Consider the following 72,089-nt stretch of genomic DNA (forward strand, 5'->3'; position numbering starts at 1 on the left):
AACTGGAAAAAACTCGAATAAACTGGAAACAAACTGCGAATAAACTGGAAACAAACTGGAAACAAACTGGAAAAAAACTGGGAATAAAAACTCGAATAAACTGGAAATAAACTGGATACAAACTGGAAAAAAAGTTGAATAAACTGGAAACAAACTGGAAAAGAGCTGGGAAAAAACTGGAAACAAACTGGAAAAAAAATGGAAAAAAATGGAAAAAAAACTCGAATAAACTAGAAACAAACTGCGAATAAATGGGAAACAAAATGGAAACAAATTGAGGACAAACTGGAAACAAACTGGGAATAAACTGGAATCAAACTGGAAAAAACTCGAATAAACTGGAAAAAAACTGGGAAAAAACTGGAAACAAACTGGGAATAAACTGGAAACAAACTGGGAATAAACTGGAAACAAACTGGAAACAAACTGGGAATGAACTGGAAAAAACTCGAATAAACTGGAAACAAACTGGAAACAAACTGGAAATGAACTGGAAAAAACTCGAATAAACTGGAAACAAACTGCGAATAAACTGGAAACAAACTGGAAACAAACTGGGAATAAACTGGAAACAAACTGGAAAAAAACTGGAAACAAATTACGGACAAACTGGAAACAAACTGGAAAAGAGCTGGGAAAAAACTGGAAACAAACTGGAAAAAAAAATGGAAAAAAATGGAAAAAAAACTCGAATAAACTAGAAACAAACTGCGAATAAATGGGAAACAAAATGGAAACAAATTGAGGACAAACTGGAAACAAACTGGGAATAAACTGGAATCAAACTGGAAAAAACTCGAATAAACTGGAAAAAAACTGGGAAAAAACTGGAAACAAACTGGGAATAAACTGGAAACAAACTGGGAATAAACTGGAAACAAACTGGAAACAAACTGGGAATGAACTGGAAAAAACTCGAATAAACTGGAAACAAACTGGAAACAAACTGGGAATGAACTGGAAAAAACTCGAATAAACTGGAAACAAACTGCGAATAAACTGGAAACAAACTGGAAAAAAACTGGGAATAAAAACTCGAATAAACTGGAAATAAACTGGATACAAACTGGAAAAAAAGTTGAATAAACTGGAAACAAACTGGAAAAGAGCTGGGAAAAAACTGGAAACAAACTGGAAAAAAAAATGGAAAAAAATGGAAAAAAAACTCGAATAAACTAGAAACAAACTGCGAATAAATGGGAAACAAAATGGAAACAAATTGAGGACAAACTGGAAACAAACTGGGAATAAACTGGAATCAAGCTGGAAAAAACTCGAATAAACTGGAAAAAAACTGGGAAAAAACTGGAAACAAACTGGGAATAAACTGGAAACAAACTGGAAACAAACTGGGAATGAACTGGAAAAAACTCGAATAAACTGGAAACAAACTGGAAACAAACTGGGAATGAACTGGAAAAAACTCGAATAAACTGGACACAAACTGCGAATAAACTGGAAACAAACTGGAAACAAACTGGGAATAAACTGGAAACAAACTGGAAAAAAACTGGAAACAAATTACGGACAAACTGGAAACAAACTGGGAATAAACTGGAAAGAAACTGGGAATGAACTGGAAAAAACTCGAATAAACTTGAAACAAACTGGAAACAAATTGAGGACAAACTGGAAACTAACTGGGAATAAACTGGAAACAAACTGGGAATAAACTGGAAACAAACTGGAAAAAAAACTGGAAAAAAATGGAAAAAACTCGAAAAAACTGGAAACAAACTGGAAACAAATTGAGGACAAACTGGAAACAAACTGGAAACAAACTGGGAATAAACTGGAAACAAACTGGGAATAAACTGGAATCAAACTGGAAAAAACTCGAATAAACTGGAAAAAAAACTGGGGAAAAACTGGAAACAAACTGGGAATAAACTGGAAACAAACTGGGAATGAACTGGAAAAAAACTCGAATAAACTGGAAACAAACTGCGAATAAACTGGAAACAAACTGGAAACAAACTGGGAATAAACTGGAAACAAACTGTGAATGAACTGGAAAAAACTCGAATAAACTGGAAACAAACTGGAAACAAATTGAGGACAAACTGGAAACAAACTGGAAACAAACTGGGAATAAACTGGAAAAAAACTGGGAATAAACTGGAAACAAACTGGAAGAAAAACTGTTAAAAAAAATGGAAAAAACTCGAATAAACTAGAAACAAACTGCGAATAAATGGGAAACAAAATGGAAACAAATTGAGGACAAACTGGAAACAAACTGGGAATAAACTGGAATCAAACTGGAAAAAACTCGAATAAACTGGAAAAAAACTGGGAAAAAACTGGAAACAAACTGGGAATAAACTGGAAACAAACTGGGAATAAACTGGAAACAAACTGGAAACAAACTGGGAATGAACTGGAAAAAACTCGAATAAACTGGAAACAAACTGGAAACAAACTGGGAATGAACTGGAAAAAACTCGAATAAACTGGAAACAAACTGCGAATAAACTGGAAACAAACTGGAAAAAAACTGGGAATAAAAACTCGAATAAACTGGAAATAAACTGGATACAAACTGGAAAAAAAGTTGAATAAACTGGAAACAAACTGGAAAAGAGCTGGGAAAAAACTGGAAACAAACTGGAAAAAAAAATGGAAAAAAATGGAAAAAAAACTCGAATAAACTAGAAACAAACTGCGAATAAATGGGAAACAAAATGGAAACAAATTGAGGACAAACTGGAAACAAACTGGGAATAAACTGGAATCAAGCTGGAAAAAACTCGAATAAACTGGAAAAAAACTGGGAAAAAACTGGAAACAAACTGGGAATAAACTGGAAACAAACTGGAAACAAACTGGGAATGAACTGGAAAAAACTCGAATAAACTGGAAACAAACTGGAAACAAACTGGGAATGAACTGGAAAAAACTCGAATAAACTGGACACAAACTGCGAATAAACTGGAAACAAACTGGAAACAAACTGGGAATAAACTGGAAACAAACTGGAAAAAAACTGGAAACAAATTACGGACAAACTGGAAACAAACTGGGAATAAACTGGAAAGAAACTGGGAATGAACTGGAAAAAACTCGAATAAACTTGAAACAAACTGGAAACAAATTGAGGACAAACTGGAAACTAACTGGGAATAAACTGGAAACAAACTGGGAATAAACTGGAAACAAACTGGAAAAAAAACTGGAAAAAAATGGAAAAAACTCGAAAAAACTGGAAACAAACTGGAAACAAATTGAGGACAAACTGGAAACAAACTGGAAACAAACTGGGAATAAACTGGAAACAAACTGGGAATAAACTGGAATCAAACTGGAAAAAACTCGAATAAACTGGAAAAAAAACTGGGGAAAAACTGGAAACAAACTGGGAATAAACTGGAAACAAACTGGGAATGAACTGGAAAAAAACTCGAATAAACTGGAAACAAACTGCGAATAAACTGGAAACAAACTGGAAACAAACTGGGAATAAACTGGAAACAAACTGTGAATGAACTGGAAAAAACTCGAATAAACTGGAAACAAACTGGAAACAAATTGAGGACAAACTGGAAACAAACTGGAAACAAACTGGGAATAAACTGGAAAAAAACTGGGAATAAACTGGAAACAAACTGGAAGAAAAACTGTTAAAAAAAATGGAAAAAACTCGAATAAACTAGAAACAAACTGCGAATAAATGGGAAACAAAATGGAAACAAATTGAGGACAAACTGGAAACAAACTGGGAATGAACTGGAAACAAACTGGGAATAAACTGGAATCAAACTGGAAAAAACTCGAATAAACTGGAAAAAAACTGGGAAAAAACTGGAAACAAACTGGGAATAAACTGGAAACAAACTGGGAATAAACTGGAAACAAACTGGAAACAAACTGGGAATGAACTGGAAAAAACTCGAATAAACTGGAAACAAACTGGAAACAAACTGGGAATAAACTGGAATCAAACTGGAAAAAACTCGAATAAACTGGAAAAAAAACTGGGAAAAAACTGGAAACAAACTGGGAATAAACTGGAAACAAACTGGGAATAAACTGGAAACAAACTGGAAACAAACTGGGAATGAACTGGAAAAAACTCGAATAAACTGGAAACAAACTGGAAACAAACTGGGAATGAACTGGAAAAAACTCGAATAAACTGGAAACAAACTGCGAATAAACTGGAAACAAACTGGAAACAAACTGTGAATAAACTGGAAACAAACTGGGAATGAACTGGAAAAAACTCGAATAAACTGGAAACAAGCTGGAAACAAATTGAGGACAAACTGGAAACAAACTGGAAACAAACTGGGAATAAACTGGAAACAAACTGGGAATAAACTGGAAAAAAACTGGAAACAAACTGGGAATGAACTGGAAAAATATCGAATAAACTGGAAACTGGAAAAAAAACTCGAATAAACTAGAGAAAAAATGGGAAGAAACTGGAAAGAAACTGGAAACAAACGAGATAAACTGGGAAAAGAATGGAAACAAACTGGAAACAAACTGGGAATGAACTGGAAAAAACTCGAATAAACTGGAAACAAACTGGAAACAAATTGAGGACAAACTGGAAACAAACTGGAAACAAACTGGGAATAAACTGGAAACAAACTGGGAATAAACTGGAAACAAACTGGAAAAAAAACTAAAAAAAATGGAAAAAAAACTCGAATAAACTAGAAACAAACTGCGAATAAATGGGAAACAAAATGGAAACAAATTGAGGACAAACTGGAAACAAACTGGGAATAAACTGGAATCAAACTGGAAAAAACTCGAATAAACTGGAAAAAAAACTGGGAAAAAACTGGAAACAAACTGGGAATAAACGTGAAACAAACTGGGAATAAACTGGAAACAAACTGGAAACAAACTGGGAATGAACTGGAAAAAACTCGAATAAACTGGAAACAAACTGGAAACAAACTGGGAATGAACTGGAAAAAACTCGAATAAACTGGAAACAAACTGCGAATAAACTGGAAACAAACTGGGAATAAACTGGAAACAAACTGGAAAAAAACTGGAAACAAATTACGGACAAACTGGAAACAAACTGGGAATAAACTGGAAAGAAACTGGGAATAAACTGGAAACAAACTGGGAATAAACTGGAAACAAACTGGAAAAAAAACTGGAAAAAAATGGAAAAAACTCGAAAAAACTGGAAACAAACTGGAAACAAATTGAGGACAAACTGGAAACAAACTGGAAACAAACTGGGAATAAACTGGAAACAAACTGGGAATAAACTGGAATCAAACTGGAAAAAACTCGAATAAACTGGAAAAAAAACTGGGGAAAAACTGGAAACAAACTGGGAATAAACTGGAAACAAACTGGGAATGAACTGGAAAAAAACTCGAATAAACTGGAAACAAACTGCGAATAAACTGGAAACAAACTGGAAACAAACTGGGAATAAACTGGAAACAAACTGGGAATGAACTGGAAAAAACTCGAATAAACTGGAAATAAACTGGAAACAAATTGAGGACAAACTGGAAACAAACTGGAAACAAACTGGGAATAAACTGGAAACAAACTGGGAATAAACTGGAAACAAACTGGAAAAAAAACTGGAAAAAAAATGGAAAAAACTCGAATAAACTAGAAACAAACTGCGAATAAATGGGAAACAAAATGGAAACAAATTGAGGACAAACTGGAAACAAACTGGGAATGAACTGGAAACAAACTGGGAATAAACTGGAATCAAACTGGAAAAAACTCGAATAAACTGGAAAAAAACTGGGAAAAAACTGGAAACAAACTGGGAATAAACTGGAAACAAACTGGAAACAAACTGGGAATGAACTGGAAAAAACTCGAATAAACTGGAAACAAACTGGAAACAAACTGGGAATAAACTGGAATCAAACTGGAAAAAACTCGAATAAACTGGAAAAAAAACTGGGAATAAACTGGAAACAAACTGGGAATAAACTGGAAAAAAACTGGAAACAAACTGGGAATGAACTGGAAAAATATCGAATAAACTGGAAACTGGAAAAAAAACTCGAATAAACTAGAAAAAAAATGGGAAGAAACTGGAAAGAAACTGGGAATAAACTGGAAACAAACTGGAAAAAAAACTGGAAAAAAATGGAAAAAACTCGAAAAAACTGGAAACAAACTGGAAACAAATTGAGGACAAACTGGAAACAAACTGGAAACAAACTGGGAATAAACTGGAAACAAACTGGGAATAAACTGGAATCAAACTGGAAAAAACTCGAATAAACTGGGAAAAAAACTGGGGAAAAACTGGAAACAAACTGGGAATAAACTGGAAACAAACTGGGAATGAACTGGAAAAAAACTCGAATAAACTGGAAACAAACTGCGAATAAACTGGAAACAAACTGGAAACAAACTGGGAATAAACTGGAAACAAACTGGGAATGAACTGGAAAAAACTCGAATAAACTGGAAACAAACTGGAAACAAATTGAGGACAAACTGGAAACAAACTGGAAACAAACTGGGAATAAACTGGAAACAAACTGGGAATAAACTGGAAACAAACTGGAAAAAAAACTGTTAAAAAAAATGGAAAAAACTCGAATAAACTAGAAACAAACTGCGAATAAATGGGAAACAAAATGGAAACAAATTGAGGACAAACTGGAAACAAACTGGGAATGAACTGGAAACAAACTGGGAATAAACTGGAATCAAACTGGAAAAAACTCGAATAAACTGGAAAAAAACTGGGAAAAAACTGGAAACAAACTGGGAATAAACTGGAAACAAACTGGGAATGAACTGGAAACAAACTGGAAACAAACTGGGAATGAACTGGAAAAAACTCGAATAAACTGGAAACAAACTGGAAACAAACTGGGAATAAACTGGAATCAAACTGGAAAAAACTCGAATAAACTGGAAAAAAAAACTGGGAAAAAACTGGAAACAAACTGGGAATAAACTGGAAACAAACTGGAAACAAACTGGGAATAAACTGGAAACAAACTGGAAAAAAACTGGAAACAAATTACGGACAAACTGGAAACAAACTGGGAATAAACTGGAAAGAAACTGGGAATGAACTGGAAAAAACTCGAATAAACTTGAAACAAACTGGAAACAAATTGAGGACAAACTGGAAACTAACTGGGAATAAACTGGAAACAAACTGGGAATAAACTGGAAACAAACTGGAAAAAAAACTGGAAAAAAATGGAAAAAACTCGAAAAAACTGGAAACAAACTGGAAACAAATTGAGGACAAACTGGAAACAAACTGGAAACAAACTGGGAATAAACTGGAAACAAACTGGGAATAAACTGGAATCAAACTGGAAAAAACTCGAATAAACTGGAAAAAAAACTGGGGAAAAACTGGAAACAAACTGGGAATAAACTGGAAACAAACTGGGAATGAACTGGAAAAAAACTCGAATAAACTGGAAACAAACTGCGAATAAACTGGAAACAAACTGGAAACAAACTGGGAATAAACTGGAAACAAACTGGGAATGAACTGGAAAAAACTCGAATAAACTGGAAACAAACTGGAAACAAATTGAGGACAAACTGGAAACAAACTGGAAACAAACTGGGAATAAACTGGAAACAAACTGGGAATAAACTGGAAACAAACTGGAAAAAAAACTGTTAAAAAAAATGGAAAAAACTCGAATAAACTAGAAACAAACTGCGAATAAATGGGAAACAAAATGGAAACAAATTGAGGACAAACTGGAAACAAACTGGGAATGAACTGGAAACAAACTGGGAATAAACTGGAATCAAACTGGAAAAAACTCGAATAAACTGGAAAAAAACTGGGAAAAAACTGGAAACAAACTGGGAATGAACTGGAAACAAACTGGGAATAAACTGGAAACAAACTGGAAACAAACTGGGAATAAACTGGAATCAAACTGGAAAAAACTCGAATAAACTGGAAAAAAAACTGGGAATAAACTGGAAACAAACTGGGAATAAACTGGAAAAAAAACTGGAAACAAACTGGGAATGAACTGGAAAAATATCGAATAAACTGGAAACTGGAAAAAAAACTCGAATAAACTAGAAAAAAAATGGGAAGAAACTGGAAAGAAACTGGAAACAAACGAGATAAACTGGGAAAAGAATGGAAACAAACTGGAAAAAAACTGGGAATAAAAACTCGAATAAACTGGAAATAAACTGGATACAAACTGGAAAAAAAGTTGAATAAACTGGAAACAAACTGGAAAAGAGCTGGGAAAAAACTGGAAACAAACTGGAAAAAAAAATGGAAAAAAATGGAAAAAAAAACTCGAATAAACTAGAAACAAACTGCGAATAAATGGGAAACAAAATGGAAACAAATTGAGGACAAACTGGAAACAAACTGGGAATAAACTGGAATCAAACTGGAAAAAACTCGAATAAACTGGAAAAAAACTGGGAAAAAACTGGAAACAAACTGGGAATAAACTGGAAACAAACTGGGAATAAACTGGAAACAAACTGGAAACAAACTGGGAATGAACTGGAAAAAACTCGAATAAACTGGAAACAAACTGGAAACAAACTGGGAATGAACTGGAAAAAACTCGAATAAACTGGAAACAAACTGCGAATAAACTGGAAACAAACTGGAAACAAACTGGGAATAAACTGGAAACAAACTGGAAAAAAACTGGAAAGAAACTGGGAATGAACTGGAAAAAACTCGAATAAACTTGAAACAAACTGGAAACAAATTGAGGACAAACTGGAAACTAACTGGGAATAAACTGGAAACAAACTGGGAATAAACTGGAAACAAACTGGAAAAAAAACTGGAAAAAAATGGAAAAAACTCGAAAAAACTGGAAACAAACTGGAAACAAATTGAGGACAAACTGGAAACAAACTGGAAACAAACTGGGAATAAACTGGAAACAAACTGGGAATAAACTGGAATCAAACTGGAAAAAACTCGAATAAACTGGAAGAAAAACTGGGGAAAAACTGGAAACAAACTGGGAATAAACTGGAAACAAACTGGGAATGAACTGGAAAAAAACTCGAATAAACTGGAAACAAACTGCGAATAAACTGGAAACAAACTGGAAACAAACTGGGAATAAACTGGAAACAAACTGGGAATGAACTGGAAAAAACTCGAATAAACTGGAAACAAACTGGAAACAAATTGAGGACAAACTGGAAACAAACTGGAAACAAACTGGGAATAAACTGGAAACAAACTGGGAATAAACTGGAAACAAACTGGAAAAAAAACTGTTAAAAAAAATGGAAAAAACTCGAATAAACTAGAAACAAACTGCGAATAAATGGGAAACAAAATGGAAACAAATTGAGGACAAACTGGAAACAAACTGGGAATGAACTGGAAACAAACTGGGAATAAACTGGAATCAAACTGGAAAAAACTCGAATAAACTGGAAAAAAACTGGGAAAAAACTGGAAACAAACTGGGAATAAACTGGAAACAAACTGGGAATAAACTGGAAACAAACTGGAAACAAACTGGGAATGAACTGGAAAAAACTCGAATAAACTGGAAACAAACTGGAAACAAACTGGGAATAAACTGGAATCAAACTGGAAAAAACTCGAATAAACTGGAAAAAAAACTGGGAAAAAACTGGAAACAAACTGGGAATAAACTGAAACAAACTGGGAATAAACTGGAAACAAACTGGAAACAAACTGGGAATGAACTGGAAAAAACTCGAATAAACTGGAAACAAACTGGAAACAAACTGGGAATGAACTGGAAAAAACTCGAATAAACTGGAAACAAACTGCGAATAAACTGGAAACAAACTGGAAACAAACTGTGAATAAACTGGAAACAAACTGGGAATGAACTGGAAAAAACTCGAATAAACTGGAAACAAACTGGAAACAAATTGAGGACAAACTGGAAACAAACTGGAAACAAACTGGGAATAAACTGGAAACAAACTGGGAATAAACTGGAAAAAAACTGGAAACAAACTGGGAATGAACTGGAAAAATATCGAATAAACTGGAAACTGGAAAAAAAACTCGAATAAACTAGAGAAAAAATGGGAAGAAACTGGAAAGAAACTGGAAACAAACGAGATAAACTGGGAAAAGAATGGAAACAAACTGGAAACAAACTGGGAATGAACTGGAAAAAACTCGAATAAACTGGAAACAAACTGGAAACAAATTGAGGACAAACTGGAAACAAACTGGAAACAAACTGGGAATAAACTGGAAACAAACTGGGAATAAACTGGAAACAAACTGGAAAAAAAACTAAAAAAAATGGAAAAAAAACTCGAATAAACTAGAAACAAACTGCGAATAAATGGGAAACAAAATGGAAACAAATTGAGGACAAACTGGAAACAAACTGGGAATAAACTGGAATCAAACTGGAAAAAACTCGAATAAACTGGAAAAAAAACTGGGAAAAAACTGGAAACAAACTGGGAATAAACGTGAAACAAACTGGGAATAAACTGGAAACAAACTGGAAACAAACTGGGAATGAACTGGAAAAAACTCGAATAAACTGGAAACAAACTGGAAACAAACTGGGAATGAACTGGAAAAAACTCGAATAAACTGGAAACAAACTGCGAATAAACTGGAAACAAACTGGGAATAAACTGGAAACAAACTGGAAAAAAACTGGAAACAAATTACGGACAAACTGGAAACAAACTGGGAATAAACTGGAAAGAAACTGGGAATGAACTGGAAAAAACTCGAATAAACTGGAAACAAACTGGAAACAAATTGAGGACAAACTGGAAACAAACTGGGAATAAACTGGAAACAAACTGGGAATAAACTGGAAACAAACTGGAAAAAAAACTGGAAAAAAATGGAAAAAACTCGAAAAAACTGGAAACAAACTGGAAACAAATTGAGGACAAACTGGAAACAAACTGGAAACAAACTGGGAATAAACTGGAAACAAACTGGGAATAAACTGGAATCAAACTGGAAAAAACTCGAATAAACTGGAAAAAAAACTGGGGAAAAACTGGAAACAAACTGGGAATAAACTGGAAACAAACTGGGAATGAACTGGAAAAAAACTCGAATAAACTGGAAACAAACTGCGAATAGACTGGAAACAAACTGGAAACAAACTGGGAATAAACTGGAAACAAACTGGGAATGAACTGGAAAAAACTCGAATAAACTGGAAACAAACTGGAAACAAATTGAGGACAAACTGGAAACAAACTGGAAACAAACTGGGAATAAACTGGAAACAAACTGGGAATAAACTGGAAACAAACTGGAAAAAAAACTGTAAAAAAAATGGAAAAAACTCGAATAAACTAGAAACAAACTGCGAATAAATGGGAAACAAAATGGAAACAAATTGAGGACAAACTGGAAACAAACTGGGAATGAACTGGAAACAAACTGGGAATAAACTGGAATCAAACTGGAAAAAACTCGAATAAACTGGAAAAAAACTGGGAAAAAACTGGAAACAAACTGGGAATAAACTGGAAACAAACTGGAAACAAACTGGGAATGAACTGGAAAAAACTCGAATAAACTGGAAACAAACTGGAAACAAACTGGGAATAAACTGGAATCAAACTGGAAAAAACTCGAATAAACTGGAAACAAACTGCGAATAAACTGGAAACAAACTGGAAACAAACTGGGAATAAACTGGAAACAAACTGGGAATGAACTGGAAAAAACTCGAATAAACTGGAAACAAACTGGAAACAAATTGAGGACAAACAGGAAACAAACTGGAAACAAACTGGGAATAAACTGGAAACAAACTGGGAATAAACTGGAAACAAACTGGAAAAAAAACTGTAAAAAAAATGGAAAAAACTCGAATAAACTAGAAACAAACTGCGAATAAATGGGAAACAAAATGGAAACAAATTGAGGACAAACTGGAAACAAACTGGGAATGAACTGGAAACAAACTGGGAATAAACTGGAATCAAACTGGAAAAAACTCGAATAAACTGGAAAAAAACTGGGAAAAAACTGGAAACAAACTGGGAATAAACTGGAAACAAACTGGAAACAAACTGGGAATGAACTGGAAAAAACTCGAATAAACTGGAAACAAACTGGAAACAAACTGGGAATAAACTGGAATCAAACTGGAAAAAACTCGAATAAACTGGAAAAAAAACTGGGAATAAACTGGAAACAAACTGGGAATAAACTGGAAAAAAACTGGAAACAAACTGGGAATGAACTGGAAAAATATCGAATAAACTGGAAACTGGAAAAAAAACTCGAATAAACTAGAAAAAAAATGGGAAGAAACTGGAAAGAAACTGGAAACAAACGAGATAAACTGGGAAAAGAATGGAAACAAACTGGAAAAAAACTGGGAATAAAAACTCGAATAAACTGGAAATAAACTGGATACAAACTGGAAAAAAAGTTGAATAAACTGGAAACAAACTGGAAAAGAGCTGGGAAAAAACTGGAAACAAACTGGAAAAAAAAATGGAAAAAAATGGAAAAAAAAACTCGAATAAACTAGAAACAAACTGCGAATAAATGGGAAACAAAATGGAAACAAATTGAGGACAAACTGGAAACAAACTGGAAAAAACTCGAATAAACTGGAAAAAAACTGGGAAAAAACTGGAAACAAACTGGGAATAAACTGGAAACAAACTGGAAACAAACTGGGAATGAACTGGAAAAAACTCGAATAAACTGGAAACAAACTGGAAACAAACTGGGAATGAACTGGAAAAAACTCGAATAAACTGGAAACAAACTGCGAATAAACTGGAAACAAACTGGAAACAAACTGGGAATAAACTGGAAACAAACTGGAAAAAAACTGGAAAGAAACTGGGAATGAACTGGAAAAAACTCGAATAAACTTGAAACAAACTGGAAACAAATTGAGGACAAACTGGAAACTAACTGGGAATAAACTGGAAACAAACTGGGAATAAACTGGAAACAAACTGGAAAAAAAACTGGAAAAAAATGGAAAAAACTCAAAAAAACTGGAAACAAACTGGAAACAAATTGAGGACAAACTGGAAACAAACTGGAAACAAACTGGGAATAAACTGGAAACAAACTGGGAATAAACTGGAATCAAACTGGAAAAAACTCGAATAAACTGGAAAAAAAACTGGGGAAAAACTGGAAACAAACTGGGAATAAACTGGAAACAAACTGGGAATGAACTGGAAAAAAACTCGAATAAACTGGAAACAAACTGCGAATAAACTGGAAACAAACTGGAAACAAACTGGGAATAAACTGGAAACAAACTGGGAATGAACTGGAAAAAACTCGAATAAACTGGAAACAAACTGGAAACAAATTGAGGACAAACTGGAAACAAACTGGAAACAAACTGGGAATAAACTGGAAACAAACTGGGAATAAACTGGAAACAAACTGGAAAAAAAACTGTTAAAAAAAATGGAAAAAACTCGAATAAACTAGAAACAAACTGCGAATAAATGGGAAACAAAATGGAAACAAATTGAGGACAAACTGGAAACAAACTGGGAATGAACTGGAAACAAACTGGGAATAAACTGGAATCAAACTGGAAAAAACTCGAATAAACTGGAAAAAAACTGGGAAAAAACTGGAAACAAACTGGGAATAAACTGGAAACAAACTGGGAATAAACTGGAAACAAACTGGAAACAAACTGGGAATGAACTGGAAAAAACTCGAATAAACTGGAAACAAACTGGAAACAAACTGGGAATAAACTGGAATCAAACTGGAAAAAACTCGAATAAACTGGAAAAAAAACTGGGAAAAAACTGGAAACAAACTGGGAATAAACTGGAAACAAACTGGGAATAAACTGGAAACAAACTGGAAACAAACTGGGAATGAACTGGAAAAAACTCGAATAAACTGGAAACAAACTGGAAACAAACTGGGAATGAACTGGAAAAAACTCGAATAAACTGGAAACAAACTGCGAATAAACTGGAAACAAACTGGAAACAAACTGTGAATAAACTGGAAACAAACTGGGAATGAACTGGAAAAAACTCGAATAAACTGGAAACAAACTGGAAACAAATTGAGGACAAACTGGAAACAAACTGGAAACAAACTGGGAATAAACTGGAAACAAACTGGGAATAAACTGGAAAAAAACTGGAAACAAACTGGGAATGAACTGGAAAAATATCGAATAAACTGGAAACTGGAAAAAAAACTCGAATAAACTAGAGAAAAAATGGGAAGAAACTGGAAAGAAACTGGAAACAAACGAGATAAACTGGGAAAAGAATGGAAACAAACTGGAAACAAACTGGGAATGAACTGGAAAAAACTCGAATAAACTGGAAACAAACTGGAAACAAATTGAGGACAAACTGGAAACAAACTGGAAACAAACTGGGAATAAACTGGAAACAAACTGGGAATAAACTGGAAACAAACTGGAAAAAAAACTAAAAAAAAATGGAAAAAAAACTCGAATAAACTAGAAACAAACTGCGAATAAATGGGAAACAAAATGGAAACAAATTGAGGACAAACTGGAAACAAACTGGGAATAAACTGGAATCAAACTGGAAAAAACTCGAATAAACTGGAAAAAAAACTGGGAAAAAACTGGAAACAAACTGGGAATAAACGTGAAACAAACTGGGAATAAACTGGAAACAAACTGGAAACAAACTGGGAATGAACTGGAAAAAACTCGAATAAACTGGAAACAAACTGGAAACAAACTGGGAATGAACTGGAAAAAACTCGAATAAACTGGAAACAAACTGCGAATAAACTGGAAACAAACTGGGAATAAACTGGAAAGAAACTGGGAATGAACTGGAAAAAACTCGAATAAACTGGAAACAAACTGGAAACAAATTGAGGACAAACTGGAAACAAACTGGGAATAAACTGGAAACAAACTGGGAATAAACTGGAAACAAACTGGAAAAAAAACTGGAAAAAAATGGAAAAAACTCGAAAAAACTGGAAACAAACTGGAAACAAATTGAGGACAAACTGGAAACAAACTGGAAACAAACTGGGAATAAACTGGAAACAAACTGGGAATAAACTGGAATCAAACTGGAAAAAACTCGAATAAACTGGAAAAAAAACTGGGGAAAAACTGGAAACAAACTGGGAATAAACTGGAAACAAACTGGGAATGAACTGGAAAAAAACTCGAATAAACTGGAAACAAACTGCGAATAAACTGGAAACAAACTGGAAACAAACTGGGAATAAACTGGAAACAAACTGGGAATGAACTGGAAAAAACTCGAATAAACTGGAAACAAACTGGAAACAAATTGAGGACAAACTGGAAACAAACTGGAAACAAACTGGGAATAAACTGGAAACAAACTGGGAATAAACTGGAAACAAACTGGAAAAAAACTGTAAAAAAAAATGGAAAAAACTCGAATAAACTAGAAACAAACTGCGAATAAATGGGAAACAAAATGGAAACAAATTGAGGACAAACTGGAAACAAACTGGGAATGAACTGGACACAAACTGGGAATAAACTGGAATCAAACTGGAAAAAACTCGAATAAACTGGAAAAAAACTGGGAAAAAACTGGAAACAAACTGGGAATAAACTGGAAACAAACTGGGAATAAACTGGAAACAAACTGGAAACAAACTGGGAATGAACTGGAAAAAACTCGAATAAACTGGAAACAAACTGGAAACAAACTGGGAATAAACTGGAATCAAACTGGAAAAAACTCGAATAAACTGGAAAAAAAACTGGGAAAAAACTGGAAACAAACTGGGAATAAACTGGAAATAAACTGGGAATAAACTGGAAACAAACTGGGAATGAACTGGAAAAAACTCGAATAAACTGGAAACAAACTGGAAACAAACTGGGAATGAACTGGAAAAAACTCGAATAAACTGGAAACAAACTGCGAATAAACTGGAAACAAACTGGAAACAAACTGTGAATAAACTGGAAACAAACTGGGAATGAACTGGAAAAAACTCGAATAAACTGGAAAAAAACTGGGAAAAAACTGGAAACAAACTGGGAATAAACTGGAAACAAACTGGGAATAAACTGGAAACAAACTGGAAACAAACTGGGAATGAACTGGAAAAAACTCGAATAAACTGGAAACAAACTGGAAACAAACTGGGAATGAACTGGAAAAAACTCGAATAAACTGGAAACAAACTGCGAATAAACTGGAAACAAACTGGAAACAAACTGGGAATAAACTGGAAACTAACTGGAAAAAAACTGGAAACAAATTACGGACAAACTGGAAACAAACTGGGAATAAACTGGAAAGAAACTGGGAATGAACTGGAAAAAACTCGAATAAACTTGAAACAAACTGGAAACAAATTGAGGACAAACTGGAAACTAACTGGGAATAAACTGGAAACAAACTGGGAATAAACTGGAAACAAACTGGAAAAAAAACTGGAAAAAAATGGAAAAAACTCGAAAAAACTGGAAACAAACTGGAAACAAATTGAGGACAAACTGGAAACAAACTGGAAACAAACTGGGAATAAACTGGAAACAAACTGGGAATAAACTGGAATCAAACTGGAAAAAACTCGAATAAACTGGAAAAAAAACTGGGGAAAAACTGGAAACAAACTGGGAATAAACGTGAAACAAACTGGGAATAAACTGGAAACAAACTGGAAACAAACTGGGAATGAACTGGAAAAAACTCGAATAAACTGGAAACAAACTGGAAACAAACTGGGAATGAACTGGAAAAAACTCGAATAAACTGGAAACAAACTGCGAATAAACTGGAAACAAACTGGGAATAAACTGGAAAGAAACTGGGAATGAACTGGAAAAAACTCGAATAAACTGGAAACAAACTGGAAACAAATTGAGGACAAACTGGAAACAAACTGGGAATAAACTGGAAACAAACTGGGAATAAACTGGAAACAAACTGTAAAAAAAACTGGAAAAAAATGGAAAAAACTCGAAAAAACTGGAAACAAACTGGAAACAAATTGAGGACAAACTGGAAACAAACTGGAAACAAACTGGGAATAAACTGGAAACAAACTGGGAATAAACTGGAATCAAACTGGAAAAAACTCGAATAAACTGGAAAAAAAACTGGGGAAAAACTGGAAACAAACTGGGAATAAACTGGAAACAAACTGGGAATGAACTGGAAAAAAACTCGAATAAACTGGAAACAAACTGCGAATAAACTGGAAACAAACTGGAAACAAACTGGGAATAAACTGGAAACAAACTGGGAATGAACTGGAAAAAACTCGAATAAACTGGAAACAAACTGGAAACAAATTGAGGACAAACTGGAAACAAACTGGAAACAAACTGGGAATAAACTGGAAACAAACTGGGAATAAACTGGAAACAAACTGGAAAAAAACTGTAAAAAAAAATGGAAAAAACTCGAATAAACTAGAAACAAACTGCGAATAAATGGGAAACAAAATGGAAACAAATTGAGGACAAACTGGAAACAAACTGGGAATGAACTGGACACAAACTGGGAATAAACTGGAATCAAACTGGAAAAAACTCGAATAAACTGGAAAAAAACTGGGAAAAAACTGGAAACAAACTGGGAATAAACTGGAAACAAACTGGGAATAAACTGGAAACAAACTGGAAACAAACTGGGAATGAACTGGAAAAAACTCGAATAAACTGGAAACAAACTGGAAACAAACTGGGAATAAACTGGAATCAAACTGGAAAAAACTTGAATAAACTGGAAAAAAAACTGGGAAAAAACTGGAAACAAACTGGGAATAAACTGGAAATAAACTGGGAATAAACTGGAAACAAACTGGGAATGAACTGGAAAAAACTCGAATAAACTGGAAACAAACTGGAAACAAACTGGGAATGAACTGGAAAAAACTCGAATAAACTGCGAATAAACTGGAAACAAACTGGAAACAAACTGTGAATAAACTGGAAACAAACTGGGAATGAACTGGAAAAAACTCGAATAAACTGGAAAAAAACTGGGAAAAAACTGGAAACAAACTGCGAATAAACTGGAAACAAACTGGGAATAAACTGGAAACAAACTGGAAACAAACTGGGAATGAACTGGAAAAAACTCGAATAAACTGGAAACAAACTGGAAACAAACTGGGAATGAACTGGAAAAAACTCGAATAAACTGGAAACAAACTGCGAATAAACTGGAAACAAACTGGAAACAAACTGGGAATAAACTGGAAACTAACTGGAAAAAAACTGGAAACAAATTACGGACAAACTGGAAACAAACTGGGAATAAACTGGAAAGAAACTGGGAATGAACTGGAAAAAACTCGAATAAACTTGAAACAAACTGGAAACAAATTGAGGACAAACTGGAAACTAACTGGGAATAAACTGGAAACAAACTGGGAATAAACTGGAAACAAACTGGAAAAAAAACTGGAAAAAAATGGAAAAAACTCGAAAAAACTGGAAACAAACTGGAAACAAATTGAGGACAAACTGGAAACAAACTGGAAACAAACTGGGAATAAACTGGAAACAAACTGGGAATAAACTGGAATCAAACTGGAAAAAACTCGAATAAACTGGAAAAAAAACTGGGGAAAAACTGGAAACAAACTGGGAATAAACTGGAAACAAACTGGGAATGAACTGGAAAAAAACTCGAATAAACTGGAAACAAACTGCGAATAAACTGGAAACAAACTGGAAACAAACTGGGAATAAACTGGAAACAAACTGGGAATGAACTGGAAAAAACTCGAATAAACTGGAAACAAACTGGAAACAAATTGAGGACAAACTGGAAACAAACTGGAAACAAACTGGGAATAAACTGGAAACAAACTGGGAATAAACTGGAAACAAACTGGAAAAAAAACTGTTAAAAAAATGGAAAAAACTCGAATAAACTAGAAACAAACTGCGAATAAATGGGAAACAAAATGGAAACAAATTGAGGACAAACTGGAAACAAACTGGGAATGAACTGGAAACAAACTGGGAATAAACTGGAATCAAACTGGAAAAAACTCGAATAAACTGGAAAAAAACTGGGAAAAAACTGGAAACAAACTGGGAATAAACTGGAAACAAACTGGGAATAAACTGGAAACAAACTGGAAACAAACTGGGAATGAACTGGAAAAAACTCGAATAAACTGGAAACAAACTGGAAACAAACTGGGAATAAACTGGAATCAAACTGGAAAAAACTCGAATAAACTGGAAAAAAAACTGGGAAAAAACTGGAAACAAACTGGGAATAAACTGGAAATAAACTGGGAATAAACTGGAAACAAACTGGGAATGAACTGGAAAAAACTCGAATAAACTGGAAACAAACTGGAAACAAACTGGGAATGAACTGGAAAAAACTCGAATAAACTGGAAACAAACTGCGAATAAACTGGAAACAAACTGGAAACAAACTGTGAATAAACTGGAAACAAACTGGGAATGAACTGGAAAAAACTCGAATAAACTGGAAAAAAACTGGGAAAAAACTGGAAACAAACTGGGAATAAACTGGAAACAAACTGGGAATAAACTGGAAACAAACTGGAAACAAACTGGGAATGAACTGGAAAAAACTCGAATAAACTGGAAACAAACTGGAAACAAACTGGGAATGAACTGGAAAAAACTCGAATAAACTGGAAACAAACTGCGAATAAACTGGAAACAAACTGGAAACAAACTGGGAATAAACTGGAAACTAACTGGAAAAAAACTGGAAACAAATTACGGACAAACTGGAAACAAACTGGGAATAAACTGGAAAGAAACTGGGAATGAACTGGAAAAAACTCGAATAAACTTGAAACAAACTGGAAACAAATTGAGGACAAACTGGAAACTAACTGGGAATAAACTGGAAACAAACTGGGAATAAACTGGAAACAAACTGGAAAAAAAACTGGAAAAAAATGGAAAAAACTCAAAAAAACTGGAAACAAACTGGAAACAAATTGAGGACAAACTGGAAACAAACTGGAAACAAACTGGGAATAAACTGGAAACAAACTGGGAATAAACTGGAATCAAACTGGAAAAAACTCGAATAAACTGGAAAAAAAACTGGGGAAAAACTGGAAACAAACTGGGAATAAACTGGAAACAAACTGGGAATGAACTGGAAAAAAACTCGAATAAACTGGAAACAAACTGCGAATAAACTGGAAACAAACTGGAAACAAACTGGGAATAAACTGGAAACAAACTGGGAATGAACTGGAAAAAACTCGAATAAACTGGAAACAAACTGGAAACAAATTGAGGACAAACTGGAAACAAACTGGGAATAAACTGGAAACAAACTGGGAATAAACTGGAAACAAACTGGAAAAAAAACTGTTAAAAAAAATGGAAAAAACTCGAATAAACTAGAAACAAACTGCGAATAAATGGGAAACAAAATGGAAACAAATTGAGGACAAACTGGAAACAAACTGGGAATGAACTGGAAACAAACTGGGAATAAACTGGAATCAAACTGGAAAAAACTCGAATAAACTGGAAAAAAACTGGGAAAAAACTGGAAACAAACTGGGAATAAACTGGAAACAAACTGGGAATAAACTGGAAACAAACTGGAAACAAACTGGGAATGAACTGGAAAAAACTCGAATAAACTGGAAACAAACTGGAAACAAACTGGGAATAAACTGGAATCAAACTGGAAAAAACTCGAATAAACTGGAAAAAAAACTGGGAAAAAACTGGAAACAAACTGGGAATAAACTGGAAACAAACTGGAAACAAACTGGGAATGAACTGGAAAAAACTCGAATAAACTGGAAACAAACTGGAAACAAACTGGGAATGAACTGGAAAAAACTCAAATAAACTGGAAACAAACTGCGAATAAACTGGAAACAAACTGGAAACAAACTGTGAATAAACTGGAAACAAACTGGGAATGAACTGGAAAAAACTCGAATAAACTGGAAACAAACTGGAAACAAATTGAGGACAAACTGGAAACAAACTGGGAATAAACTGGAAACAAACTGGGAATAAACTGGAAAAAAACTGGAAACAAACTGGGAATGAACTGGAAAAATATCGAATAAACTGGAAACTGGAAAAAAACTCGAATAAACTAGAGAAAAAATGGGAAGAAACTGGAAAGAAACTGGAAACAAACGAGATAAACTGGGAAAAGAATGGAAACAAACTGGAAACAAACTGGGAATGAACTGGAAAAAACTCGAATAAACTAGAAACAAACTGCGAATAAATGGGAAACAAAATGGAAACAAATTGAGGACAAACTGGAAACAAACAGGGAATAAACTGGAATCAAACTGGAAAAAACTCGAATAAACTGGAAAAAAAAACTGGGAAAAAACTGGAAACAAACTGGGAATAAACGTGAAACAAACTGGGAATAAACTGGAAACAAACTGGAAACAAACTGGGAATGAACTGGAAAAAACTCGAATAAACTGGAAACAAACTGGAAACAAACTGGGAATGAACTGGAAAAAACTCGAATAAACTGGAAACAAACTGCGAATAAACTGGAAACAAACTGGGAATAAACTGGAAACAAACTGGAAAAAAACTGGAAACAAATTACGGACAAACTGGAAACAAACTGGGAATAAACTGGAAAGAAACTGGGAATGAACTGGAAAAAACTCGAATAAACTGGAAACAAACTGGAAACAAATTGAGGACAAACTGGAAACAAACTGGGAATAAACTGGAAACAAACTGGGAATAAACTGGAAACAAACTGGAAAAAAAAATGGAAAAAAATGGAAAAAACTCAAAAAAACTGGAAACAAACTGGAAACAAATTGAGGACAAACTGGAAACAAACTGGAAACAAACTGGGAATAAACTGGAAACAAACTGGGAATAAACTGGAATCAAACTGGAAAAAACTCGAATAAACTGGAAAAAAAACTGGGGAAAAACTGGAAACAAACTGGGAATAAACTGGAAACAAACTGGGAATGAACTGGAAAAAAACTCGAATAAACTGGAAACAAACTGCGAATAAACTGGAAACAAACTGGAAACAAACTGGGAATAAACTGGAAACAAACTGGGAATGAACTGGAAAAAACTCGAATAAACTGGAAACAAACTGGAAACAAATTGAGGACAAACTGGAAACAAACTGGAAACAAACTGGGAATAAACTGGAAACAAACTGGGAATAAACTGGAAACAAACTGGAAAAAAAACTGTAAAAAAAAAATGGAAAAAACTCGAATAAACTAGAACAAACTGCGAATAAATGGGAAACAAAATGGAAACAAATTGAGGACAAACTGGAAACAAACTGGGAATGAACTGGAAACAAACTGGGAATAAACTGGAATCAAACTGGAAAAAACTCGAATAAACTGGAAAAAAACTGGGAAAAAACTGGAAACAAACTGGGAATAAACTGGAAACAAACTGGGAATAAACTGGAAACAAACTGGAAACAAACTGGGAATGAACTGGAAAAAACTCGAATAAACTGGAAACAAACTGGAAACAAACTGGGAATAAACTGGAATCAAACTGGAAAAAACTCGAATAAACTGGAAAAAAAACTGGGAAAAAACTGGAAACAAACTGGGAATAAACTGGAAATAAACTGGGAATAAACTGGAAACAAACTGGGAATGAACTGGAAAAAACTCGAATAAACTGGAAACAAACTGGAAACAAACTGGGAATGAACTGGAAAAAACTCGAATAAACTGGAAACAAACTGGAAACAAATTGAGGACAAACTGGAAACAAACTGGAAACAAACTGGGAATAAACTGGAAACAAACTGGGAATAAACTGGAAAAAAACTGGAAACAAACTGGGAATGAACTGGAAAAAACTCGAATAAACTGGAAACTGGAAAAAAATACTTGAATAAACTAGAGAAAAAATGGGAAGAAACTGGAAAGAAACTGGAAACAAACGAGATAAACTGGGAAAAGAATGGAAACAAACTGGAAACAAACTGGGAATGAACTGGAAAAAACTCGAATAAACTGGAAACAAACTGGAAACAAATTGAGGACAAACTGGAAACAAACTGGAAACAAACTGGGAACAAACTGGAAACAAACTGGAAAAAAAACTGTAAAAAAATGGAAAAAACTCGAATAAACTGGAAACAAACTGCGAATAAATGGGAAACAAAATGGAAACAAATTGAGGACAAACTGGAAACAAACTGGAAACAAACTGGGAATAAACTGGAAACAAACTGGGAATAAACTGGAATCAAACTGGAAAAAACTCGAATAAACTGGAAAAAAACTGGGAAAAAACTGGAAACAAACTGGGAATAAACTGGAAACAAACTGGGAATAAACTGGAAACAAACTGGAAACAAACTGGGAATGAACTGGAAAAAAGTCGAATAAACTGGAAACAAACTGCGAATAAACTGGAAACAAACTGGAAACAAACTGGGAATAAACTGGAAACAAACTGGGAATAAACTGGAAACAAACTGGGAATGAACTGGAAAAAACTCGAATAAACTGGAAACAAACTGGGAATAAACTGGAAACAAACTGGGAATGAACTGGAAAAAACTCGAATAAACTGGAAACAAACTGCGAATAAACTGGAAACAAACTGGAAACAAACTGTGAATAAACTGGAAACAAACTGGGAATGAACTGGAAAAAACTCGAATAAACTGGAAACAAACTGGAAACAAATTGAGGACAAACTGGAAACAAACTGGAAACAAACTGGGAATAAACTGGAAACAAACTGGGAATAAACTGGAAACAAACTGGAAACAAACTGGGAATGAACTGGAAAAAACTCGAATAAACTGGAAACTGGAAAAAAAAACTCGAATAAACTAGAGAAAAAATGGGAAGAAACTGGAAAGAAACTGGAAACAAACGAGATAAACTGGGAAAAGAATGGAAACAAACTGGAAACAAACTGGGAATGAACTGGAAAAAACTCGAATAAACTGGAAACAAACTGCGAATAAACTGGAAACAAACTGGAAACAAACTGGGAATAAACTGGAAACTAACTGGAAAAAAACTGGAAACAAATTACGGACAAACTGGAAACAAACTGGGAATAAACTGGAAAGAAACTGGGAATGAACTGGAAAAAACTCGAATAAACTTGAAACAAACTGGAAACAAATTGAGGACAAACTGGAAACTAACTGGGAATAAACTGGAAACAAACTGGGAATAAACTGGAAACAAACTGGAAAAAAAACTGGAAAAAAATGGAAAAAACTCAAAAAAACTGGAAACAAACTGGAAACAAATTGAGGACAAACTGGAAACAAACTGGAAACAAACTGGGAATAAACTGGAAACAAACTGGGAATAAACTGGAATCAAACTGGAAAAAACTCGAATAAACTGGAAAAAAAACTGGGGAAAAACTGGAAACAAACTGGGAATAAACTGGAAACAAACTGGGAATGAACTGGAAAAAAACTCGAATAAACTGGAAACAAACTGCGAATAAACTGGAAACAAACTGGAAACAAACTGGGAATAAACTGGAAACAAACTGGGAATGAACTGGAAAAAACTCGAATAAACTGGAAACAAACTGGAAACAAATTGAGGACAAACTGGAAACAAACTGGGAATAAACTGGAAACAAACTGGGAATAAACTGGAAACAAACTGGAAAAAAAACTGTTAAAAAAAATGGAAAAAACTCGAATAAACTAGAAACAAACTGCGAATAAATGGGAAACAAAATGGAAACAAATTGAGGACAAACTGGAAACAAACTGGGAATGAACTGGAAACAAACTGGGAATAAACTGGAATCAAACTGGAAAAAACTCGAATAAACTGGAAAAAAACTGGGAAAAAACTGGAAACAAACTGGGAATAAACTGGAAACAAACTGGGAATAAACTGGAAACAAACTGGAAACAAACTGGGAATGAACTGGAAAAAACTCGAATAAACTGGAAACAAACTGGAAACAAACTGGGAATAAACTGGAATCAAACTGGAAAAAACTCGAATAAACTGGAAAAAAAACTGGGAAAAAACTGGAAACAAACTGGGAATAAACTGGAAACAAACTGGAAACAAACTGGGAATGAACTGGAAAAAACTCGAATAAACTGGAAACAAACTGGAAACAAACTGGGAATGAACTGGAAAAAACTCAAATAAACTGGAAACAAACTGCGAATAAACTGGAAACAAACTGGAAACAAACTGTGAATAAACTGGAAACAAACTGGGAATGAACTGGAAAAAACTCGAATAAACTGGAAACAAACTGGAAACAAATTGAGGACAAACTGGAAACAAACTGGGAATAAACTGGAAACAAACTGGGAATAAACTGGAAAAAAACTGGAAACAAACTGGGAATGAACTGGAAAAATATCGAATAAACTGGAAACTGGAAAAAAACTCGAATAAACTAGAGAAAAAATGGGAAGAAACTGGAAAGAAACTGGAAACAAACGAGATAAACTGGGAAAAGAATGGAAACAAACTGGAAACAAACTGGGAATGAACTGGAAAAAACTCGAATAAACTAGAAACAAACTGCGAATAAATGGGAAACAAAATGGAAACAAATTGAGGACAAACTGGAAACAAACAGGGAATAAACTGGAATCAAACTGGAAAAAACTCGAATAAACTGGAAAAAAAAACTGGGAAAAAACTGGAAACAAACTGGGAATAAACGTGAAACAAACTGGGAATAAACTGGAAACAAACTGGAAACAAACTGGGAATGAACTGGAAAAAACTCGAATAAACTGGAAACAAACTGGAAACAAACTGGGAATGAACTGGAAAAAACTCGAATAAACTGGAAACAAACTGCGAATAAACTGGAAACAAACTGGGAATAAACTGGAAACAAACTGGAAAAAAACTGGAAACAAATTACGGACAAACTGGAAACAAACTGGGAATAAACTGGAAAGAAACTGGGAATGAACTGGAAAAAACTCGAATAAACTGGAAACAAACTGGAAACAAATTGAGGACAAACTGGAAACAAACTGGGAATAAACTGGAAACAAACTGGGAATAAACTGGAAACAAACTGGAAAAAAAATGGAAAAAAATGGAAAAAACTCAAAAAAACTGGAAACAAACTGGAAACAAATTGAGGACAAACTGGAAACAAACTGGAAACAAACTGGGAATAAACTGGAAACAAACTGGGAATAAACTGGAATCACACTGGAAAAAACTCGAATAAACTGGAAAAAAAACTGGGGAAAAACTGGAAACAAACTGGGAATAAACTGGAAACAAACTGGGAATGAACTGGAAAAAAACTCGAATAAACTGGAAACAAACTGCGAATAAACTGGAAACAAACTGGAAACAAACTGGGAATAAACTGGAAACAAACTGGGAATGAACTGGAAAAAACTCGAATAAACTGGAAACAAACTGGAAACAAATTGAGGACAAACTGGAAACAAACTGGAAACAAACTGGGAATAAACTGGAAACAAACTGGGAATAAACTGGAAACAAACTGGAAAAAAAACTGTAAAAAAAAAATGGAAAAAACTCGAATAAACTAGAACAAACTGCGAATAAATGGGAAACAAAATGGAAACAAATTGAGGACAAACTGGAAACAAACTGGGAATGAACTGGAAACAAACTGGGAATAAACTGGAATCAAACTGGAAAAAACTCGAATAAACTGGAAAAAAACTGGGAAAAAACTGGAAACAAACTGGGAATAAACTGGAAACAAACTGGGAATAAACTGGAAACAAACTGGAAACAAACTGGGAATGAACTGGAAAAAACTCGAATAAACTGGAAACAAACTGGAAACAAACTGGGAATAAACTGGAATCAAACTGGAAAAAACTCGAATAAACTGGAAAAAAAACTGGGAAAAAACTGGAAACAAACTGGGAATAAACTGGAAATAAACTGGGAATAAACTGGAAACAAACTGGGAATGAACTGGAAAAAACTCGAATAAACTGGAAACAAACTGGAAACAAACTGGGAATGAACTGGAAAAAACTCGAATAAACTGGAAACAAACTGGAAACAAATTGAGGACAAACTGGAAACAAACTGGAAACAAACTGGGAATAAACTGGAAACAAACTGGGAATAAACTGGAAAAAAACTGGAAACAAACTGGGAATGAACTGGAAAAAACTCGAATAAACTGGAAACTGGAAAAAAATACTTGAATAAACTAGAGAAAAAATGGGAAGAAACTGGAAAGAAACTGGAAACAAACGAGATAAACTGGGAAAAGAATGGAAACAAACTGGAAACAAACTGGGAATGAACTGGAAAAAACTCGAATAAACTGGAAACAAACTGGAAACAAATTGAGGACAAACTGGAAACAAACTGGAAACAAACTGGGAACAAACTGGAAACAAACTGGAAAAAAAACTGTAAAAAAATGGAAAAAACTCGAATAAACTGGAAACAAACTGCGAATAAATGGGAAACAAAATGGAAACAAATTGAGGACAAACTGGAAACAAACTGGAAACAAACTGGGAATAAACTGGAAACAAACTGGGAATAAACTGGAATCAAACTGGAAAAAACTCGAATAAACTGGAAAAAAACTGGGAAAAAACTGGAAACAAACTGGGAATAAACTGGAAACAAACTGGGAATAAACTGGAAACAAACTGGAAACAAACTGGGAATGAACTGGAAAAAAGTCGAATAAACTGGAAACAAACTGCGAATAAACTGGAAACAAACTGGAAACAAACTGGGAATAAACTGGAAACAAACTGGGAATAAACTGGAAACAAACTGGGAATGAACTGGAAAAAACTCGAATAAACTGGAAACAAACTGGGAATAAACTGGAAACAAACTGGGAATGAACTGGAAAAAACTCGAATAAACTGGAAACAAACTGCGAATAAACTGGAAACAAACTGGAAACAAACTGTGAATAAACTGGAAACAAACTGGGAATGAACTGGAAAAAACTCGAATAAACTGGAAACAAACTGGAAACAAATTGAGGACAAACTGGAAACAAACTGGAAACAAACTGGGAATAAACTGGAAACAAACTGGGAATAAACTGGAAACAAACTGGAAACAAACTGGGAATGAACTGGAAAAAACTCGAATAAACTGGAAACTGGAAAAAAAAACTTGAATAAACTAGAGAAAAAATGGGAAGAAACTGGAAAGAAACTGGAAACAAACGAGATAAACTGGGAAAAGAATGGAAACAAACTGGAAACAAACTGGGAATGAACTGGAAAAAACTCGAATAAACTGGAAACAAACTGGAAACAAATTGAGGACAAACTGGAAACAAACTGGAAACAAACTGGGAATAAACTGGAAACAAACTGGAAAAAAAACTGTTAAAAAAATGGAAAAAACTCGAATAAACTGGAAACAAACTGCGAATAAATGGGAAACAAACTGGAAACAAATTGAGGACAAACTGGAAACAAACTGGGAATAAACTGGAAACAAACTGGGAATAAACTGGAATCAAACTGGAAAAAACTCGAATAAACTGGAAAAAAACTGGGAAAAAACTGGAAACAAACTGGGAATAAACTGGAAACAAACTGGGAATAAACTGGAAACAAACTGGAAACAAACTGGGAATGAACTGGAAAAAAGTCGAATAAACTGGAAACAAACTGCGAATAAACTGGAAACAAACTGGAAACAAACTGGGAATAAACTGGAAACAAACTGGGAATAAACTGGAAACAAACTGGGAAAAAACTGGAAACAAACTGGAAACAAACTGGGAATAAACTGGAAAAAAACTGGGAATAAACTGGAAACAAACTGGGAATGAACTGGAAAAAACTCGAATAAACTGGAAACAAACTGCGAAAAAACTGGAAACAAACTTGAGATAAACTGGGAATAAACTGGAAACAAATGTTGAGATAAACTGGGAATAAACTGGTAACAAACAGGAAACAAACTAGACATAAACCGGGAATAAACTTGAAACAAACTGGGAACAAACTGGGAATAAACTGGAAACAAACTGGAAATAAACTGGAAGCAAACTGGGAACAAACTGGAAAAAAACTGGGAATAAACTGGAAACAATGTTTAGTTAAACTGGGAATAAACTGGTAACAAACTGGAAACAAACTAGACATAAACTGGGAATAAACTCGAAACAAACTAGACATAAACTGGAAACAAAATAGAAACAAACTTGAGATAAACTGGGAATACCCTGGCAACAAACTGTAAACAAACTGGAAAAAACTCGAATAAACTGGAAACAAACTGGAAAAAACTCGAATAAACTGGAAAAAAAACTGGGGAAAAACTGGAAACAAACTGGGAATAAACTGGAAACAAACTGGGAATGAACTGGAAAAAAACTCGAATAAACTGGAAACAAACTGCGAATAAACTGGAAACAAACTGGAAACAAACTGGGAATAAACTGGAAACAAACTGGGAATGAACTGGAAAAAACTCGAATAAACTGGAAACAAACTGGAAACAAATTGAGGACAAACTGGAAACAAACTGGAAACAAACTGGGAATAAACTGGAAACAAACTGGGAATAAACTGGAAACAAACTGGAAAAAAAACTGTAAAAAAAAAATGGAAAAAACTCGAATAAACTAGAACAAACTGCGAATAAATGGGAAACAAAATGGAAACAAATTGAGGACAAACTGGAAACAAACTGGGAATGAACTGGAAACAAACTGGGAATAAACTGGAATCAAACTGGAAAAAACTCGAATAAACTGGAAAAAAACTGGGAAAAAACTGGAAACAAACTGGGAATAAACTGGAAACAAACTGGGAATAAACTGGAAACAAACTGGAAACAAACTGGGAATGAACTGGAAAAAACTCGAATAAACTGGAAACAAACTGGAAACAAACTGGGAATAAACTGGAATCAAACTGGAAAAAACTCGAATAAACTGGAAAAAAAACTGGGAAAAAACTGGAAACAAACTGGGAATAAACTGGAAATAAACTGGGAATAAACTGGAAACAAACTGGGAATGAACTGGAAAAAACTCGAATAAACTGGAAACAAACTGGAAACAAACTGGGAATGAACTGGAAAAAACTCGAATAAACTGGAAACAAACTGGAAACAAATTGAGGACAAACTGGAAACAAACTGGAAACAAACTGGGAATAAACTGGAAACAAACTGGGAATAAACTGGAAAAAAACTGGAAACAAACTGGGAATGAACTGGAAAAAACTCGAATAAACTGGAAACTGGAAAAAAATACTTGAATAAACTAGAGAAAAAATGGGAAGAAACTGGAAAGAAACTGGAAACAAACGAGATAAACTGGGAAAAGAATGGAAACAAACTGGAAACAAACTGGGAATGAACTGGAAAAAACTCGAATAAACTGGAAACAAACTGGAAACAAATTGAGGACAAACTGGAAACAAACTGGAAACAAACTGGGAACAAACTGGAAACAAACTGGAAAAAAAACTGTAAAAAAATGGAAAAAACTCGAATAAACTGGAAACAAACTGCGAATAAATGGGAAACAAAATGGAAACAAATTGAGGACAAACTGGAAACAAACTGGAAACAAACTGGGAATAAACTGGAAACAAACTGGGAATAAACTGGAAACAAACTGGAAACAAACTGGGAATGAACTGGAAAAAAGTCGAATAAACTGGAAACAAACTGCGAATAAACTGGAAACAAACTGGAAACAAACTGGGAATAAACTGGAAACAAACTGGGAATAAACTGGAAACAAACTGGGAATGAACTGGAAAAAACTCGAATAAACTGGAAACAAACTGGGAATAAACTGGAAACAAACTGGGAATGAACTGGAAAAAACTCGAATAAACTGGAAACAAACTGCGAATAAACTGGAAACAAACTGGAAACAAACTGTGAATAAACTGGAAACAAACTGGGAATGAACTGGAAAAAACTCGAATAAACTGGAAACAAACTGGAAACAAATTGAGGACAAACTGGAAACAAACTGGAAACAAACTGGGAATAAACTGGAAACAAACTGGGAATAAACTGGAAACAAACTGGAAACAAACAGGGAATGAACTGGAAAAAACTCGAATAAACTGGAAACTGGAAAAAAAAACTCGAATAAACTAGAGAAAAAATGGGAAGAAACTGGAAAGAAACTGGAAACAAACGAGATAAACTGGGAAAAGAATGGAAACAAACTGGAAACAAACTGGGAATGAACTGGAAAAAACTCGAATAAACTGGAAACAAACTGCGAATAAACTGGAAACAAACTGGAAACAAACTGGGAATAAACTGGAAACTAACTGGAAAAAAACTGGAAACAAATTACGGACAAACTGGAAACAAACTGGGAATAAACTGGAAAGAAACTGGGAATGAACTGGAAAAAACTCGAATAAACTTGAAACAAACTGGAAACAAATTGAGGACAAACTGGAAACTAACTGGGAATAAACTGGAAACAAACTGGGAATAAACTGGAAACAAACTGGAAAAAAAACTGGAAAAAAATGGAAAAAACTCAAAAAAACTGGAAACAAACTGGAAACAAATTGAGGACAAACTGGAAACAAACTGGAAACAAACTGGGAATAAACTGGAAACAAACTGGGAATAAACTGGAATCAAACTGGAAAAAACTCGAATAAACTGGAAAAAAAACTGGGGAAAAACTGGAAACAAACTGGGAATAAACTGGAAACAAACTGGGAATGAACTGGAAAAAAACTCGAATAAACTGGAAACAAACTGCGAATAAACTGGAAACAAACTGGAAACAAACTGGGAATAAACTGGAAACAAACTGGGAATGAACTGGAAAAAACTCGAATAAACTGGAAACAAACTGGAAACAAATTGAGGACAAACTGGAAACAAACTGGGAATAAACTGGAAACAAACTGGGAATAAACTGGAAACAAACTGGAAAAAAAACTGTTAAAAAAAATGGAAAAAACTCGAATAAACTAGAAACAAACTGCGAATAAATGGGAAACAAAATGGAAACAAATTGAGGACAAACTGGAAACAAACTGGGAATGAACTGGAAACAAACTGGGAATAAACTGGAATCAAACTGGAAAAAACTCGAATAAACTGGAAAAAAACTGGAAACAAACTGGGAATAAACTGGAAACAAACTGGGAATAAACTGGAAACAAACTGGAAACAAACTGGGAATGAACTGGAAAAAACTCGAATAAACTGGAAACAAACTGGGAATAAACTGGAATCAAACTGGAAAAAACTCGAATAAACTGGAAAAAAACTGGGAAAAAACTGGAAACAAACTGGGAATAAACTGGAAACAAACTGGAAACAAACTGGGAATGAACTGGAAAAACCTCGAATAAACTGGAAACAAACTGGAAACAAACTGGGAATAAACTGGAATCAAACTGGAAAAAACTCGAATAAACTGGAAAAAAAACTGGGAAAAAACTGGAAACAAACTGGGAATAAACTGGAAATAAACTGGGAATAAACTGGAAACAAACTGGGAATGAACTGGAAAAAACTCGAATAAACTGGAAACAAACTGGAAACAAACTGGGAATGAACTGGAAAAAACTCGAATAAACTGGAAACAAACTGCGAATAAACTGGAAACAAACTGGAAACAAACTGGGAATAAACTGGAAACAAACTGGGAATGAACTGGAAAAAACTCGAATAAACTGGAAACAAACTGGAAACAAATTGAGGACAAACTGGAAACAAACTGGAAACAAACTGGGAATAAACTGGAAACAAACTGGGAATAAACTGGAAAAAAACTGGAAACAAACTGGGAATGAACTGGAAAAAACTCGAATAAACTGGAAACTGAAAAAAAAAACTCGAATAAACTAGAGAAAAAATGGGAAGAAACTGGAAAGAAACTGGAAACAAACGAGATAAACTGGGAAAAGAATGGAAACAAACTGGAAACAAACAGGGAATGAACTGGAAAAAACTCGAATGAACTGGAAACAAACTGGAAACAAATTGAGGACAAACTGGAAACAAACTGGAAACAAACTGGGAATAAACTGGAAACAAACTGGAAAAAAAACTGTAAAAAAAATGGAAAAAACTCGAATAAAGTGGAAACAAACTGCGAATAAATGGGAAACAAACTGGAAACAAATTGAGGACAAACTGGAAACAAACTGGGAATAAACTGGAAACAAACTGGGAATAAACTGGAATCAAACTGGAAAAAACTAGAATAAACTGGAAACAAACTGCGAATAAATGGGAAACAAAATGGAAACAAATTGAGGACAAACTGGAAACAAACTGGAAACAAACTGGGAATAAACTGGAAACAAACTGGGAATAAACTGGAATCAAACTGGAAAAAACTCGAATAAACTGGAAAAAAACTGGGAAAAAACTGGAAACAAACTGGGAATAAACTGGAAACAAACTGGGAATAAACTGGAAACAAACTGGAAACAAACTGGGAATGAACTGGAAAAAAGTCGAATAAACTGGAAACAAACTGCGAATAAACTGGAAACAAACTGGAAACAAACTGGGAATAAACTGGAAACAAACTGGGAATAAACTGGAAACAAACTGGGAAAAAACTGGAAACAAACTGGAAACAAACTGGGAATAAACTGGAAACAAACTGGGAATAAACTGGAAACAAACTGGGAATGAACTGGAAAAAACTCGAATAAACTGGAAACAAACTGCAAAAAAACTGGAAACAAACTTGAGATAAACTGGGAATAAACTGGAAACAAATGTTGAGATAAACTGGGAATAAACTGGTAACAAACAGGAAACAAACTAGACATAAACCGGGAATAAACTTGAAACAAACTGGGAACAAACTGGGAATAAACTGGAAACAAACTGGAAATAAACTGGAAGCAAACTGGGAACAAACTGGAAAAAAACTGGGAATAAACTGGAAACAATGTTTAGTTAAACTGGGAATAAACTGGTAACAAACTGGAAACAAACTAGACATAAACTGGGAATAAACTCGAAACAAACTAGACATAAACTGGAAACAAAATAGAAACAAACTTGAGATAAACTGGGAAGACCCTGGCAACAAACTGTAAACAAACTGGAAAAAACTCGAATAAACTGGAAACAAACTGGAAAAAAACTCGAACAAACTTGAAAAAAACTGGGAATACCCTGGCAACAAACTGTAAACAAACTGGAAAAAACTCGAATAAACTGGAAACAAACTGGAAAAAAACTCGAACAAACTTGAAAAAAACTGGGAATAAACTGGAAACAAACTGGGAATAAACTGGAAACAAACTGGGAATAAACTGGAAACAAACTGGAAAAAAACTGTAAACAAACTGGAAAAAACTCGAATTAACTGGAAACAAACTGGAAAAAAACTCGAACAAACTTGAAAAAAACTGGGAATAAACTGGGAACAAACTGGAAAAAAACTGGAAACAAACAAGATACACTGGGAAAAGAATGGAAGCAAACTGGAAACAAATTACGGACAAACTGGAAAAAAACTAGACATAAACCGGGAATAAACTGAAATCAAACTGGAAAAAACTCGAATAAACTGGAAACAAACTGGAAACAAACTGGAAAAAAAAACTCGAATAAACTGGAAACAAACTGGAAACAAATTGAGGACAAACTTGAAACAAACTGGAAACAAACTGGGAATAAACTGGAAACAAACTGGGAATAAACTGGAAACGAACTGGAAAAAACTCGAACAAACTGGAAACAAACTGGAAAAAAAACTCGAATAAACTGGAAAAAAACTGGGAACAAACTGGGAATAAACTGGAAACAAACTGGAAACTGGGAATAAACTGGAAAAAACTGGAAAAAACTGGAAAAAAAAACTGGGAATAAACTGGAAACAAACTGCGAATAAACTGGACACAAACTGGAAACAAACTGGAAACAAACTGGAAATGAACTGGAAAAAACTCGAATAAACTGGAAAAAAACTGCAAATAAACTGGAAACAAACTTGAGATAAACTGGAAACAAACTGGAAAAAAATGTTGAGATAAACTGGGAATAAACTGGTAACAAACTGGAAACAAACTAGACATAAACCGGGAATAAACTCGAATAAACTGGAAACAAACTGCGAATAAACTGGAAACAAACTGGAAACAAACTGGGAATAAACTGGAAACAAACTGGGAATGAACTGGAAAAAACTCGAATAAACTGGAAACAAACTGGAAACAAATTGAGGACAAACTGGAAACAAACTGGAAACAAACTGGGAATAAACTGGAAACAAACTGGGAATAAACTGGAAACAAACTGGAAAAAAAACTGTAAAAAAAATGGAAAAAACTCGAATAAACTGGAAACAAACTGCGAATAAATGGGAAACAAAATGGAAACAAATTGAGGACAAACTGGAAACAAACTGGGAATGAACTGGAAACAAACTGGGAATAAACTGGAATCAAACTGGAAAAAACTCGAATAAACTGGAAAAAAACTGGGAAAAAACTGGAAACAAACTGGGAATAAACTGGAAACAAACTGGAAACAAACTGGGAATGAACTGGAAAAACCTCGAATAAACTGGAAACAAACTGGAAACAAACTGGGAATAAACTGGAATCAAACTGGAAAAAACTCGAATAAACTGGAAAAAAAACTGGGAAAAAACTGGAAACAAACTGGGAATAAACTGGAAATAAACTGGGAATAAACTGGAAACAAACTGGGAATGAACTGGAAAAAACTCGAATAAACTGGAAACAAACTGGAAACAAACTGGGAATGAACTGGAAAAAACTCGAATAAACTGGAAACAAACTGCGAATAAACTGGAAACAAACTGGAAACAAACTGTGAATAAACTGGAAACAAACTGGGAATGAACTGGAAAAAACTCGAATAAACTGGAAACAAACTGGAAACAAATTGAGGACAAACTGGAAACAAACTGGAAACAAACTGGGAATAAACTGGAAACAAACTGGGAATAAACTGGAAAAAAACTGGAAACAAACTGGGAATGAACTGGAAAAAACTCGAATAAACTGGAAACTGAAAAAAAACCTTGAATAAACTAGAGAAAAAATGGGAAGAAACTGGAAAGAAACTGGAAACAAACGAGATAAACTGGGAAAAGAATGGAAACAAACTGGAAACAAACTGGGAATGAACTGGAAAAAACTCGAATAAACTGGAAACAAACTGGAAACAAATTGAGGACAAACTGGAAACAAACTGGAAACAAACTGGGAACAAACTGGAAACAAACTGGAAAAAAAACTGTAAAAAAATGGAAAAAACTCGAATAAACTGGAAACAAACTGCGAATAAATGGGAAACAAAATGGAAACAAATTGAGGACAAACTGGAAACAAACTGGAAACAAACTGGGAATAAACTGGAAACAAACTGGGAATAAACTGGAATCAAACTGGAAAAAACTCGAATAAACTGGAAAAAAACTGGGAAAAAACTGGAAACAAACTGGGAATAAACTGGAAACAAACTGGGAATAAACTGGAAACAAACTGGAAACAAACTGGGAATGAACTGGAAAAAAGTCGAATAAACTGGAAACAAACTGCGAATAAACTGGAAACAAACTGGAAACAAACTGGGAATAAACTGGAAACAAACTGGAATAAACTGGAAACAAACTGGGAATGAACTGGAAAAAACTCGAATAAACTGGAAACAAACTGGGAATAAACTGGAAACAAACTGGGAATGAACTGGAAAAAACTCGAATAAACTGGAAACAAACTGCGAATAAATGGGAAACAAAATGGAAACAAATTGAGGACAAACTGGAAACAAACTGGAAAAAAAACTGTAAAAAAAATGGAAAAAACTCGAATAAACTAGAAACAAACTGCGAATAAATGGGAAACAAAATGGAAACAAATTGAGGACAAACTGGAAACAAACTGGGAATGAACTGGAAACAAACTGGGAATAAACTGGAATCAAACTGGAAAAAACTCGAATAAACTGGAAAAAAACTGGGAAAAAACTGGAAACAAACTGGGAATAAACTGGAAACAAACTGGAAACAAACTGGGAATGAACTGGAAAAAACTCGAATAAACTGGAAACAAAACTGGAAACAAACTGGGGAATAAACTGGAATCAAACTGGAAAAAACTCGAATAAACTGGAAAAAAAACTGGGAAAAAACTGGAAACAAACTGGGAATAAACTGGAAATAAACTGGGAATAAACTGGAAACAAACTGGGAATGAACTGGAAAAAACTCGAATAAACTGGAAACAAACTGGAAACAAACTGGGAATGAACTGGAAAAAACTCGAATAAACTGGAAACCAAACTGCGAATAAACTGGAAACAAACTGGAAACAAACTGTGAATAAACTGGAAACAAACTGGGAATGAACTGGAAAAAACTCGAATAAACTGGAAACAAACTGGAAACAAATTGAGGACAAACTGGAAACAAACTGGAAACAAACTGGGAATAAACTGGAAACAAACTGGGAATAAACTGGAAAAAAACTGGAAACAAACTGGGAATGAACTGGAAAAAACTCGAATAAACTGGAAACTGGAAAAAAAACCTTGAATAAACTAGAGAAAAAATGGGAAGAAACTGGAAAGAAACTGGAAACAAACGAGATAAACTGGGAAAAGAATGGAAACAAACTGGAAACAAACTGGGAATGAACTGGAAAAAACTCGAATAAACTGGAAACAAACTGGAAACAAATTGAGGACAAACTGGAAACAAACTGGAAACAAACTGGGAATAAACTGGAAACAAACTGGGAATAAACTGGAATCAAACTGGAAAAAACTCGAATAAACTGGAAAAAAACTGGGAAAAAACTGGAAACAAACTGGGAATAAACTGGAAACAAACTGGGAATAAACTGGAAACAAACTGGAAACAAACTGGGAATGAACTGGAAAAAACTCGAATAAACTGGAAACTGGAAAAAAAAACTCGAATAAACTAGAGAAAAAATGGGAAGAAACTGGAAAGAAACTGGAAACAAACGAGATAAACTGGGAAAAGAATGGAAACAAACTGGAAACAAACTGGGAATGAACTGGAAAAAACTCGAATAAACTGGAAACAAACTGGAAACAAATTGAGGACAAACTGGAAACAAACTGGAAACAAACTGGGAATAAACTGGAAACAAACTGGAAAAAAAACTGTAAAAAAAATGGAAAAAACTCGAATAAACTGGAAACAAACTGCGAATAAATGGGAAACAAACTGGAAACAAATTGAGGACAAACTGGAAACAAACTGGGAATAAACTGGAAACAAACTGGGAATAAACTGGAATCAAACTGGAAAAAACTAGAATAAACTGGAAACAAACTGCGAATAAATGGGAAACAAAATGGAAACAAATTGAGGACAAACTGGAAACAAACTGGAAACAAACTGGGAATAAACTGGAAACAAACTGGGAATAAACTGGAATCAAACTGGAAAAAACTCGAATAAACTGGAAAAAAACTGGGAAAAAACTGGAAACAAACTGGGAATAAACTGGAAACAAACTGGAAACAAACTGGGAATGAACTGGAAAAAAGTCGAATAAACTGGAAACAAACTGCGAATAAACTGGAAACAAACTGGAAACAAACTGGGAATAAACTGGAAACAAACTGGGAATAAACTGGAAACAAACTGGGAAAAAACTGGAAACAAACTGGAAACAAACTGGGAATAAACTGGAAACAAACTGGGAATAAACTGGAAACAAACTGGAAACAAACTGGGAATGAACTGGAAAAAAGTCGAATAAACTGGAAACAAACTGCGAATAAACTGGAAACAAACTGGAAACAAACTGGGAATAAACTGGAAACAAACTGGGAATAAACTGGAAACAAACTGGGAAAAAACTGGAAACAAACTGGAAACAAACTGGGAATAAACTGGAAACAAACTGGGAATAAACTGGAAACAAACTGGGAATGAACTGGAAAAAACTCGAATAAACTGGAAACAAACTGCGAAAAAACTGGAAACAAACTTGAGATAAACTGGGAATAAACTGGAAACAAATGTTGAGATAAACTGGGAATAAACTGGTAACAAACAGGAAACAAACTAGACATAAACCGGGAATAAACTTGAAACAAACTGGGAACAAACTGGGAATAAACTGGAAACAAACTGGAAATAAACTGGAAGCAAACTGGGAACAAACTGGAAAAAAACTGGGAATAAACTGGAAACAATGTTTAGTTAAACTGGGAATAAACTGGTAACAAACTGGAAACAAACTAGACATAAACTGGGAATAAACTCGAAACAAACTAGACATAAACTGGAAACAAAATAGAAACAAACTTGAGATAAACTGGGAATACCCTGGCAACAAACTGTAAACAAACTGGAAAAAACTCGAATAAACTGGAAACAAACTGGAAAAAAACTCGAACAAACTTGAAAAAAACTGGGAATACCCTGGCAACAAACTGTAAACAAACTGGAAAAAACTCGAATAAACTGGAAACAAACTGGAAAAAAACTCGAACAAACTTGAAAAAAACTGGGAATAAACTGGAAACAAACTGGGAATAAACTGGAAACAAACTGGGAATAAACTGGAAACAAACTGGAAAAAAACTGTAAACAAACTGGAAAAAACTCGAATTAACTGGAAACAAACTGGAAAAAAACTCGAACAAACTTGAAAAAAACTGGGAATAAACTGGGAACAAACTGGAAAAAAACTGGAAACAAACAAGATACACTGGGAAAAGAATGGAAGCAAACTGGAAACAAATTACGGACAAACTGGAAAAAAACTAGACATAAACCGGGAATAAACTGAAATCAAACTGGAAAAAACTCGAATAAACTGGAAACAAACTGGAAACAAACTGGGAAAAAAAACTCGAATAAACTGGAAACAAACTGGAAACAAATTGAGGACAAACTTGAAACAAACTGGAAACAAACTGGGAATAAACTGGAAACAAACTGGGAATAAACTGGAAACGAACTGGAAAAAACTCGAACAAACTGGAAACAAACTGGAAAAAAACTCGAATAAACTGGAAAAAAACTGGGAACAAACTGGGAATAAACTGGAAACAAACTGGAAACTGGGAATAAACTGGAAAAAACTGGAAAAAACTGGAAAAAAAACTGGGAATAAACTGGAAACAAACTGCGAATAAACTGGACACAAACTGGAAACAAACTGGAAACAAACTGGAAATGAACTGGAAAAAACTCGAATAAACTGGAAAAAAACTGCAAATAAACTGGAAACAAACTTGAGATAAACTGGAAACAAACTGGAAAAAAATGTTGAGATAAACTGGGAATAAACTGGTAACAAACTGGAAACAAACTAGACATAAACCGGGAATAAACTCGAATAAACTGGAAACAAACTGCGAATAAACTGGAAACAAACTGGAAACAAACTGGGAATAAACTGGAAACAAACTGGGAATGAACTGGAAAAAACTCGAATAAACTGGAAACAAACTGGAAACAAATTGAGGACAAACTGGAAACAAACTGGAAACAAACTGGGAATAAACTGGAAACAAACTGGGAATAAACTGGAAACAAACTGGAAAAAAAACTGTAAAAAAAATGGAAAAAACTCGAATAAACTGGAAACAAACTGCGAATAAATGGGAAACAAAATGGAAACAAATTGAGGACAAACTGGAAACAAACTGGGAATGAACTGGAAACAAACTGGGAATAAACTGGAATCAAACTGGAAAAAACTCGAATAAACTGGAAAAAAACTGGGAAAAAACTGGAAACAAACTGGGAATAAACTGGAAACAAACTGGAAACAAACTGGGAATGAACTGGAAAAACCTCGAATAAACTGGAAACAAACTGGGAATAAACTGGAAACAAACTGGGAATGAACTGGAAAAAACTCGAATAAACTGGAAACAAACTGGAAACAAACTGGGAATGAACTGGAAAAAACTCGAATAAACTGGAAACAAACTGCGAATAAACTGGAAACAAACTGGAAACAAACTGTGAATAAACTGGAAACAAACTGGGAATGAACTGGAAAAAACTCGAATAAACTGGAAACAAACTGGAAACAAATTGAGGACAAACTGGAAACAAACTGGAAACAAACTGGGAATAAACTGGAAACAAACTGGGAATAAACTGGAAAAAAACTGGAAACAAACTGGGAATGAACTGGAAAAAACTCGAATAAACTGGAAACTGAAAAAAAACCTTGAATAAACTAGAGAAAAAATGGGAAGAAACTGGAAAGAAACTGGAAACAAACGAGATAAACTGGGAAAAGAATGGAAACAAACTGGAAACAAACTGGGAATGAACTGGAAAAAACTCGAATAAACTGGAAACAAACTGGAAACAAATTGAGGACAAACTGGAAACAAACTGGAAACAAACTGGGAATAAACTGGAAACAAACTGGAAAAAAAACTGTAAAAAAATGGAAAAAACTCGAATAAACTGGAAACAAACTGCGAATAAATGGGAAACAAAATGGAAACAAATTGAGGACAAACTGGAAACAAACTGGAAACAAACTGGGAATAAACTGGAAACAAACTGGGAATAAACTGGAATCAAACTGGAAAAAACTCGAATAAACTGGAAAAAAACTGGGAAAAAACTGGAAACAAACTGGGAATAAACTGGAAACAAACTGGGAATAAACTGGAAACAAACTGGAAACAAACTGGGAATGAACTGGAAAAAAGTCGAATAAACTGGAAACAAACTGCGAATAAACTGGAAACAAACTGGAAACAAACTGGGAATAAACTGGAAACAAACTGGGAATAAACTGGAAACAAACTGGGAATGAACTGGAAAAAACTCGAATAAACTGGAAACAAACTGGGAATAAACTGGAAACAAACTGGGAATGAACTGGAAAAAACTCGAATAAACTGGAAACAAACTGCGAATAAATGGGAAACAAAATGGAAACAAATTGAGGACAAACTGGAAACAAACTGGGAATGAACTGGAAACAAACTGGGAATAAACTGGAATCAAACTGGAAAAAACTCGAATAAACTGGAAAAAAACTGGGAAAAAACTGGAAACAAACTGGGAATAAACTGGAAACAAACTGGAAACAAACTGGGAATGAACTGGAAAAAACTCGAATAAACTGGAAACAAACTGGAAACAAACTGGGAATAAACTGGAATCAAACTGGAAAAAACTCGAATAAACTGGAAAAAAAACTGGGAAAAAACTGGAAACAAACTGGGAATAAACTGGAAATAAACTGGGAATAAACTGGAAACAAACTGGGAATGAACTGGAAAAAACTCGAATAAACTGGAAACAAACTGGAAACAAACTGGGAATGAACTGGAAAAAACTCGAATAAACTGGAAACAAACTGCGAATAAACTGGAAACAAACTGGAAACAAACTGTGAATAAACTGGAAACAAACTGGGAATGAACTGGAAAAAACTCGAATAAACTGGAAACAAACTGGAAACAAATTGAGGACAAACTGGAAACAAACTGGAAACAAACTGGGAATAAACTGGAAACAAACTGGGAATAAACTGGAAAAAAACTGGAAACAAACTGGGAATGAACTGGAAAAAACTCGAATAAACTGGAAACTGGAAAAAAAACCTTGAATAAACTAGAGAAAAAATGGGAAGAAACTGGAAAGAAACTGGAAACAAACGAGATAAACTGGGAAAAGAATGGAAACAAACTGGAAACAAACTGGGAATGAACTGGAAAAAACTCGAATAAACTGGAAACAAACTGGAAACAAATTGAGGACAAACTGGAAACAAACTGGAAACAAACTGGGAACAAACTGGAAACAAACTGGAAAAAAAACTGTAAAAAAATGGAAAAAACTCGAATAAACTGGAAACAAACTGCGAATAAATGGGAAACAAAATGGAAACAAATTGAGGACAAACTGGAAACAAACTGGAAACAAACTGGGAATAAACTGGAAACAAACTGGGAATAAACTGGAATCAAACTGGAAAAAACTCGAATAAACTGGAAAAAAACTGGGAAAAAACTGGAAACAAACTGGGAATAAACTGGAAACAAACTGGGAATAAACTGGAAACAAACTGGAAACAAACTGGGAATGAACTGGAAAAAAGTCGAATAAACTGGAAACAAACTGCGAATAAACTGGAAACAAACTGGAAACAAACTGGGAATAAACTGGAAACAAACTGGGAATAAACTGGAAACAAACTGGGAATGAACTGGAAAAAACTCGAATAAACTGGAAACAAACTGGGAATAAACTGGAAACAAACTGGGAATGAACTGGAAAAAACTCGAATAAACTGGAAACAAACTGCGAATAAATGGGAAACAAAATGGAAACAAATTGAGGACAAACTGGAAACAAACTGGAAAAAAAACTGTAAAAAAAATGGAAAAAACTCGAATAAACTAGAAACAAACTGCGAATAAATGGGAAACAAAATGGAAACAAATTGAGGACAAACTGGAAACAAACTGGGAATGAACTGGAAACAAACTGGGAATAAACTGGAATCAAACTGGAAAAAACTCGAATAAACTGGAAAAAAACTGGGAAAAAACTGGAAACAAACTGGGAATAAACTGGAAACAAACTGGAAACAAACTGGGAATGAACTGGAAAAAACTCGAATAAACTGGAAACAAACTGGAAACAAACTGGGAATAAACTGGAATCAAACTGGAAAAAACTCGAATAAACTGGAAAAAAAACTGGGAAAAAACTGGAAACAAACTGGGAATAAACTGGAAATAAACTGGGAATAAACTGGAAACAAACTGGGAATGAACTGGAAAAAACTCGAATAAACTGGAAACAAACTGGAAACAAACTGGGAATGAACTGGAAAAAACTCGAATAAACTGGAAACAAACTGCGAATAAACTGGAAACAAACTGGAAACAAACTGTGAATAAACTGGAAACAAACTGGGAATGAACTGGAAAAAACTCGAATAAACTGGAAACAAACTGGAAACAAATTGAGGACAAACTGGAAACAAACTGGAAACAAACTGGGAATAAACTGGAAACAAACTGGGAATAAACTGGAAAAAAACTGGAAACAAACTGGGAATGAACTGGAAAAAACTCAAATAAACTGGAAACTGGAAAAAAAACCTTGAATAAACTAGAGAAAAAATGGGAAGAAACTGGAAAGAAACTGGAAACAAACGAGATAAACTGGGAAAAGAATGGAAACAAACTGGAAACAAACTGGGAATGAACTGGAAAAAACTCGAATAAACTGGAAACAAACTGGAAACAAATTGAGGACAAACTGGAAACAAACTGGAAACAAACTGGGAACAAACTGGAAACAAACTGGAAAAAAAACTGTAAAAAAATGGAAAAAACTCGAATAAACTGGAAATAAACTGCGAATAAATGGGAAACAAAATGGAAACAAATTGAGGACAAACTGGAAACAAACTGGAAACAAACTGGGAATAAACTGGAAACAAACTGGGAATAAACTGGAATCAAACTGGAAAAAACTCGAATAAACTGGAAAAAAACTGGGAAAAAACTGGAAACAAACTGGGAATAAACTGGAAACAAACTGGGAATAAACTGGAAACAAACTGGAAACAAACTGGGAATGAACTGGAAAAAAGTCGAATAAACTGGAAACAAACTGCGAATAAACTGGAAACAAACTGGAAACAAACTGGGAATAAACTGGAAACAAACTGGGAATAAACTGGAAACAAACTGGGAATGAACTGGAAAAAACCCGAATAAACTGGAAACAAACTGGGAATAAACTGGAAACAAACTGGGAATGAACTGGAAAAAACTCGAATAAACTGGAAACAAACTGCGAATGAACTGGAAACAAACTGGAAACAAACTGGGAATAAACGAAACAAACTGGGAATGAACTGGAAAAAACTCGAATAAACTGGAAACAAACTGGAAACAAATTGAGGACAAACTGGAAACAAACTGGAAACAAACTGGGAATAAACTGGAAACAAACTGGGAATAAACTGGAAACAAACTGGAAAAAAAACTGGGAAAAAATGGAAAAAACTCGAATAAACTTGAAACAAACTGCGAATAAATGGGAAACAAAATGGAAACAAATTGAGGACAAACTGGAAACAAACTGGGAATGAACTGGAAACAAACTGGGAATAAACTGGAATCAAACTGGAAAAAACTCGAATAAACTGGAAAAAAACTGGGAAAAAACTGGAAACAAACTGGGAATAAACTGGAAACAAACTGGGAATAAACTGGAAACAAACTGGAAACAAACTGGGAATGAACTGGAAAAAACTCGAATAAACTGGAAACAAACTGGAAACAAACTGGGAATGAACTGGAAAAAACTCGAATAAACTGGAAACAAACTGCGAATAAACTGGAAACAAACTGGAAACAAACTGTGAATAAACTGGAAACAAACTGGGAATGAACTGGAAAAAACTCGAATAAACTGGAAACAAACTGGAAACAAATTGAGGACAAACTGGAAACAAATTGGAAACAAACTGGGAATAAACTGGAAACAAACTGGGAATAAACTGGAAAAAAACTGGAAACAAACTGGGAATGAACTGGAAAAAACTCGAATAAACTGGAAACTGGAAAAAAAAACCTTGAATAAACTAGAGAAAAAATGGGAAGAAACTGGAAAGAAACTGGAAACAAACGAGATAAACTGGGAAAAGAATGGAAACAAACTGGAAACAAACTGGGAATGAACTGGAAAAAACTCGAATAAACTGGAAACAAACTGGAAACAAATTGAGGACAAACTGGAAACAAACTGGAAACAAACTGGGAATAAACTGGAAACAAACTGGGAATAAACTGGAAAAAAACTGGAAACAAACTGGGAATGAACTGGAAAAAACTCGAATAAACTGGAAACTGGAAAAAAAACCTTGAATAAACTAGAGAAAAAATGGGAAGAAACTGGAAAGAAACTGGAAACAAACGAGATAAACTGGGAAAAGAATGGAAACAAACTGGAAACAAACTGGGAATGAACTGGAAAAAACTCGAATAAACTGGAAACAAACTGGAAACAAATTGAGGACAAACTGGAAACAAACTGGAAACAAACTGGGAACAAACTGGAAACAAACTGGAAAAAAAACTGTAAAAAAATGGAAAAAACTCGAATAAACTGGAAATAAACTGCGAATAAATGGGAAACAAAATGGAAACAAATTGAGGACAAACTGGAAACAAACTGGAAACAAACTGGGAATAAACTGGAAACAAACTGGGAATAAACTGGAATCAAACTGGAAAAAACTCGAATAAACTGGAAAAAAACTGGGAAAAAACTGGAAACAAACTGGGAATAAACTGGAAACAAACTGGGAATAAACTGGAAACAAACTGGAAACAAACTGGGAATGAACTGGAAAAAAGTCGAATAAACTGGAAACAAACTGCGAATAAACTGGAAACAAACTGGAAACAAACTGGGAATAAACTGGAAACAAACTGGGAATAAACTGGAAACAAACTGGGAATGAACTGGAAAAAACTCGAATAAACTGGAAACAAACTGGGAATAAACTGGAAACAAACTGGGAATGAACTGGAAAAAACTCGAATAAACTGGAAACAAACTGCGAATAAACTGGAAACAAACTGGAAACAAACTGGGAATAAACGAAACAAACTGGGAATGAACTGGAAAAAACTCGAATAAACTGGAAACAAACTGGAAACAAATTGAGGACAAACTGGAAACAAACTGGAAACAAACTGGGAATAAACTGGAAACAAACTGGGAATAAACTGGAAACAAACTGGAAAAAAACTGGAAAAAAATGGAAAAAACTCGAATAAACTTGAAACAAACTGCGAATAAATGGGAAACAAAATGGAAACAAATTGAGGACAAACTGGAAACAAACTGGGAATGAACTGGAAACAAACTGGGAATAAACTGGAATCAAACTGGAAAAAACTCGAATAAACTGGAAAAAAACTGGGAAAAAACTGGAAAAAAACTGGGAATAAACTGGAAACAAACTGGGAATAAACTGGAAACAAACTGGAAACAAACTGGGAATGAACTGGAAAAAACTCGAATAAACTGGAAACAAACTGGAAACAAACTGGGAATGAACTGGAAAAAACTCGAATAAACTGGAAACAAACTGCGAATAAACTGGAAACAAACTGGAAACAAACTGTGAATAAACTGGAAACAAACTGGGAATGAACTGGAAAAAACTCGAATAAACTGGAAACAAACTGGAAACAAATTGAGGACAAACTGGAAACAAATTGGAAACAAACTGGGAATAAACTGGAAACAAACTGGGAATAAACTGGAAAAAAACTGGAAACAAACTGGGAATGAACTGGAAAAAACTCAAATAAACTGGAAACTGGAAAAAAAACCTTGAATAAACTAGAGAAAAAATGGGAAGAAACTGGAAAGAAACTGGAAACAAACGAGATAAACTGGGAAAAGAATGGAAACAAACTGGAAACAAACTGGGAATGAACTGGAAAAAACTCGAATAAACTGGAAACAAACTGGAAACAAATTGAGGACAAACTGGAAACAAACTGGAAACAAACTGGGAACAAACTGGAAACAAACTGGAAAAAAAACTGTAAAAAAATGGAAAAAACTCGAATAAACTGGAAATAAACTGCGAATAAATGGGAAACAAAATGGAAACAAATTGAGGACAAACTGGAAACAAACTGGAAACAAACTGGGAATAAACTGGAAACAAACTGGGAATAAACTGGAATCAAACTGGAAAAAACTCGAATAAACTGGAAAAAAACTGGGAAAAAACTGGAAACAAACTGGGAATAAACTGGAAACAAACTGGGAATAAACTGGAAACAAACTGGAAACAAACTGGGAATGAACTGGAAAAAAGTCGAATAAACTGGAAACAAACTGCGAATAAACTGGAAACAAACTGGAAACAAACTGGGAATAAACTGGAAACAAACTGGGAATAAACTGGAAACAAACTGGGAATGAACTGGAAAAAACCCGAATAAACTGGAAACAAACTGGGAATAAACTGGAAACAAACTGGGAATGAACTGGAAAAAACTCGAATAAACTGGAAACAAACTGCGAATAAACTGGAAACAAACTGGAAACAAACTGGGAATAAACGAAACAAACTGGGAATGAACTGGAAAAAACTCGAATAAACTGGAAACAAACTGGAAACAAATTGAGGACAAACTGGAAACAAACTGGAAACAAACTGGGAATAAACTGGAAACAAACTGGGAATAAACTGGAAACAAACTGGAAAAAAAACTGGAAAAAAATGGAAAAAACTCGAATAAACTTGAAACAAACTGCGAATAAATGGGAAACAAAATGGAAACAAATTGAGGACAAACTGGAAACAAACTGGGAATGAACTGGAAACAAACTGGGAATAAACTGGAATCAAACTGGAAAAAACTCGAATAAACTGGAAAAAAACTGGGAAAAAACTGGAAACAAACTGGGAATAAACTGGAAACAAACTGGGAATAAACTGGAAACAAACTGGAAACAAACTGGGAATGAACTGGAAAAAACTCGAATAAACTGGAAACAAACTGGAAACAAACTGGGAATGAACTGGAAAAAACTCGAATAAACTGGAAACAAACTGCGAATAAACTGGAAACAAACTGGAAACAAACTGTGAATAAACTGGAAACAAACTGGGAATGAACTGGAAAAAACTCGAATAAACTGGAAACAAACTGGAAACAAATTGAGGACAAACTGGAAACAAATTGGAAACAAACTGGGAATAAACTGGAAACAAACTGGGAATAAACTGGAAAAAAACTGGAAACAAACTGGGAATGAACTGGAAAAAACTCAAATAAACTGGAAACTGGAAAAAAAACCTTGAATAAACTAGAGAAAAAATGGGAAGAAACTGGAAAGAAACTGGAAACAAACGAGATAAACTGGGAAAAGAATGGAAACAAACTGGAAACAAACTGGGAATGAACTGGAAAAAACTCGAATAAACTGGAAACAAACTGGAAACAAATTGAGGACAAACTGGAAACAAACTGGAAACAAACTGGGAACAAACTGGAAACAAACTGGAAAAAAAACTGTAAAAAAATGGAAAAAACTCGAATAAACTGGAAATAAACTGCGAATAAATGGGAAACAAAATGGAAACAAATTGAGGACAAACTGGAAACAAACTGGAAACAAACTGGGAATAAACTGGAAACAAACTGGGAATAAACTGGAATCAAACTGGAAAAAACTCGAATAAACTGGAAAAAAACTGGGAAAAAACTGGAAACAAACTGGGAATAAACTGGAAACAAACTGGGAATAAACTGGAAACAAACTGGAAACAAACTGGGAATGAACTGGAAAAAAGTCGAATAAACTGGAAACAAACTGCGAATAAACTGGAAACAAACTGGAAACAAACTGGGAATAAACTGGAAACAAACTGGGAATAAACTGGAAACAAACTGGGAATGAACTGGAAAAAACCCGAATAAACTGGAAACAAACTGGGAATAAACTGGAAACAAACTGGGAATGAACTGGAAAAAACTCGAATAAACTGGAAACAAACTGCGAATAAACTGGAAACAAACTGGAAACAAACTGGGAATAAACGAAACAAACTGGGAATGAACTGGAAAAAACTCGAATAAACTGGAAACAAACTGGAAACAAATTGAGGACAAACTGGAAACAAACTGGAAACAAACTGGGAATAAACTGGAAACAAACTGGGAATAAACTGGAAACAAACTGGAAAAAAACTGGAAAAAAATGGAAAAAACTCGAATAAACTTGAAACAAACTGCGAATAAATGGGAAACAAAATGGAAACAAATTGAGGACAAACTGGAAACAAACTGGGAATGAACTGGAAACAAACTGGGAATAAACTGGAATCAAACTGGAAAAAACTCGAATAAACTGGAAAAAAACTGGGAAAAAACTGGAAACAAACTGGGAATAAACTGGAAACAAACTGGGAATAAACTGGAAACAAACTGGAAACAAACTGGGAATGAACTGGAAAAAACTCGAATAAACTGGAAACAAACTGGAAACAAACTGGGAATGAACTGGAAAAAACTCGAATAAACTGGAAACAAACTGCGAATAAACTGGAAACAAACTGGAAACAAACTGTGAATAAACTGGAAACAAACTGGGAATGAACTGGAAAAAACTCGAATAAACTGGAAACAAACTGGAAACAAATTGAGGACAAACTGGAAACAAATTGGAAACAAACTGGGAATAAACTGGAAACAAACTGGGAATAAACTGGAAAAAAACTGGAAACAAACTGGGAATGAACTGGAAAAAACTCGAATAAACTGGAAACTGGAAAAAAAAACCTTGAATAAACTAGAGAAAAAATGGGAAGAAACTGGAAAGAAACTGGAAACAAACGAGATAAACTGGGAAAAGAATGGAAACAAACTGGAAACAAACTGGGAATGAACTGGAAAAAACTCGAATAAACTGGAAACAAACTGGAAACAAATTGAGGACAAACTGGAAACAAACTGGAAACAAACTGGGAATAAACTGGAAACAAACTGGGAATAAACTGGAAAAAAACTGGAAACAAACTGGGAATGAACTGGAAAAAACTCGAATAAACTGGAAACTGGAAAAAAAACCTTGAATAAACTAGAGAAAAAATGGGAAGAAACTGGAAAGAAACTGGAAACAAACGAGATAAACTGGGAAAAGAATGGAAACAAACTGGAAACAAACTGGGAATGAACTGGAAAAAACTCGAATAAACTGGAAACAAACTGGAAACAAATTGAGGACAAACTGGAAACAAACTGGAAACAAACTGGGAACAAACTGGAAACAAACTGGAAAAAAAACTGTAAAAAAATGGAAAAAACTCGAATAAACTGGAAATAAACTGCGAATAAATGGGAAACAAAATGGAAACAAATTGAGGACAAACTGGAAACAAACTGGAAACAAACTGGGAATAAACTGGAAACAAACTGGGAATAAACTGGAATCAAACTGGAAAAAACTCGAATAAACTGGAAAAAAACTGGGAAAAAACTGGAAACAAACTGGGAATAAACTGGAAACAAACTGGGAATAAACTGGAAACAAACTGGAAACAAACTGGGAATGAACTGGAAAAAAGTCGAATAAACTGGAAACAAACTGCGAATAAACTGGAAACAAACTGGAAACAAACTGGGAATAAACTGGAAACAAACTGGGAATAAACTGGAAACAAACTGGGAATGAACTGGAAAAAACTCGAATAAACTGGAAACAAACTGGGAATAAACTGGAAACAAACTGGGAATGAACTGGAAAAAACTCGAATAAACTGGAAACAAACTGCGAATAAACTGGAAACAAACTGGAAACAAACTGGGAATAAACGAAACAAACTGGGAATGAACTGGAAAAAACTCGAATAAACTGGAAACAAACTGGAAACAAATTGAGGACAAACTGGAAACAAACTGGAAACAAACTGGGAATAAACTGGAAACAAACTGGGAATAAACTGGAAACAAACTGGAAAAAAACTGGAAAAAAATGGAAAAAACTCGAATAAACTTGAAACAAACTGCGAATAAATGGGAAACAAAATGGAAACAAATTGAGGACAAACTGGAAACAAACTGGGAATGAACTGGAAACAAACTGGGAATAAACTGGAATCAAACTGGAAAAAACTCGAATAAACTGGAAAAAAACTGGGAAAAAACTGGAAACAAACTGGGAATAAACTGGAAACAAACTGGGAATAAACTGGAAACAAACTGGAAACAAACTGGGAATGAACTGGAAAAAACTCGAATAAACTGGAAACAAACTGGAAACAAACTGGGAATGAACTGGAAAAAACTCGAATAAACTGGAAACAAACTGCGAATAAACTGGAAACAAACTGGAAACAAACTGTGAATAAACTGGAAACAAACTGGGAATGAACTGGAAAAAACTCGAATAAACTGGAAACAAACTGGAAACAAATTGAGGACAAACTGGAAACAAATTGGAAACAAACTGGGAATAAACTGGAAACAAACTGGGAATAAACTGGAAAAAAACTGGAAACAAACTGGGAATGAACTGGAAAAAACTCGAATAAACTGGAAACTGGAAAAAAAACCTTGAATAAACTAGAGAAAAAATGGGAAGAAACTGGAAAGAAACTGGAAACAAACGAGATAAACTGGGAAAAGAATGGAAACAAACTGGAAACAAACTGGGAATGAACTGGAAAAAACTCGAATAAACTGGAAACAAACTGGAAACAAATTGAGGACAAACTGGAAACAAACTGGAAACAAACTGGGAATAAACTGGAAACAAACTGGGAATAAACTGGAAAAAAACTGGAAACAAACTGGGAATGAACTGGAAAAAACTCGAATAAACTGGAAACTGGAAAAAAAACCTTGAATAAACTAGAGAAAAAATGGGAAGAAACTGGAAAGAAACTGGAAACAAACGAGATAAACTGGGAAAAGAATGGAAACAAACTGGAAACAAACTGGGAATGAACTGGAAAAAACTCGAATAAACTGGAAACAAACTGGAAACAAATTGAGGACAAACTGGAAACAAACTGGAAACAAACTGGGAACAAACTGGAAACAAACTGGAAAAAAAACTGTAAAAAAATGGAAAAAACTCGAATAAACTGGAAATAAACTGCGAATAAATGGGAAACAAAATGGAAACAAATTGAGGACAAACTGGAAACAAACTGGAAACAAACTGGGAATAAACTGGAAACAAACTGGGAATAAACTGGAATCAAACTGGAAAAAACTCGAATAAACTGGAAAAAAACTGGGAAAAAACTGGAAACAAACTGGGAATAAACTGGAAACAAACTGGGAATAAACTGGAAACAAACTGGAAACAAACTGGGAATGAACTGGAAAAAAGTCGAATAAACTGGAAACAAACTGCGAATAAACTGGAAACAAACTGGAAACAAACTGGGAATAAACTGGAAACAAACTGGGAATAAACTGGAAACAAACTGGGAATGAACTGGAAAAAACTCGAATAAACTGGAAACAAACTGGGAATAAACTGGAAACAAACTGGGAATGAACTGGAAAAAACTCGAATAAACTGGAAACAAACTGCGAATAAACTGGAAACAAACTGGAAACAAACTGGGAATAAACGAAACAAACTGGGAATGAACTGGAAAAAACTCGAATAAACTGGAAACAAACTGGAAACAAATTGAGGACAAACTGGAAACAAACTGGAAACAAACTGGGAATAAACTGGAAACAAACTGGGAATAAACTGGAAACAAACTGGAAAAAAACTGGAAAAAAATGGAAAAAACTCGAATAAACTTGAAACAAACTGCGAATAAATGGGAAACAAAATGGAAACAAATTGAGGACAAACTGGAAACAAACTGGGAATGAACTGGAAACAAACTGGGAATAAACTGGAATCAAACTGGAAAAAACTCGAATAAACTGGAAAAAAACTGGGAAAAAACTGGAAACAAACTGGGAATAAACTGGAAACAAACTGGGAATAAACTGGAAACAAACTGGAAACAAACTGGGAACAAACTGGGAATGAACTGGAAACAAACTGGGAATAAACTGGAATCAAACTGGAAAAAACTCGAATAAACTGGAAAAAAACTGGGAAAAAACTGGAAACAAACTGGGAATAAACTGGAAACAAACTGGGAATAAACTGGAAACAAACTGGAAACAAACTGGGAATGAACTGGAAAAAACTCGAATAAACTGGAAACAAACTGGAAACAAACTGGGAATGAACTGGAAAAAACACGAATAAACTGGAAACAAACTGCGAATAAACTGGAAACAAACTGGAAACAAACTGTGAATAAACTGGAAACAAACTGGGAATGAACTGGAAAAAACTCGAATAAACTGGAAACAAACTGGAAACAAATTGAGGACAAACTGGAAACAAATTGGAAACAAACTGGGAATAAACTGGAAACAAACTGGGAATAAACTGGAAAAAAACTGGAAACAAACTGGGAATGAACTGGAAAAAACTCGAATAAACTGGAAACTGGAAAAAAAACCTTGAATAAACTAGAGAAAAAATGGGAAGAAACTGGAAAGAAACTGGAAACAAACGAGATAAACTGGGAAAAGAATGGAAACAAACTGGAAACAAACTGGGAATGAACTGGAAAAAACTCGAATAAACTGGAAACAAACTGGAAACAAATTGAGGACAAACTGGAAACAAACTGGAAACAAACTGGGAACAAACTGGAAACAAACTGGAAAAAAAACTGTAAAAAAATGGAAAAAACTCGAATAAACTGGAAACAAACTGCGAATAAATGGGAAACAAAATGGAAACAAATTGAGGACAAACTGGAAACAAACTGGAAACAAACTGGGAATAAACTGGAAACAAACTGGGAATAAACTGGAATCAAACTGGAAAAAACTCGAATAAACTGGAAAAAAACTGGGAAAAAACTGGAAACAAACTGGGAATAAACTGGAAACAAACTGGGAATAAACTGGAAACAAACTGGAAACAAACTGGGAATGAACTGGAAAAAAGTCGAATAAACTGGAAACAAACTGCGAATAAACTGGAAACAAACTGGACATAAACCGGGAATAAACTGGAAACAAACTGGGAATAAACTGGAAACAAACTGGGAATGAACTGGAAAAAACTCGAATAAACTGGAAACAAACTGGGAATAAACTGGAAACAAACTGGGAATGAACTGGAAAAAACTCGAATAAACTGGAAACAAACTGCGAATAAATGGGAAACAAAATGGAAACAAATTGAGGACAAACTGGAAACAAACTGGAAAAAAAACTGTAAAAAAAATGGAAAAAACTCGAATAAACTAGAAACAAACTGCGAATAAATGGGAAACAAAATGGAAACAAATTGAGGACAAACTGGAAACAAACTGGTAATGAACTGGAAACAAACTGGGAATAAACTGGAATCAAACTGGAAAAAACTCGAATAAACTGGAAAAAAACTGGGAAAAAACTGGAAACAAACTGGGAATAAACTGGAAACAAACTGGAAACAAACTGGGAATGAACTGGAAAAAACTCGAATAAACTGGAAACAAACTGGAAACAAACTGGGAATAAACTGGAATCAAACTGGAAAAAACTCGAATAAACTGGAAAAAAAACTGGGAAAAAACTGGAAACAAACTGGGAATAAACTGGAAATAAACTGGGAATAAACTGGAAACAAACTGGGAATGAACTGGAAAAAACTCGAATAAACTGGAAACAAACTGGAAACAAACTGGGAATGAACTGGAAAAAACTCGAATAAACTGGAAACAAACTGCGAATAAACTGGAAACAAACTGGAAACAAACTGTGAATAAACTGGAAACAAACTGGGAATGAACTGGAAAAAACTCGAATAAACTGGAAACAAACTGGAAACAAATTGAGGACAAACTCGAATAAACTGGAAACAAACTGGAAACAAATTGAGGACAAACTGGAAACAAACTGGAAACAAACTGGGAATAAACTGGAAACAAACTGGGAATAAACTGGAAACAAACTGGAAAAAAAACTGGAAAAAAATGGAAAAAACTCGAATAAACTTGAAACAAACTGCGAATAAATGGGAAACAAAATGGAAACAAATTGAGCACAAACTGGAAACAAACTGGGAATGAACTGGAAACAAACTGGGAATAAACTGGAATCAAACTGGAAAAAACTCGAATAAACTGGAAAAAAACTGGGAAAAAACTGGAAACAAACTGGGAATAAACTGGAAACAAACTGGGAATAAACTGGAAACAAACTGGGAATGAACTGGAAAAAACTCGAATAAACTGGAAACAAACTGCGAATAAACTGGAAACAAACTGGAAACAAACTGGGAATAAACGAAACAAACTGGGAATGAACTGGAAAAAACTCGAATAAACTGGAAACAAACTGGAAACAAATTGAGGACAAACTGGAAACAAACTGGAAACAAACTGGGAATAAACTGGAAACAAACTGGGAATAAACTGGAAACAAACTGGAAAAAAAACTGGAAAAAAATGGAAAAAACTCGAATAAACTTGAAACAAACTGCGAATAAATGGGAAACAAAATGGAAACAAATTGAGGACAAACTGGAAACAAACTGGGAATGAACTGGAAACAAACTGGGAATAAACTGGAATCAAACTGGAAAAAACTCGAATAAACTGGAAAAAAACTGGGAAAAAACTGGAAACAAACTGGGAATAAACTGGAAACAAACTGGGAATAAACTGGAAACAAACTGGAAACAAACTGGGAATGAACTGGAAAAAACTCGAATAAACTGGAAAAAAACTGGGAAAAAACTGGAAACAAACTGGGAATAAACTGGAAACAAACTGGGAAAAAACTGGAAACAAACTGGGAATAAACTGGAAACAAACTGGGAATAAACTGGAAACAAACTGGAAACAAACTGGGAATGAACTGGAAAAAACTCGAATAAACTGGAAACAAACTGGAAACAAACTGGGAATGAACTGGAAAAAACTCGAATAAACTGGAAACAAACTGCGAATAAACTGGAAACAAACTGTGAATAAACTGGAAACAAACTGGGAATAAACTGGAAACAAACTGGGAATGAACTGGAAACAAACTGGAAACAAACTGGGAATGAACTGGAAAAAACTCGAATAAACTGGAAACAAACTGGAAACAAACTGGGAATGAACTGGAAAAAACTCGAATAAACTGGAAACAAACTGCGAATAAACTGGAAACAAACTGGAAACAAACTGTGAATAAACTGGAAACAAACTGGGAATGAACTGGAAAAAACTCGAATAAACTGGAAACAAACTGGAAACAAATTGAGGACAAACTGGAAACAAATTGGAAACAAACTGGGAATAAACTGGAAACAAACTGGGAATAAACTGGAAAAAAACTGGAAACAAACTGGGAATGAACTGGAAAAAACTCGAATAAACTGGAAACTGGAAAAAAAAACCTTGAATAAACTAGAGAAAAAATGGGAAGAAACTGGAAAGAAACTGGAAACAAACGAGATAAACTGGGAAAAGAATGGAAACAAACTGGAAACAAACTGGGAATGAACTGGAAAAAACTCGAATAAACTGGAAACAAACTGGAAACAAATTGAGGACAAACTGGAAACAAACTGGAAACAAACTGGGAATAAACTGGAAACAAACTGGGAATAAACTGGAAAAAAACTGGAAACAAACTGGGAATGAACTGGAAAAAACTCGAATAAACTGGAAACTGGAAAAAAAACCTTGAATAAACTAGAGAAAAAATGGGAAGAAACTGGAAAGAAACTGGAAACAAACGAGATAAACTGGGAAAAGAATGGAAACAAACTGGAAACAAACTGGGAATGAACTGGAAAAAACTCGAATAAACTGGAAACAAACTGGAAACAAATTGAGGACAAACTGGAAACAAACTGGAAACAAACTGGGAACAAACTGGAAACAAACTGGAAAAAAAACTGTAAAAAAATGGAAAAAACTCGAATAAACTGGAAATAAACTGCGAATAAATGGGAAACAAAATGGAAACAAATTGAGGACAAACTGGAAACAAACTGGAAACAAACTGGGAATAAACTGGAAACAAACTGGGAATAAACTGGAATCAAACTGGAAAAAACTCGAATAAACTGGAAAAAAACTGGGAAAAAACTGGAAACAAACTGGGAATAAACTGGAAACAAACTGGGAATAAACTGGAAACAAACTGGAAACAAACTGGGAATGAACTGGAAAAAAGTCGAATAAACTGGAAACAAACTGCGAATAAACTGGAAACAAACTGGAAACAAACTGGGAATAAACTGGAAACAAACTGGGAATAAACTGGAAACAAACTGGGAATGAACTGGAAAAAACTCGAATAAACTGGAAACAAACTGGGAATAAACTGGAAACAAACTGGGAATGAACTGGAAAAAACTCGAATAAACTGGAAACAAACTGCGAATAAACTGGAAACAAACTGGAAACAAACTGGGAATAAACGAAACAAACTGGGAATGAACTGGAAAAAACTCGAATAAACTGGAAACAAACTGGAAACAAATTGAGGACAAACTGGAAACAAACTGGAAACAAACTGGGAATAAACTGGAAACAAACTGGGAATAAACTGGAAACAAACTGGAAAAAAACTGGAAAAAAATGGAAAAAACTCGAATAAACTTGAAACAAACTGCGAATAAATGGGAAACAAAATGGAAACAAATTGAGGACAAACTGGAAACAAACTGGGAATGAACTGGAAACAAACTGGGAATAAACTGGAATCAAACTGGAAAAAACTCGAATAAACTGGAAAAAAACTGGGAAAAAACTGGAAACAAACTGGGAATAAACTGGAAACAAACTGGGAATAAACTGGAAACAAACTGGAAACAAACTGGGAACAAACTGGGAATGAACTGGAAACAAACTGGGAATAAACTGGAATCAAACTGGAAAAAACTCGAATAAACTGGAAAAAAACTGGGAAAAAACTGGAAACAAACTGGGAATAAACTGGAAACAAACTGGGAATAAACTGGAAACAAACTGGAAACAAACTGGGAATGAACTGGAAAAAACTCGAATAAACTGGAAACAAACTGGAAACAAACTGGGAATGAACTGGAAAAAACACGAATAAACTGGAAACAAACTGCGAATAAACTGGAAACAAACTGGAAACAAACTGTGAATAAACTGGAAACAAACTGGGAATGAACTGGAAAAAACTCGAATAAACTGGAAACAAACTGGAAACAAATTGAGGACAAACTGGAAACAAATTGGAAACAAACTGGGAATAAACTGGAAACAAACTGGGAATAAACTGGAAAAAAACTGGAAACAAACTGGGAATGAACTGGAAAAAACTCGAATAAACTGGAAACTGGAAAAAAAACCTTGAATAAACTAGAGAAAAAATGGGAAGAAACTGGAAAGAAACTGGAAACAAACGAGATAAACTGGGAAAAGAATGGAAACAAACTGGAAACAAACTGGGAATGAACTGGAAAAAACTCGAATAAACTGGAAACAAACTGGAAACAAATTGAGGACAAACTGGAAACAAACTGGAAACAAACTGGGAACAAACTGGAAACAAACTGGAAAAAAAACTGTAAAAAAATGGAAAAAACTCGAATAAACTGGAAACAAACTGCGAATAAATGGGAAACAAAATGGAAACAAATTGAGGACAAACTGGAAACAAACTGGAAACAAACTGGGAATAAACTGGAAACAAACTGGGAATAAACTGGAATCAAACTGGAAAAAACTCGAATAAACTGGAAAAAAACTGGGAAAAAACTGGAAACAAACTGGGAATAAACTGGAAACAAACTGGGAATAAACTGGAAACAAACTGGAAACAAACTGGGAATGAACTGGAAAAAAGTCGAATAAACTGGAAACAAACTGCGAATAAACTGGAAACAAACTGGACATAAACCGGGAATAAACTGGAAACAAACTGGGAATAAACTGGAAACAAACTGGGAATGAACTGGAAAAAACTCGAATAAACTGGAAACAAACTGGGAATAAACTGGAAACAAACTGGGAATGAACTGGAAAAAACTCGAATAAACTGGAAACAAACTGCGAATAAATGGGAAACAAAATGGAAACAAATTGAGGACAAACTGGAAACAAACTGGAAAAAAAACTGTAAAAAAAATGGAAAAAACTCGAATAAACTAGAAACAAACTGCGAATAAATGGGAAACAAAATGGAAACAAATTGAGGACAAACTGGAAACAAACTGGTAATGAACTGGAAACAAACTGGGAATAAACTGGAATCAAACTGGAAAAAACTCGAATAAACTGGAAAAAAACTGGGAAAAAACTGGAAACAAACTGGGAATAAACTGGAAACAAACTGGAAACAAACTGGGAATGAACTGGAAAAAACTCGAATAAACTGGAAACAAACTGGAAACAAACTGGGAATAAACTGGAATCAAACTGGAAAAAACTCGAATAAACTGGAAAAAAAACTGGGAAAAAACTGGAAACAAACTGGGAATAAACTGGAAATAAACTGGGAATAAACTGGAAACAAACTGGGAATGAACTGGAAAAAACTCGAATAAACTGGAAACAAACTGGAAACAAACTGGGAATGAACTGGAAAAAACTCGAATAAACTGGAAACAAACTGCGAATAAACTGGAAACAAACTGGAAACAAACTGTGAATAAACTGGAAACAAACTGGGAATGAACTGGAAAAAACTCGAATAAACTGGAAACAAACTGGAAACAAATTGAGGACAAACTCGAATAAACTGGAAACAAACTGGAAACAAATTGAGGACAAACTGGAAACAAACTGGAAACAAACTGGGAATAAACTGGAAACAAACTGGGAATAAACTGGAAACAAACTGGAAAAAAAACTGGAAAAAAATGGAAAAAACTCGAATAAACTTGAAACAAACTGCGAATAAATGGGAAACAAAATGGAAACAAATTGAGCACAAACTGGAAACAAACTGGGAATGAACTGGAAACAAACTGGGAATAAACTGGAATCAAACTGGAAAAAACTCGAATAAACTGGAAAAAAACTGGGAAAAAACTGGAAACAAACTGGGAATAAACTGGAAACAAACTGGGAATAAACTGGAAACAAACTGGGAATGAACTGGAAAAAACTCGAATAAACTGGAAACAAACTGCGAATAAACTGGAAACAAACTGGAAACAAACTGGGAATAAACGAAACAAACTGGGAATGAACTGGAAAAAACTCGAATAAACTGGAAACAAACTGGAAACAAATTGAGGACAAACTGGAAACAAACTGGAAACAAACTGGGAATAAACTGGAAACAAACTGGGAATAAACTGGAAACAAACTGGAAAAAAAACTGGAAAAAAATGGAAAAAACTCGAATAAACTTGAAACAAACTGCGAATAAATGGGAAACAAAATGGAAACAAATTGAGGACAAACTGGAAACAAACTGGGAATGAACTGGAAACAAACTGGGAATAAACTGGAATCAAACTGGAAAAAACTCGAATAAACTGGAAAAAAACTGGGAAAAAACTGGAAACAAACTGGGAATAAACTGGAAACAAACTGGGAATAAACTGGAAACAAACTGGAAACAAACTGGGAATGAACTGGAAAAAACTCGAATAAACTGGAAAAAAACTGGGAAAAAACTGGAAACAAACTGGGAATAAACTGGAAACAAACTGGGAAAAAACTGGAAACAAACTGGGAATAAACTGGAAACAAACTGGGAATAAACTGGAAACAAACTGGAAACAAACTGGGAATGAACTGGAAAAAACTCGAATAAACTGGAAACAAACTGGAAACAAACTGGGAATGAACTGGAAAAAACTCGAATAAACTGGAAACAAACTGCGAATAAACTGGAAACAAACTGGAAACAAACTGTGAATAAACTGGAAACAAACTGGGAATGAACTGGAAAAAACTCGAATAAACTGGAAACAAACTGGAAACAAATTGAGGACAAACTGGAAACAAATTGGAAACAAACTGGGAATAAACTGGAAACAAACTGGGAATAAACTGGAAAAAAACTGGAAACAAACTGGGAATGAACTGGAAAAAACTCGAATAAACTGGAAACTGGAAAAAAAACCTTGAATAAACTAGAGAAAAAATGGGAAGAAACTGGAAAGAAACTGGAAACAAACGAGATAAACTGGGAAAAGAATGGAAACAAACTGGAAACAAACTGGGAATGAACTGGAAAAAACTCGAATAAACTGGAAACAAACTGGAAACAAATTGAGGACAAACTGGAAACAAACTGGAAACAAACTGGGAACAAACTGGAAACAAACTGGAAAAAAAACTGTAAAAAAATGGAAAAAACTCGAATAAACTGGAAACAAACTGCGAATAAATGGGAAACAAAATGGAAACAAATTGAGGACAAACTGGAAACAAACTGGAAACAAACTGGGAATAAACTGGAAACAAACTGGGAATAAACTGGAATCAAACTGGAAAAAACTCGAATAAACTGGAAAAAAACTGGGAAAAAACTGGAAACAAACTGGGAATAAACTGGAAACAAACTGGGAATAAACTGGAAACAAACTGGAAACAAACTGGGAATGAACTGGAAAAAAGTCGAATAAACTGGAAACAAACTGCGAATAAACTGGAAACAAACTGGACATAAACCGGGAATAAACTGGAAACAAACTGGGAATAAACTGGAAACAAACTGGGAATGAACTGGAAAAAACTCGAATAAACTGGAAACAAACTGGGAATAAACTGGAAACAAACTGGGAATGAACTGGAAAAAACTCGAATAAACTGGAAACAAACTGCGGATAAATGGGAAACAAAATGGAAACAAATTGAGGACAAACTGGAAACAAACTGGAAAAAAAACTGTAAAAAAAATGGAAAAAACTCGAATAAACTAGAAACAAACTGCGAATAAATGGGAAACAAAATGGAAACAAATTGAGGACAAACTGGAAACAAACTGGTAATGAACTGGAAACAAACTGGGAATAAACTGGAATCAAACTGGAAAAAACTCGAATAAACTGGAAAAAAACTGGGAAAAAACTGGAAACAAACTGGGAATAAACTGGAAACAAACTGGAAACAAACTGGGAATGAACTGGAAAAAACTCGAATAAACTGGAAACAAACTGGAAACAAACTGGGAATAAACTGGAATCAAACTGGAAAAAACTCGAATAAACTGGAAAAAAAACTGGGAAAAAACTGGAAACAAACTGGGAATAAACTGGAAATAAACTGGGAATAAACTGGAAACAAACTGGGAATGAACTGGAAAAAACTCGAATAAACTGGAAACAAACTGGAAACAAACTGGGAATGAACTGGAAAAAACTCGAATAAACTGGAAACAAACTGCGAATAAACTGGAAACAAACTGGAAACAAACTGTGAATAAACTGGAAACAAACTGGGAATGAACTGGAAAAAACTCGAATAAACTGGAAACAAACTGGAAACAAATTGAGGACAAACTCGAATAAACTGGAAACAAACTGGAAACAAATTGAGGACAAACTGGAAACAAACTGGAAACAAACTGGGAATAAACTGGAAACAAACTGGGAATAAACTGGAAACAAACTGGAAAAAAAACTGGAAAAAAATGGAAAAAACTCGAATAAACTTGAAACAAACTGCGAATAAATGGGAAACAAAATGGAAACAAATTGAGCACAAACTGGAAACAAACTGGGAATGAACTGGAAACAAACTGGGAATAAACTGGAATCAAACTGGAAAAAACTCGAATAAACTGGAAAAAAACTGGGAAAAAACTGGAAACAAACTGGGAATAAACTGGAAACAAACTGGGAATAAACTGGAAACAAACTGGGAATGAACTGGAAAAAACTCGAATAAACTGGAAACAAACTGCGAATAAACTGGAAACAAACTGGAAACAAACTGGGAATAAACGAAACAAACTGGGAATGAACTGGAAAAAACTCGAATAAACTGGAAACAAACTGGAAACAAATTGAGGACAAACTGGAAACAAACTGGAAACAAACTGGGAACAAACTGGAAACAAACTGGGAATAAACTGGAAACAAACTGGAAAAAAAACTGGAAAAAAATGGAAAAAACTCGAATAAACTTGAAACAAACTGCGAATAAATGGGAAACAAAATGGAAACAAATTGAGGACAAACTGGAAACAAACTGGGAATGAACTGGAAACAAACTGGGAATAAACTGGAATCAAACTGGAAAAAACTCGAATAAACTGGAAAAAAACTGGGAAAAAACTGGAAACAAACTGGGAATAAACTGGAAACAAACTGGGAATAAACTGGAAACAAACTGGAAACAAACTGGGAATGAACTGGAAAAAACTCGAATAAACTGGAAAAAAACTGGGAAAAAACTGGAAACAAACTGGGAATAAACTGGAAACAAACTGGGAATAAACTGGAAACAAACTGGAAACAAACTGGGAATGAACTGGAAAAAAGTCGAATGAACTGGAAACAAACTGGGAATAAACTGGAAAAAAACTGGAAACAAACTGGGAATGAACTGGAAAAAACTCGAATAAACTGGAAACTGGAAAAAAAACCTTGAATAAACTAGAGAAAAAATGGGAAGAAACTGGAAAGAAACTGGAAACAAACGAGATAAACTGGGAAAAGAATGGAAACAAACTGGAAACAAACTGGGAATGAACTGGAAAAAACTCGAATAAACTGGAAACAAACTGGAAACAAATTGAGGACAAACTGGAAACAAACTGGAAACAAACTGGGAACAAACTGGAAACAAACTGGAAAAAAAACTGTAAAAAAATGGAAAAAACTCGAATAAACTGGAAATAAACTGCGAATAAATGGGAAACAAAATGGAAACAAATTGAGGACAAACTGGAAACAAACTGGAAACAAACTGGGAATAAACTGGAAACAAACTGGGAATAAACTGGAATCAAACTGGAAAAAACTCGAATAAACTGGAAAAAAACTGGGAAAAAACTGGAAACAAACTGGGAATAAACTGGAAACAAACTGGGAATAAACTGGAAACAAACTGGAAACAAACTGGGAATGAACTGGAAAAAAGTCGAATAAACTGGAAACAAACTGCGAATAAACTGGAAACAAACTGGAAACAAACTGGGAATAAACTGGAAACAAACTGGGAATAAACTGGAAACAAACTGGGAATGAACTGGAAAAAACTCGAATAAACTGGAAACAAACTGGGAATAAACTGGAAACAAACTGGGAATGAACTGGAAAAAACTCGAATAAACTGGAAACAAACTGCGAATAAACTGGAAACAAACTGGAAACAAACTGGGAATAAACGAAACAAACTGGGAATGAACTGGAAAAAACTCGAATAAACTGGAAACAAACTGGAAACAAATTGAGGACAAACTGGAAACAAACTGGAAACAAACTGGGAATAAACTGGAAACAAACTGGGAATAAACTGGAAACAAACTGGAAAAAAAACTGGAAAAAAATGGAAAAAACTCGAATAAACTTGAAACAAACTGCGAATAAATGGGAAACAAAATGGAAACAAATTGAGCACAAACTGGAAACAAACTGGGAATGAACTGGAAACAAACTGGGAATAAACTGGAATCAAACTGGAAAAAACTCGAATAAACTGGAAAAAAACTGGGAAAAAACTGGAAACAAACTGGGAATAAACTGGAAACAAACTGGGAATAAACTGGAAACAAACTGGAAACAAACTGGGAATGAACTGGAAAAAACTCGAATAAACTGGAAACAAACTGGAAACAAACTGGGAATGAACTGGAAAAAACTCGAATAAACTGGAAACAAACTGCGAATAAACTGGAAACAAACTGGAAACAAACTGTGAATAAACTGGAAACAAACTGGAAACAAACTGGGAATAAACTGGAATCAAACTGGAAAAAACTCGAATAAACTGGAAAAAAAACTGGGAAAAAACTGGAAACAAACTGGGAATAAACTGGAAATAAACTGGGAATAAACTGGAAACAAACTGGGAATGAACTGGAAAAAACTCGAATAAACTGGAAACAAACTGGAAACAAACTGGGAATGAACTGGAAAAAACTCGAATAAACTGGAAACAAACTGCGAATAAACTGGAAACAAACTGGAAACAAACTGTGAATAAACTGGAAACAAACTGGGAATGAACTGGAAAAAACTCGAATAAACTGGAAACAAACTGGAAACAAATTGAGGACAAACTCGAATAAACTGGAAACAAACTGGAAACAAATTGAGGACAAACTGGAAACAAACTGGAAACAAACTGGGAATAAACTGGAAACAAACTGGGAATAAACTGGAAACAAACTGGAAAAAAAACTGGAAAAAAATGGAAAAAACTCGAATAAACTTGAAACAAACTGCGAATAAATGGGAAACAAAATGGAAACAAATTGAGCACAAACTGGAAACAAACTGGGAATGAACTGGAAACAAACTGGGAATAAACTGGAATCAAACTGGAAAAAACTCGAATAAACTGGAAAAAAACTGGGAAAAAACTGGAAACAAACTGGGAATAAACTGGAAACAAACTGGGAATAAACTGGAAACAAACTGGGAATGAACTGGAAAAAACTCGAATAAACTGGAAACAAACTGCGAATAAACTGGAAACAAACTGGAAACAAACTGGGAATAAACGAAACAAACTGGGAATGAACTGGAAAAAACTCGAATAAACTGGAAACAAACTGGAAACAAATTGAGGACAAACTGGAAACAAACTGGAAACAAACTGGGAATAAACTGGAAACAAACTGGGAATAAACTGGAAACAAACTGGAAAAAAAACTGGAAAAAAATTGAAAAAACTCGAATAAACTTGAAACAAACTGCGAATAAATGGGAAACAAAATGGAAACAAATTGAGGACAAACTGGAAACAAACTGGGAATGAACTGGAAACAAACTGGGAATAAACTGGAATCAAACTGGAAAAAACTCGAATAAACTGGAAAAAAACTGGGAAAAAACTGGAAACAAACTGGGAATAAACTGGAAACAAACTGGGAATAAACTGGAGACAAACTGGAAACAAACTGGGAATGAACTGGAAAAAACTCGAATAAACTGGAAACAAACTGGAAACAAACTGGGAATGAACTGGAAAAAACTCGAATAAACTGGAAACAAACTGCGAATAAACTGGAAACAAACTGGAAACAAACTGTGAATAAACTGGAAACAAACTGGGAATGAACTGGAAAAAACTCGAATAAACTGGAAACAAACTGGAAACAAATTGAGGACAAACTGGAAACAAATTGGAAACAAACTGGGAATAAACTGGAAACAAACTGGGAATAAACTGGAAAAAAACTGGAAACAAACTGGGAATGAACTGGAAAAAACTCGAATAAACTGGAAACTGGAAAAAAAACCTTGAATAAACTAGAGAAAAAATGGGAAGAAACTGGAAAGAAACTGGAAACAAACGAGATAAACTGGGAAAAGAATGGAAACAAACTGGAAACAAACTGGGAATGAACTGGAAAAAACTCGAATAAACTGGAAACAAACTGGAAACAAATTGAGGACAAACTGGAAACAAACTGGAAACAAACTGGGAATAAACTGGAAACAAACTGGGAATAAACTGGAAAAAAACTGGAAACAAACTGGGAATGAACTGGAAAAAACTCGAATAAACTGGAAACTGGAAAAAAAACCTTGAATAAACTAGAGAAAAAATGGGAAGAAACTGGAAAGAAACTGGAAACAAACGAGATAAACTGGGAAAAGAATGGAAACAAACTGGAAACAAACTGGGAATGAACTGGAAAAAACTCGAATAAACTGGAAACAAACTGGAAACAAATTGAGGACAAACTGGAAACAAACTGGAAACAAACTGGGAACAAACTGGAAACAAACTGGAAAAAAAACTGTAAAAAAATGGAAAAAACTCGAATAAACTGGAAATAAACTGCGAATAAATGGGAAACAAAATGGAAACAAATTGAGGACAAACTGGAAACAAACTGGAAACAAACTGGGAATAAACTGGAAACAAACTGGGAATAAACTGGAATCAAACTGGAAAAAACTCGAATAAACTGGAAAAAAACTGGGAAAAAACTGGAAACAAACTGGGAATAAACTGGAAACAAACTGGGAATAAACTGGAAACAAACTGGAAACAAACTGGGAATGAACTGGAAAAAAGTCGAATAAACTGGAAACAAACTGCGAATAAACTGGAAACAAACTGGAAACAAACTGGGAATAAACTGGAAACAAACTGGGAATAAACTGGAAACAAACTGGGAATGAACTGGAAAAAACTCGAATAAACTGGAAACAAACTGGGAATAAACTGGAAACAAACTGGGAATGAACTGGAAAAAACTCGAATAAACTGGAAACAAACTGCGAATAAACTGGAAACAAACTGGAAACAAACTGGGAATAAACGAAACAAACTGGGAATGAACTGGAAAAAACTCGAATAAACTGGAAACAAACTGGAAACAAATTGAGGACAAACTGGAAACAAACTGGAAACAAACTGGGAATAAACTGGAAACAAACTGGGAATAAACTGGAAACAAACTGGAAAAAAAACTGGAAAAAAATGGAAAAAACTCGAATAAACTTGAAACAAACTGCGAATAAATGGGAAACAAAATGGAAACAAATTGAGCACAAACTGGAAACAAACTGGGAATGAACTGGAAACAAACTGGGAATAAACTGGAATCAAACTGGAAAAAACTCGAATAAACTGGAAAAAAACTGGGAAAAAACTGGAAACAAACTGGGAATAAACTGGAAACAAACTGGGAATAAACTGGAAACAAACTGGAAACAAACTGGGAATGAACTGGAAAAAACTCGAATAAACTGGAAACAAACTGGAAACAAACTGGGAATGAACTGGAAAAAACTCGAATAAACTGGAAACAAACTGCGAATAAACTGGAAACAAACTGGAAACAAACTGTGAATAAACTGGAAACAAACTGGGAATGAACTGGAAAAAACTCGAATAAACTGGAAACAAACTGGAAACAAATTGAGGACAAACTGGAAACAAATTGGAAACAAACTGGGAATAAACTGGAAACAAACTGGGAATAAACTGGAAAAAAACTGGTAACAAACTGGGAATGAACTGGAAAAAACTCGAATAAACTGGAAACTGGAAAAAAAAACCTTGAATAAACTAGAGAAAAAATGGGAAGAAACTGGAAAGAAACTGGAAACAAACGAGATAAACTGGGAAAAGAATGGAAACAAACTGGAAACAAACTGGGAATGAACTGGAAAAAACTCGAATAAACTGGAAACAAACTGGAAACAAATTGAGGACAAACTGGAAACAAACTGGAAACAAACTGGGAACAAACTGGAAACAAACTGGAAAAAAAACTGTAAAAAAATGGAAAAAACTCGAATAAACTGGAAACAAACTGCGAATAAACTGGAAACAAACTGGAAACAAACTGGGAATAAACTGGAAACAAACTGGGAATAAACTGGAATCAAACTGGAAAAAACTCGAATAAACTGGAAAAAAACTGGGAAAAAACTGGAAACAAACTGGGAATAAACTGGAAACAAACTGGGAATAAACTGGAAACAAACTGGAAACAAACTGGGAATGAACTGGAAAAAAGTCGAATAAACTGGAAACAAACTGCGAATAAACTGGAAACAAACTGGACATAAACCGGGAATAAACTGGAAACAAACTGGGAATAAACTGGAAACAAACTGGGAATGAACTGGAAAAAACTCGAATAAACTGGAAACAAACTGGGAATAAACTGGAAACAAACTGGGAATGAACTGGAAAAAACTCGAATAAACTGGAAACAAACTGCGAATAAATGGGAAACAAAATGGAAACAAATTGAGGACAAACTGGAAACAAACTGGAAAAAAAACTGTAAAAAAAAATGGAAAAAACTCGAATAAACTAGAAACAAACTGCGAATAAATGGGAAACAAAATGGAAACAAATTGAGGACAAACTGGAAACAAACTGGGAATGAACTGGAAACAAACTGGGAATAAACTGGAATCAAACTGGAAAAAACTCGAATAAACTGGAAAAAACTGGGAAAAAACTGGAAACAAACTGGGAATAAACTGGAAACAAACTGGAAACAAACTGGGAATGAACTGGAAAAAACTCGAATAAACTGGAAACAAACTGGAAACAAACTGGGAATAAACTGGAATCAAACTGGAAAAAACTCGAATAAACTGGAAAAAAAACTGGGAAAAAACTGGAAACAAACTGGGAATAAACTGGAAATAAACTGGGAATAAACTGGAAACAAACTGGGAATGAACTGGAAAAAACTCGAATAAACTGGAAACAAACTGGAAACAAACTGGGAATGAACTGGAAAAAACTCGAATAAACTGGAAACAAACTGCGAATAAACTGGAAACAAACTGGAAACAAACTGTGAATAAACTGGAAACAAACTGGGAATGAACTGGAAAAAACTCGAATAAACTGGAAACAAACTGGAAACAAATTGAGGACAAACTGGAAACAAACTGGAAACAAACTGGGAATAAACTGGAAACAAACTGGGAATAAACTGGAAAAAAACTGGAAACAAACTGGGAATGAACTGGAAAAAACTCGAATAAACTGGAAACTGGAAAAAAAACCTTGAATAAACTAGAGAAAAAATGGGAAGAAACTGGAAAGAAACTGGAAACAAACGAGATAAACTGGGAAAAGAATGGAAACAAACTGGAAACAAACTGGGAATGAACTGGAAAAAACTCGAATAAACTGGAAACAAACTGGAAACAAACTGGGAATGAACTGGAAAAAACTCGAATAAACTGGAAACAAACTGCGAATAAACTGGAAACAAACTGGAAACAAACTGTGAATAAACTGGAAACAAACTGGGAATGAACTGGAAAAAACTCGAATAAACTGGAAACAAACTGGAAACAAATTGAGGACAAACTGGAAACAAACTGGAAACAAACTGGGAATAAACTGGAAACAAACTGGGAATAAACTGGAAAAAAACTGGAAACAAACTGGGAATGAACTGGAAAAAACTCGAATAAACTGGAAACTGGAAAAAAAACCTTGAATAAACTAGAGAAAAAATGGGAAGAAACTGGAAAGAAACTGGAAACAAACGAGATAAACTGGGAAAAGAATGGAAACAAACTGGAAACAAACTGGGAATGAACTGGAAAAAACTCGAATAAACTGGAAACAAACTGGAAACAAATTGAGGACAAACTGGAAACAAACTGGGAACAAACTGGAAACAAACTGGAAAAAAAACTGTAAAAAAATGGAAAAAACTCGAATAAACTGGAAACAAACTGCGAATAAATGGGAAACAAAATGGAAACAAATTGAGGACAAACTGGAAACAAACAGGAAACAAACTGGGAATAAACTGGAAACAAACTGGGAAAAAACTGGAAACAAACTGGGAATAAACTGGAAACAAACTGGGAATAAACTGGAGACAAACTGGAAACAAACTGGGAATGAACTGGAAAAAACTCGAATAAACTGGAAACAAACTGGAAACAAACTGGGAATGAACTGGAAAAAACTCGAATAAACTGGAAACAAACTGCGAATAAACTGGAAACAAACTGGAAACAAACTGTGAATAAACTGGAAACAAACTGGGAATGAACTGGAAAAAACTCGAATAAACTGGAAACAAACTGGAAACAAATTGAGGACAAACTGGAAACAAATTGGAAACAAACTGGGAATAAACTGGAAACAAACTGGGAATAAACTGGAAAAAAACTGGAAACAAACTGGGAATGAACTGGAAAAACCTCGAATAAACTGGAAACTGGAAAAAAAACCTTGAATAAACTAGACAAAAAATGGGAAGAAACTGGAAAGAAACTGGAAACAAACGAGATAAACTGGGAAAAGAATGGAAACAAACTGGAAACAAACTGGGAATGAACTGGAAAAAACTCGAATAAACTGGAAACAAACTGGAAACAAATTGAGGACAAACTGGAAACAAACTGGAAACAAACTGGGAACAAACTGGAAACAAACTGGAAAAAAAACTGTAAAAAAATGGAAAAAACTCGAATAAACTGGAAACAAACTGCGAATAAATGGGAAACAAAATGGAAACAAATTGAGGACAAACTGGAAACAAACTGGAAACAAACTGGGAATAAACTGGAAACAAACTGGGAATAAACTGGAATCAAACTGGAAAAAACTCGAATAAACTGGAAAAAAACTGGGAAAAAACTGGAAACAAACTGGGAATAAACTGGAAACAAACTGGGAATAAACTGGAAACAAACTGGAAACAAACTGGGAATGAACTGGAAAAAAGTCGAATAAACTGGAAACAAACTGCGAATAAACTGGAAACAAACTGGACATAAACCGGGAATAAACTGGAAACAAACTGGGAATAAACTGGAAACAAACTGGGAATGAACTGGAAAAAACTCGAATAAACTGGAAACAAACTGGGAATAAACTGGAAACAAACTGGGAATGAACTGGAAAAAACTCGAATAAACTGGAAACAAACTGCGAATAAATGGGAAACAAAATGGAAACAAATTGAGGACAAACTGGAAACAAACTGGAAAAAAAACTGTAAAAAAAATGGAAAAAACTCGAATAAACTAGAAACAAACTGCGAATAAATGGGAAACAAAATGGAAACAAATTGAGGACAAACTGGAAACAAACTGGGAATGAACTGGAAACAAACTGGGAATAAACTGGAATCAAACTGGAAAAAACTC

This window comes from Telmatherina bonti (assembly GCF_933228915.1).
Source record: "Telmatherina bonti genome assembly, chromosome: 5".
In the NCBI taxonomy this organism is placed as follows: Eukaryota; Metazoa; Chordata; class Actinopteri; order Atheriniformes; family Telmatherinidae; genus Telmatherina; species Telmatherina bonti.